The sequence below is a fragment of the Odocoileus virginianus genome, chromosome 5, assembly GCF_023699985.2.
Source record: "Odocoileus virginianus isolate 20LAN1187 ecotype Illinois chromosome 5, Ovbor_1.2, whole genome shotgun sequence".
NCBI lineage: Eukaryota > Metazoa > Chordata > Mammalia > Artiodactyla > Cervidae > Odocoileus > Odocoileus virginianus.
Window position 1 is genome coordinate 14,121,180 of NC_069678.1, and position 72,089 is coordinate 14,193,268.

The 72,089-nt window shown below is 42.1% G+C and overlaps 2 protein-coding genes across 7 annotated transcripts in view; both read left to right on the top strand.

Annotated features, from left to right (window-relative positions):
- The first annotated feature begins 11,997 nt into the window (after nt 1-11,997).
- LOC110145393 (uncharacterized) lies at nt 11,998-42,984 on the top strand. The gene is made up of 9 exons (XM_070467128.1): nt 11,998-12,115; nt 13,151-13,343; nt 26,123-26,179; nt 27,374-27,447; nt 31,408-31,788; nt 35,433-35,723; nt 37,528-37,662; nt 37,866-37,957; nt 38,223-42,984. Exons 1-9 carry the CDS (start codon nt 11,998-12,000, stop codon nt 38,241-38,243), a joined length of 1,362 nt encoding a protein of 453 aa, XP_070323229.1. The 3' UTR covers nt 38,244-42,984.
- Nucleotides 42,985-69,022: 26,038 nt separating this feature from the next.
- The window catches only part of LOC110145394 (SLAM family member 9-like), a 17,497-nt gene continuing 14,430 nt past the window's right edge, over nt 69,023-72,089 (top strand). The window contains exons 1-3 of one of the 6 annotated variants that reach the window (XM_020905656.2): nt 69,023-69,323; nt 71,032-71,145; nt 71,615-71,729. In XM_020905656.2, the coding sequence (XP_020761315.2) occupies nt 69,303-69,323; nt 71,032-71,145; nt 71,615-71,729 (250 nt within the window). In that variant the 5' untranslated portion in view covers nt 69,023-69,302. The other 5 variants (XM_020905655.2, XM_020905650.2, XM_020905651.2 and 2 more) reach the window with 5 other exon arrangements.

Sequence of the window (72,089 nt, forward strand, 5' to 3'; positions counted from 1 at the left end):
AGGAAAGTTAAAATGTTTAGAAAAATAGTTGGGTACTAAGGGGGTATGAGGGACCCTTGAGAATTCTGTGCCTCACATCCGAGCTCTTGATCCAGATGAGACTTGTGAGGTGAATCAGTCTCAGAGAGGAGGTGGAGGCTCTGACCCACCCCTTGAGACAGACTCTGAGAAGTGAAGGCAGGTTGCCTGAGGCAGGGCAGATGAGGGCCAGGGGTCTTCCTGAGGCTGCGGTTCATTCAGGGGGAAATACCCAGCTCTGGAAAGACTATTTTGATCCTTGGAAGTGGATCTGTTTTGAAGAATTGAGCAAAGACCCCAAGTCAACAGTGACAACAACTGGCTTTCCCAATTACATTTCTTCATCACTGTCATCCTCACTTTATTACCACTAGGAGCAGTTTTTGCTTTGCTTTATTTGTTTCTTTTTTTTTTTTTTTCCTGTAGAATGTGGGTCATCTCATTCCTGCCTCTCAGGTCAGTTTGGAGACAGCCTGAGATGAAGGATGCACAGCACTTTGGGACTTGTAGGGCACCTCCTAACTTGTTCTTTCCTCCACACTCACAGCTGGGCTCCTGCCTTCCCTGCTGTGTGGCCCTGAACCTCTGATCTCTCATGAGTCCAAGCAGGATATTAACAGGACAGAGCTCGTCAAGCTACAGAAGTGATCAAATAAAGTAATGCATTGCTCAGTGCCTAACATAAATATTCATCAAACAGTACCTATTTGAAAATAATCTAACATTTATTGGTTTAATTTTCAATAAAACAGTGACACAAAGAGAACAATTTGTGTTATATTCTCTGTGGAAGACAGTCCTGAAGACAAAGCTCATATAATATATCTATGTTGTTAAAAATCCAAACAAATGTTTAAAGAGAAAGTCAATACCCTTTCCACCTTTGTTTCCCACTGCCACTCTCTTCAAGGGTAACCTCTCTTGTTTTCTTACAATTAATAGTAATAGTAGCTACTGTATGTTATTAAATCTACATCTGTTGGATGTTTAAAAACATGAATATTTTTATACTAGTAAGTATAAAATTGATTCAAAGATGTATCCCAATTTCAGAAATGTTAAATGTGAAAACTGTACGTAGGGAATTCTTGACACATAAGACACCATCACTCCTCTCCCCTGAACTCCGCACAGCAGCAGACTTGACCTCCTTCCCAGTCTTCTCTCTGGGTCTTACTTCAAGCTCTTTCATCTCCCTGGAGTGGTCTTTCCCCACTCCTAAGTCAGCCTATTGAAATACTGGCCCTGGCTTGAGTTCTAACTCAAGGCCTCACTTGTCTCTGAGGTTTTCAAGACTGTTCCTTTGACCACTCTGTGCTCCCATGGTTAATGATGTTGACTCCCCTCAAGAGTACCTTGTCCCCCACAGATATAAAGAACAGACTTTTGGACTCTGGCAGAAGATGAGGGTGGGATGATTGGAGAGAATAGCGTTGAAACATGTATATTACCATACGTGAAATAGATCACTAGTCCAAGTTTGATTCATGAAACAGGGCACTCAAAGATGGTGCGCTGGGACAACCCAGAGGGGTGGGATGGGGAAGGAGGTGAGGGGGGCTTGGGGATGGGGGACACACATATACCCATGACTGATTCATGTCAATGTATGGAAAAAACCACCACGATATTGTAAAGTAAATAGCCTCCAATTAAAATAAATAAAATTTTTAAAAGAAAAAAGGTAATTCATTGATAATCTTGCTGTGTCAATTACATGTTAAAATACTATTTTATATATACGTGATTATATAAAATATAATATTAAAATAAAAAAAATAAAAAGAATGCCTTGTCCCAATATTCCTTCTGCTGGAAGATTACAGCCTGAGGGCAGTACTTGTATTTCCATCGCCTGCTACCCCCATGAGGGCTTAGTCCAAGTCCAGTAAGTAGTTTTTTTTTTCCCCCCATTTTAATGCCACCATATTTATTTACATGTTGAAAGGAAATGCAACTGAGGAAGGGATATCTGAGAGTTAGGAATGCAGACAAGGATATGGTCTAACAAACTGATGGGCTCACATTATTCCCAACAATTTCACAGGTTGAGTCTTGGATGATGCAGTTACACATTGTTTTAATTTAATGAAATTATTTTAAAAGGAAAGGAGAAAAGATTTGATAGACTTATCATTGTCCGTAATTTGATGGAGTAATCATTGAACACAACTAATAGGATATAAGCGGAACATTTGGTTCACATTTAATTAAGGGTGTAAGGGTGTGTGTGTGTGTCTGTGTGTCTGTGTGTGTGTGTGCATGCACACATGCATAAAAGCAAGTACTTAAATAATTTAAGTGCATTTTACATAGTTTGTTATCCATGAGCCTCCTGCACCCTACAACTGAAAGAGGGCATTGAAGAAACCTGGGAAGAGTTATGTCTTAGGACTCACAATTAACATATTAGGATTTAGAACATTAACTGGGTTGGAAAGCCTTTCTCAAAGTTTTGGCATAAATATTCTCCCTTATTCTTTGGACACTGAGGACATATCATGCAGTTAACAGTTTATTTGTACATTAAGTTACAATTACTCTTAAACTTTAATTTTGAACTCTTAAATGCATCAACTGGTCTATGCAAAAATCACTTTTTAGTGATTTGCCTTTCATCATTTGAGTTGCATAATACATCTAAATGAAGACCTCTCTCCTATGTCTCACAACCCCTTCCTGCATAATTATTTTTGGCAACACTGAACACATCCACCACAGAAAGAACAGCACACTGCAGCCAGCATCTGCCCCTGGGTAAGTCAAAATTCTGACTGCTGATGACCACGTTCAAACTCATCAGGTACAAAGGCAGGAAATGAATGCACGTAAGTTGCAAACTACTGTACCTTGTTTGCACAGCTCCTTTGTTCTGGAGAAACCTCAATTATTTGTCTCAGATTTTAAGAAAAGGTTGCTTAATGCTACAAGAGAGGAGAAAGGAGCACAGAGTTAAGGGTAAACTTTTCTTTTATCTTTATTGAAGTGTAATTGAATTATAATATTAGTTTTGGATGTACAACACAGTGAGTTGATATATTTATAGATTATACTCCAATGCTATTATAAATACTGACCATATTTACTGTGATATGCATCCTATTCTTGCAAATTATTAAATAATATGCCTAATAGTTTGTGCCTTTAATCTCCTTCCCCACCGTGTCCTTCCCCTTCCCCTGTTCTCTCTCATAACCACTAGTCTGTTCTCTACATCTGTGAGTCTGCTTCTGTTTTGTTAAATTTGTTCATTTGTCTTTTTAAAGGGTGAATAGATGATCTTTCAGATAGTTACACTCTTCCAGATGCTTCAATTTCCTTAACAATACAATCCTTGTATGTTCATAGGCTCTGCTGGCAGGAAGACTGAGTGAAATGGCCAAAACCCTAGAGTTAATATTCTTTTGGCCAGAATAATTGAATTATTATTTTCCTAGCTATCAATTGAAGCAAACAGAGCTGTCTGTCAGGTAAAGCAAATGCATACACCTAAATGACAGAAAGTACAGTTGCCCTGATAGAATTTGAATTTGAATTATGCTACTAACTAGTATTAGTATAACTAGCTGTAAAATGTGACTTGAACTTGTATAAAATGGAGGTTTTGGAGTCATTTCTTAATTAGCATTTATTGTCTAAACTAATTACTCATATTTCTTCTTTACTAGCTATTAAACTTTGTATTACTAGGATATTCTTCACAAACCGGATGAATGTTGGTGTTGCAGAACAGCAAACAATGATGTTTCCCGCTCGATACAGTATTACAGAGTGACACGTCTGTTTCAGAATTGAATATTCTTAACATTTGGTCCCAAACAGATTAAGACAAAGATTAAACTCTATTAAAGGCTATTAGAATATGAAATGTGTATTTCATATGGACAGAGGTTTTAAACATAGTACAGGAGGCAGTGACCAAAACCATTCCAAAGAAAAAGAAATACAAGAAGGCAAAGTAGTCATCTGAGGAGGCTTTCCAAATAGCTGAGGGAAGAAGAGACGTGAAAGACAAGGGAATAAAGGAAAGTATATCCGACTTAATGCAGAGATCCAGAGAATAGCAAGGAGCGATAAGAAGGCCTTTTTTTTTTTTTTTCCATTTACTTTTATTAGTTGGCGGCTAATTACTTTACAATATTGTAGTGGTTTTTGCCATACATTGACATGAATCAGCCATGGATTTACATGTATTCCCACCTCCCTCTCCACCCGATCCCTCTGGGTCCTCCCAGTGCACCAGCCCCGAGCACTTTTTAAATGCACAGTGCAAGGAAAGAGAGGAAAACAATGGAGTGGGAAAGACTAGTGATATCTTCAAGAAAATAGGGATTTATCAAGGGAGCATTGCTTGCAAGGATGGGCATGATTAAGGACTGAAATCCTGCTTGGAGAATCCATGCAGGAATACTGGAGTGGGTTTCTATGCTCTCCTCCAGGGGCTTTTTCTGACTCAGGGATCGAATCTGCTTCTCCTGTGGCTCCTGCATTACAGGCAGATTCTTTACCGCTGAGCCACCAATGAAGCCCTATATGCAGAGTGCATCATGCAAAATGTTTGGCTGAATGAATCACAAGCTGGAATCAAAATTGCCAAAAGAAATGTCAATAGAGTATCTAACAGAAGCAGAAGATATTAAGAAGAGGTGGCAAGAGTACACAGAAGAACTGTACAAAAATTGTCTCAATGACTTAAGTGGGCCTTAGGAAGAATTGCTATGAACAAAATTAGTAAGTATGATGGAATTTCAGCTGAGCTATTTAAAATCCTAAAAGATGATACTGTTAAATTACTGCATTCAATATGTCAGCAAATTTAGAAAACTCAGCAGTCCCCACAGGACTGTAAAAGTTGTTTTTGTTTCAATCCCAAAGAAAGACAATACCAAAAATTGTTCAAACTACTGTACTATTGCTCTCATTTTGAAAGTCAATTCCTAGGCAGGTTGATAAGAAGTCTAGGGGTCCCCATGGAGAGAGGGGTTTGGAATTCTCAAGGAGGAAGAAAGGACAAACTTTTTTTCCCCTCTACATTCCTTAGGATTATATAACAATAATGTATCTTGCTTGAAGACAGTCTCTGGAAAAACCTTCTGGCTTATTCTGTTATCTCAAAATGTAAATCATGGGAGTAGGTCTGGTGAGGTCTTTACAACCCCTAGACATTCTTTTGATTCACTGAAATAACTAATTTGAGAGTATATAATTCCAGTGCTAAGGCTAGCAAGGGGGTACTCTTTCTACCCCCTTCTGATGTCTATGTCAGAAGCTTTCTCTATCTCCTTTATACTTTAATAAAACTTTATTACACAAAAGCCCTGAGCGATCAAGCCTCGTCTCTGGCCCCAGATTGAATTCTCCTCCGGAGGCCAAGAACCCCGGCGTCTTTGCATGATTCAGCAACAACCTTTCAATTTCACATGCTAGCAAAGGTATGCTCAAAATCCTTCAAGCTAGCCTTCAGCAGTACATGCACTGAAAACTTCCAGATAGACAAGCTGGGTTTTGAAGAGGCAGAGGAAATAGAGATCAAATTGCCAACCTCCGTTGGATCACAGAGAAAACAAGGGAATCCCAGAAAAACAACTATTTCTGCTTCATTCACAACACTAAATCCTATGACTGTGTGGATCTCAACAAACTCTTAAAGAGATGGAAATATCAGACTACCTTGCCAGTTTCCTGAGAAACCTATATGCAGGTCAAGAAGCAACAGTTAGAATTGCAGATGGAGCAACTGACTGATTCAAAATTGGGAAAGGAGTGCAAGGCTGTACATTGTCACTTGACATATTTAACTTATCTGTAGAGTGCATACATGCTGTCACTTCAGTCATGTTTGACTCTTTTCAACCCTATGGTCTGTAGCCCACGAGGCTCCTCTGTCCATGGGATTCTCCAGGCAGGAGAATCCACTGGGGTGGGTTTCCATGCCCTTCTCCAGGGGATCTTCCTAACCCAGGGATAGAAGCTGCATTTCCTGTGGCTCCTGCACTACAGGCAGATTCTTTACTGCTGAGTCACCAACGAAGCCCTCTATGCAGAGTACATCATGCAAAATATTTGGCCGAATGAATCACAAGCTGGCATCAAAGTTTCCATAAAATATCAACAACCTCAGATATACAGACGATTCCACTCCAATGACAGAAGTGAAGAGAAACTAAAGAGCCTCTTAATGAAGATGAAAGAGGAGAGTGAAAAAGCTGGCTTGTAACTCAACATTCAAAAAACAAAGATCATGCAACCCAGTCCCATCATTTCCTGGCAAATACAAGGGGGAAAACTGAAATCAGTGGCAGATTTTATTTTCATGGGCTCCAAAATCACTGAGGATAGTGACTGTAGCCATGAAATTAAATGACTATTGCTCCTTGGAAGGAAGGCTGTGACAAAGCTAGATAGCATATTAAAAAACAAATACCCACGTGTTGGTATGAATGCAAACTAGTACAGCCACTATGGAGAAGAGTGTGGAGATTCCTTAAAAAACTGGAAATAGAACTGCCATATGACCCAGCAATCCCACTGCTGGGCAACACACCAAGGAAAACAATGTTCATTGCAGCAGCCTAGGTGTCCATCAGCAGACAAATGGATAAGAAAGTTGTGGTACATATACGGAATGGAATATTACTCAGCTATTTAAAAGAACACATTTGAGTCAATTCTAATGAGGTGGATGAAACTGGAGCCTATTATACAGAGTGAAGTAAGTCAGAAAGAAAAACACGAATACAGTATATTAACACATATATATGGAATTTACAAAGCTGGTAATGACAACCCTACATATGAGGCAGTAAAAGAGACACAGATATAAAGAATAGACTTTTGGACTCTGTGGGAGGAGGTGAGGGTGTGATGATTTGAGAGAATAGCATTGAAACATGTATATTACCATGTGTGAAATAGATCACCAGTCCAAGTTTGATGCAGGAAACAGGGCATTCAAAGCCAGTGCACTGGAACACCTCAGAGGAATGGGATGGGGAAGGGGGTGGGAGGGGGTATTGGGACCATGGGACACAAATACACCCATGGCTGGCTGATTCATGTCAATGTATGGGAAAAACCACCTCAGAATTGTAAATAATTAGCCTCCAATTAAAATAAATTAACTAATTAAACAAATAAACAAAGCAGAGATATCACTTTGTTGAGAAAGGTCCATATAGTTAAAGCTGTGGTTTTTCAAGTAGTTATGTATGGATGTGAGAGTTGGATCATAGAGAAGGTTGAGTGCTGAAGAACTGATGCTTTCAAATTGTGGAGCTGGGGAAGACTCTTGAGAGTGCCTTGAAATGCGAGGAGATCAAACCAGTCAATCCTAAAGGAAATCAGCCCTGACTATTCATTTGAAGGACTGATGCTGAAACTGAAGTGCTAACACTTTGGCTATCTGATGCAAAGAGCTGACTCATTGGAAAAGACCTTGATGCTGGGAAAGATTAAAGGCAAAATGAAAAGGTGGTGGTAGAGGATGATAGTTTGATAGCATTACCGACTCAATTCAGTTCAGTTTAGTCGCTCAGTCAGGCCTGACTCTTTGCGACCCCATGAACCGAAGCAAGCCAGGCCTCCCTGTCCATCACCAATTCCCAGAGTCCACCCAAATCCATGTCCATTGAGTCGGTGATGCCATCCAGCCATCTCATCTTCTGTCGTCTCCTTGTCCTCCTGCCCTCAGTCTTTCCCAGCATCAGGGTCTTTTCCAATGAGTCAGCTCTTAGCATCAGGTGGCCAAAGTATTGGAGTTACAGCTTCAACATCAGTCCTTCCAATGAACACCCAGGACTGATCTCCTTTAGGATGGACTGGTTGGATCTCCTTGCAGTCCAAGGGACTCTCAAGAGTCTTCCTCAACCAGAGTTCAAAAGCATCAATTCTTGGGCACTCAGTTTTCTTTATAGTCCAACTCTGACATCCGTGCATGACGACTGGAAAAATCATAGACTTGACTAGACGGACCTTTGTTGGCAAAGTAATGTCTCTGCTTTTCAATATGCTGTTTAGGTTGGTCATAACTTTCCTTCCAAGGAGTAAGCGTCTTTTAATTTCATGGCTGCAATAGTTATGCCTGATGTCCGAATCCCCAAGCGGGAAGAGAGAAGGCCTCCAAGACAATGCAACTCGCAAAAAGGGAAGTTTATTGCTGACTTCAGTCAGGGCTCCCACTGCATCCAACGCAGTGGTGCGGGGTCAGAGAGCCCCGCGCCCAAGCTGTTACACAAATTTATAGGGTGAGCACACGCCGTTGGTAGTTGGTTTAAGTGGATTGGTTACAAGTTTGCAAAGCAATTTCATTGGTCAAACACACTCAAAACTTTCACGCGCGTGGGACTTTCCCAGGGGTTTCCGCCCCGTTCCTAATTGGCAAACAGTGGTCAGTGTTAAGCTGATTGGTTGTACCTAGATGGCCTGATAATCTTACCACCCAGAAGTAGGAAGGCCTACTCCTAATCTAAGCTGCCTGCCATGGCGTTAATTCTACTCTCTTCACATTCCCCCCTGTCTGTTTTTCAAGTAGAGGAATCTTCCTCTTTTCCATCTTGGGCCACTGGCTGATATTGTCGTCTCAACACCATAATGTGAATAGTGTTGAGGCATTTTTTAATAAATGATATCAATTATAGCACTATAAGTGGACCCAGGAGGGTGGAAATTAAGGCAGTCAGCCAGGGGGAGCGTTGAAACCAAGACTCAAACCATCTCTGCTGGGAGGACTCGCCTTCCATTCTGCTCGTGCTTTTTCTTGTTCTTCTGGTGTGGCTTGCCGCACGTGATTGCAGTGAACCCAGGGTCCAATCCCGTTGACCTTGACAGCGGTAGGAGTGGTAAGGAGAACAACATAAGGGCCTTTCCATCTCGGTTCTAATACTTCAGATTGGTGCCGTTTTACCCAAACCCAATCACCTGGGCCAATATTATCTGAGGGGATGGCCCCCTTATTTTGACCCTCATGTATCTCTCGAATCAATTTCCAAACATGGTTATGCACCTTACTTAATGCCATCAGAGTTTGCTGAAATTGTCCCAAAATCCTGCTCCTGCCAGCCCAAGACTGAACAAGGTTGCTATGGTGATCGCACTGATTGGCTCTCTCTTTTGTCTTAGCATTTCTCAGTCCCAACCTCTTCAGGGTGGTATAAGATTTTTGGCATTACAGCAACCAAGACACAGAGGGGGTGGCAGGCATTTTCCTTTGAAAATAGGACACACAGGAGGGGGTCTTCCATACAGAATCTCAAAAGGGGTAAGATTCAGCTTATAAGGGGTGTTGCGTGCCCGAAAGAGTACGAAGGGAAGGAGGGTCACCCAGTCCCCACCAGTCTCTATTGCCAACTTTGTCAAAGTTTCTTTTAGGGTCCAATTCATTCTCTCAACCTGTCCTGAACTCTGGGGATTATATTCACAATGTAACTTCCATTTTTGTCCCCAAAACTTGGGCCAGCCCTTGTACAATCTGGCTCACAAAGGCAGGTCTATTATCAGAGCCCATAGTCACTGGCAGCCCATACCTAGGCACTATCTCCTGTAAGATCTTTTTAGCAACCGCTATTGCTGTCTCTCCCTTAGTGGGGAAGGCCTCCACCCACCCCGAGAAGGTATCTACCAGAACCAACAGATAGTGATACCCGTACTTACCTGGCCTTACCTCAGTGAAATCTATCTCCCAGTGTTGCCCTGGCTTTTCCCCTTGGTACCTCATTCCCGTGTGCTGCTTCTTCTCTGCCTTCATTAGCTGGCATGCTTTGCAAGCCTGAATTATCTCTCGTACAGTTGCATTTTGTCGAGGGAACCTCAGGCAGGCCATCTGGAGAAGTGTTAGGGTCTTTCTTTCTTCCAAGTGTGTAGTTGTGTGCAGGTGTTTACACAGGTGATGATCCAGGGTGGCAGGCAATATCAGGTTGTTGTTTTGATCTCAGTACCATCCATCTTTGTCATCCTTCTGGAGGGTGGTATCCTCGTTGATAATGTGGGGAGTGATCCCCTGCTGAGCTTCCTGGCTCATGGGGTACGGTCTCACCTTCACAGGAGTTGCCCCAGCCTTTAGCTCAATGACGACTGGATGTCTGTTTGGCCAGTCCCACCCCTGCCGTTTCAGCACAGGCCAATGGGTATTTATGGACCCACGGTTGTACATCTGGTGCTATGGTCTCTGAGGGCTTAGGCGCAAAAAGTCTGTATTCATCTCTTCGGCTGTCCAAGTCCATCTGTGACTGTCATTCTCCCAGGGTCAAAATGAATCTGAGCATTAACTTTAGTCAACAAGTCTTCCAAGTAGAGGGGTTTGGCATTCTGGTATCATCAAAAACGAATGGGACACCTGGTGGGTCCTCAGATCTACTTTTTGTTCTGTGGTCCAACAATATGTTTTTGTCCCCATGGCTCCTTGCACCAAGCTGGTTTTCTTAGACATTGGTCCCAGTTTTTGATTTAAAACAGAGCATTGGGCACCAGTATCTACCATGAAGCCAACGGGTTTCCCCTCCACATGTATGGTTACCCAGGATTCGGGGATGGGTGCTGAGTCTTGACTCCCCTAGTCACTGTCTTCCCATGCATATAGAACTCGAGTTCCAGGGCAGATTCTCTCTCTCTGGGTCGTACCTCTCCTCAGGTCCCTCTTAGGGCACTCGTTTTTCCAGTGCCCCTGTTCTCTGCAGTAGGCGCACTGATCTTTCTTTAGGGCCTGCCTCTTTGGTTTCTCTTTTTCTCTCGTCCAGGGGTCTCGAGGTTCCCTCAATTCTGTTCCGGCTTTTATCCCCGCAAAAAGAATCTGGGCTAGCTCCCTCTGGTTCTTCCGGTTTTCCCTCACTCTATGTTCTCTATCTTCCTTCCTGATCCTCTTAGCTAATTCCCTTTCCTCCCATCGAATTCGTTCTTCCCTTTCTTCTGGGTTTCCCTATTATTAAATACCTTTTCAGCTGCTTTCAGTAAATCCTGTATCATCTGTTCTCCCAATCCCTCTATATTTTGTAATTTCCTCCTAATATCTGGGGCTGCCTGATTTACAAACACTAACAGAACTGAAGCACGTGACTCCTCAGCTTGGGGGCCCATAGGTGTATATTGCCTGAAAGCTTCCATCAGCATCTCTAGGAAAGCTGCTGGGCTCTCAGTGGGCTCTTGCCTTGCTAAATTTACCTTTGCCAAATTTGTCGGCTTTCTTGCTGCGGCCCGCAGGCCTGCCATCAGAGTCTGGCGGTACACTCAAAGACGCTCCCTACCTTTTGCTCGCTCAAAATCCCAGTTAGGCCGCAACAGAGGAAACCCCTCGTCCACGAGATGAGGCTGGGCGATTGACCTCCCATCGGCCCCCGGGACCCGTTTCCGCGCCTCTGCCAGAATTCGCTCCCGTTCTTCTGTGGTGAAGAGCACCTGCAACAGCTGCTGACAATTGTCCCAGGTGGGGTTGTGAGTGAACAAAATGGAATCTAAGAGGTCAATGAGGCCTTGGGGTTTCTCTGAGAAAGGAGGGTTCTGGGTTTTATAATTGTACAGGTCACTCGTGGAAAAGGGCCAGGACTGATAGGTTCGCTCCCCGTCCCACTCGGACGGGGAGCGCCTGAACAGTGGATGAAGGTAACTCTGGGTCCCCAGGGTCTTGCCCACCCCTATCTCCCCTAGTTCTCCCCTGGGTCCCCAATGCCGGTCCCCCCTCATGGTCAGTTCCCGTTGGCCCTCTTAATCCTCTCAGTTCACCCATGGGAGCTTCTCTCCTTGGAGAGAATTGCAAGGAGGGCACATATGGTGGAGGCCTCATCTCCATTTCTAGGTCTATCAGGTTTGGATAAGATGACTCCTGAAAGACTAGTTTTGGGTCCTCTTTATTTTTGGTTTCCTCTGAGGGGTCTCCATCTCTAGGACCTGTGAATTAGAAGAACTAGGAGGTTTGTGAACGAAAGGCTTTAACCACTTAGGCGGATCTTCCACTAGATCCTGCCAAACCATGACATAGGGGACCTGAACCGGATGGCCCCAGGGATCCGGAGCCATAATCTTCTCCTTCACAGCCTGTATGATAGACAGTTGAAAGGTGCCTTCCAGAGGCCATCCAACCTGGAAGGCGGGCCAGTCTGCAGAGCAAAAGGTTATTAATTTACTTCTTTTGACTAGCAAAGACAAGTTATGGGCCCTGGCCCTGACATCCAAAAAATGGTCAGTTATGAGGGAAAGTGGGGTAGATTCCCCCTGACCCATGGTCAAAGAATAAATGGTAAGAAGAGGGAGAAAGGAAATCACTGAGAACAACCACCAAAAATCCTACCGGGAGTGGTGGCGGCCAAGAGGTTGGGCTTATGGTATGCTTTTGGAACTGTTTATATGCCTGCGTTGTTGCACGGAAGTTTTCTTGCTGAGGGTGGGCACCCTAGGGGTTTCTAGCCCGTTCCGTGACCCCCTTATCCTCTCACAGGAGTCTTCAAGTGGCAGGCGCCCTAATGGCCTTTAAGTGCCTGACCCATGCCCACACAAAGAATTTTAGGCCACGTCCTCAGTTAAGGATGTTAAAGAAGAGTTTCACCCGGTTGGGCTCTAGTTACTGAGGCTCACTTATTGTAAGGCCTTCAGAGTCCGCCAGAGTGTAGCCCTGGCCGGGACTCATCAATTGCCCCCACAACCGTTCGTCTGTTCACTGAAACTCCTGAAAAGAGCAGGAGTTGAGGGCAGATCACAGAAGAAGGGGAGAAGGAGAATAAGTCAGAAAGGAGAGAAGAGAACAATGCACCAGAAGAGAACGAGACCAGAGACAATGCAGCACACACAAACACGGAGAGCCGAAGACAAACACATGGACAGACAAACGTTGGCCAACACAGCAGTGGGTTTTCTTGCCTCCTGGTACTAGGTTCACCTTACCGAATGGCGTCCACTGCTCACCAGACTCAGGATCAGGAGAGAAACTCTCCTTCCCACAGAGCTGGCTGCCTTCCAGCACGCTCACTGGCCTCAGTCTTGCACCAGCTGGAACCCCCACCCGTTCCCAACCCTCTATAGAAAGCTTTCTCCTGTGACAGATACCTTCTGGGCCTCGGATTTACACTGGACTTTCCTGTCCTGCCTGAGCACTGGTGCTATTATCTATCCTTCCCCTCTGTCCTGGAAGTGTTCTCTTTCCCCGGTCAAGGGATCCTGGATGAGCCCCCAAATGTTATGCGCGATGTCCGAATCCCCGAGCGGGAAGAGAGAAGGCCTCCAAGACAATGCAACTCGCAAAAAGGGAAGTTTATTGCTGACTTCAGTCAGGGCTCCTGCCGCATCCAACGCAGTGGTGCGAGGTCAGAGAGCCACGAGCCCAAGCTGTTACACAAATTTATAAGGTGAGCACACGCCGTTGGTAGTTGGTTTAAGTGGATTGGTTACAAGTTTGCAAAGCAATTTCATTGGTCAAACACACTCAAAACTTTCACGCGCGCGGGACTTTCCCAGGGGTTTCCGCCCCATTCCTAATTGGCAAACAGTGGTCAGTGTTAAGCTGATTGGTTGTATCCAGGTGGCCTGATAATCTTACCACCCAGAAGTAGGAAGGCCTACTCCTAATCTAAGCTGCCTGCCATGGCGTTACTTCTACTCGCCTCACAGCAATCACCATCTGCAGTGATTTTGGAGACCAGAAAAATAAAGTCAGCCACTGTTTCCACTGTTTCCCCATCTATTTGTCATGAAGTGATGGGACCAGATGCCATGATCTTACTTCTCTGAATATTGAGTTCTAAGCCAAATTTTTCACTCTCCTCTTTCACTTTCTTTCTTTTTTTTTTTTTTTTGACTGGATATGATTTATTTTTTTTTCATTTATTTTTATTAATTGAAGGCTAATTACTTTACATCATTGCAGTGGTTTTTGTCATACATTGAAATGAATTAGCCATGGATTTACATATATTCCCCATCCCAGTCCCCCCCTCCCACCTCCCTCTCCACCTGATCCCTCTGGCTCTTCCCAGTGCACCAGGCCCGAGCACTTGTCTCATGCACCCAACCTGGGCTGGTGATCTGTTTCACCCTAGATAATATACATGTTTCGATGCTGTTCTCTTGAAACATCCCACCCTCGCCTTCTCCCAGAGTCCACAAGTCTGTTCTATACATCTGAGTCTCTTTTTCTGTTTTGCATATAGGGTTATCGTTACCATCTTTCTAACTTCCATATATATGTGTTAGTATACTGTAATGGTCTTTATCTTTCTGGCTTACTTCGCTCTGTATAATGGGCTCCAGTTTCATCCATCTCATTAGAACTGATTCAAATGAATTCTTTTTAATGGCTGAGTAATATTCCATGGTGTATAGGTACCACAGCTTCCTCATCCATTCGTCTGCTGATGGGCATCAAGGTTGCTTCCATGTCCTGGCTATTATAAACAGTGTTGCGATGAACATTGGGGTGTACATGTCTCTTTCAGATCTGGTTTCCTCAATGTGTATGCCCAGAAGTGGGATTGCTGGGTCATATGGCAGTTCTATTTCGAGGTTTTTAAGAAATCTCCACACTGTTTTCCATAGTGGCTGTACTAATTTGCCTTCCCACCAACAATGTAAGAAGGTTCCCTTTTCTCCACACCCTCTCCAGCATTTATTGCTTGTAGACTTTTGGATAGCAGCCATCCTGACTGGCGTGTAATGGTACCTCATTGTGGTTTTGATTTGCATTTCTCTGATAATGAGTGATGTTTAGCATCTTTTCATGTGTTTGTTAGCCATCTGTATGTCTTCTTTGGAGAAATGTCTGTTTAGTTCTTTGGCCCATTTTTTGATTGGGTCATTTATTTTTCTGGAGTTGAGCTGGAGGAGTTGCTTGTATATTTTTGAGATTAATCCTTTGTTGCTTCGTTTGCTATTATTTTCTCCCAATCTGAGGGCTGTCTTTTCACCTTGCTTATAGTTTCCTTTGTTGTGCAAAAGCTTTTAAGTTTCATTAGGTCCCATTTGTTTATTTTTGCTTGTATTTCTAAAATTCTGGGATGTGGGTCATAGAGGATCCTGCTGTGATTTATGTCAGAGAGTGTTTTGCCTATGTTCTCCTCTAGGAGTTTTATAGTTTCTGGTCTTACATTTAGATCTTTAATCCATTTTGAGTTTATTTTTGTGTATGGTATTAGAAAGTGTTCTAATTTCATGCTTTTACAAGTGGTTGACCAGTTTTCCCAGCACCATTTGTTAAAGAGGTTGTCTTTTTTCCACTGTATATCCTTGCCTCCTTTGTCGAAGATAAGGTGACCATAGGTTCGTGGATTTATCTCTGGGCTTTCTATTCTGTTCCATTGATCTATATTTCTGTCTTTGTGCCAATACCATACTGTCTTGATGACTGTGGCTTTGTAGTAGAGCCTGAAGTCAGCCAGATTGATTCCTCCAGTTCCATTCTTCTTTCTCAGGACTACTTTGGCTATTCGAGGTTTTTTGTATTTCCATACAAATTGTGAAATTATTTGTTGTAGTTCTGTGAAAAATACCGTTGGTAGTTTGATAGGGATTGCATTGAATCTATAGATTGCTTTGGGCAGTATAGCCATTTTGACAATATTGATTCTTCCAATCCATGAACACGGTATATTTCTCCATCTGTTTGTGTCCTCTTTGATTTCTTTCATCAGTGTTTTATAGTTTTCTATGTATAGGTCTTTTGTTTCTTTAGGTAGATATACTCCTAAGTATTTTATTCTTTTTGTTGCAATGGTGAATGGTATTGTTTCCTTAATTTCTCTGTTTTCTCATTGTTAGTGTATAGGAATGCAAGAGATTTCTGTGTGTTAATTTTATATCCTGCAACTTTACTGTATTCATTGATTAGCTCTAGTAATTTTCCAGTAGAGTCTTTAGGGTTTTCTATGTAGAGGATCATGTCATCTGCAAACAGCGAGACTTTCACTTCTTCTTTTCCTATGTGGATTCCTTTTACTTCTTTTTCTGCCCTGATTGCTGTGGCCAAAACTTCCAAAACTATGTTGAATAGTAGTGGTGAGAGTGGGCAGCCTTGTCTTGTTCCTGATTTCAGGGGAAATGCTTTCAATTTTTCACCATTGAGGGTGATGCTTGCTGTGGGTTTGTCATATATAGCTTTTATTATGTTGAGGTATGTTCCTTCTAGTCCTGCTTTCTTGAGAGTTTTAGTCATAAATGGATGTTGAATTTTGTCAAAGGCTTTTTCTGCATCTATTGAGATAATCATATGGTTTTTATCTTTCAATTTGTTAATGTGGTGTATTACATTGATTGATTTGCAGATATTAAAGAATCCTTGCATTCCTGGGATAAAGCCCACTTGGTCATGGTGTATGATTTTTTTAATACGTTGTTGGATTCTGTTTGCTATAATTTTGTTAAGGATTTTTGCATCTGTGTTCATCAGTGATATTGGCCTGTAGTTTTCTTTTTTTGTGGCATCTTTGTCTGGTTTTGGAATTAGGGTGATGGTGGCCTCATAGAATGAGTTTGGAAGTTTACCTTCTTCTGCAATTTTCTGGAAGAGTTTGAGTAAGATAGGTGTTAGCTCTTCCCTAAATTTTTTGTAGAATTCAGCTGTGAAGCCATCTGGCCCTGGGCTTTTGTTTGCTGGAAGATTTCTGATTATCCTCTTTCACTTTCATCAAGAGGCTCTTTAGTTCTTCTTCACTTTCTGCCGCAAGGGTGGTGTCATCTGCATATCTGAGGTTATTGATATTCCTCTCAGCAATCTTGATTCCAGCTTGTGTTTCCTCCAGCCCAGCATTTCTCATGATGTACTCTGCATACAAGTTAAATAATCAGGGTGACAGTATACAGCCTTGACGTATTCCTTTTCCTATTTGGAACCAGACTGTTGTTCCCTGTCCAGTTCTAACTGTTGCTTCCTTACCTGCATACATTTTTCTCAAGGGGCAGGTCAGGTGGTCTGGTATTCCCATCTCCTTCAGAAGTTTCCAGTTTATTGTGATTCGCGTAGTCAAAGGCTTTGGCATAGTCAATAAAGCAGAAATAAATGTTTTTCTGTAACTCTCTTGCTTTTTCAATGATCCAGCGAGATGTTGGCAATTTGATCTCTGGTTTCTATGCCTTTTCTAAAGCCAGCTTGAACATCTGGAAGTTCCTGATTCACATATTGCTGAAGCCTGGCTTGGAGAATTTTAAGCATAACTTTACTAGCATGTGAGATGAGTGCCATTGTGTGGTAGTTTGATCATTCTTTGGCATTGCCTTTCTTTGGGACTGGAATGAAAACTGACCTTTTCCAGTCCTGTGGCCACTGCTGAGTTTTCCAAATTTGCTGGCATATTGAGAGCAGCACTTTCAAAGCATCATCTTTCAGGATTTGAAATAGCTTAACTGGAATTCCATCACCTCCACTAGCTTTGTTCGTAGTGATGTTTCCAGGATGCACTTCAAGTTCCAGGATGTCTGGCTGTAGGTGAGTGATTACCGACTCAACAGACATGATTTTGAGCAAAATCTGGAAGATAGTAGAGGATAGGGAAGCCTGGTGTGCTGCAGTCCATGGGATCACATACAGTGAAATACAACTTAGTGGCTGAACAACAACAACACATCATTGCATATTGCCTATAACAGATAACTAAACTAATGTAAGATGTTAATGATAAGGGAAATGATGTGTATGGGATATGAGGATTCTATTATCTTCATAACTTTTCTGCTATATAAATGTAAAATACTTCTAGAAAATAAGTCTATTAGCAGCTGGATGGGAGGGGAGTTTGAGGGAGAATGGTTACAGATATAAGTATGACTGAGTACCCTTTCTGTTCACCGATAACTATTACAACACTGTTACCTGGCTATACTTCAATATAAAATAAAATGTTTAAAGATAAAAATTTTTAAAAAAGCTAAAGCCGTATCTTTAGAAAACAATAATCTGCTTTAGAGAGAGACCATTTCTCATTCAAAACTGTAACTCTCAAACATCCAGTACATGTCCAATAGATGTAGACTAAATTGAAAAAATTTTAATAGAAGTTTTAATTTTTAGTTTTTAAAAATCTTTATTTTGTCTTGGAGTATAGACAATTAACAATGTTTTGATAATTTCAGGTGCACAGCAAAAGGAGTCTGCCATACATCCATGTAACCATTCTCCCCAAAACTCTCGTCCCATCCCATCTGCCATGTAACTTTGAGCAGAGTTCCCTGTGCTACAACAGGTCCTTATTGGTTATCCCTTTTTAATATAGCAGTGTTTACAGGTTAGTCCCAAACTCTTTAATTATCCCTTCTTCCCTTCACCCCTGGTAACCATAAGTTCATTCTCTAAGTCTATGAATCTGTTTCTATTTTGTAAATAAATCCATTTGCATCATTTTTTAGATTCCACGTATAAGCAATATCATATATTTGTCCTTCTCTGTCTGACTTACTTCACTTAGTATGATGATAGGTCCCTCCATGTCACTGCAAATGCCATTATTTCATCCTTTATAATGACTGAGTGATACCCCAATGTTCATTGCAGCACTGTTCACAATAGCCAGGACATGGAAGCTACCTAAATGTTTATCAACAGATAAATCGATAAAAAGGATGTGGTTCATACAATGAAATATTACTCAGGCAATTTCATTACTTTGCATGTGTCTATCCAGTTTTCCCAACATCATTTATTGAAGAGACTGTTCTTTCCCCATTGACCCCTTTGTCATAAAATAGTTGACCATTTATGTGTTGGTTTATTTCTGTGCTCTTTGTTTTGTTCCATTGGTTTATGTATTTGTTTCTACTATGATAGCATACTGTTTTGACCACTATAGCTTTGCAATATTATTTGAAATCAGGGGGCATGATGGTCCCAGCTTTTTTCTTCTTTCTCAAAGTTGCTTTAGTTATTTGAGGTCTTTTGTGATTCCATACAAATTTGAGGATTGTTTATCCTGTTTCTGAAAAAAGCTATTGGAAGGTTGGTAAAGATTACATTGACTCTGTAGGTTGCTTTAAATAGTATGAATATTGTAGCAATATTAATTCTTCCAATTGATAAAAGTGGAATACTTTTAAATGTATTTGTGTCTTCAGTTTATTTCATCAATATCTTACAGCTTTCAGTGTACAGGTGCTCCCATTCCTTAGTGAAACTTATTCATAGGTATTTTATTCTTTTGATGCAATAGTAAATGGGATTTCTTTCTTAATTTCTATTTCTGATATATACAGAAACACAACAGATTTTTGTATATCAATTTACTATCTGATAACTTTAATAAATTTATTAGTCCTAACTATTTTTTTTTAGTGGAATCTTTAGGGTTTTCTATATATAACATCATGTCATCTTCAAATAATGACTGTTTTATTTCTTATTTTCTGATCTGGTTGCCTTTCTTTCTGTTCATTGCCTAATTGCAAGCCTTTGGCTTTTCATTATTGAGTGTGATGTTAGCTGTGGGCTTGCTATCCATGGCTTTTATTATTAATACCTTGAGGTACTTTTCCTCTATACCCATTCTGTTGAGATATTTTCATAAAGAAATGTTAAATTTTGCCACTTTTCTTGTATCTATTGAAATGATCATACAATTTTTATCCTGCATTTTATTCATGTGCTATATCACACTGATTGATTTGTGGATACTGAAACATTTTTCCATTCCTGGGATAAATGCCACCTGATTATGATATGTGATCTTTTGGTTGTATTGCTGAGTATAGCATGGTAGTATTTATTCTGTTGAGGAGTTTCACACCTATGTTTAACAGGGATATTGGTCTGTAATTTTTTCTTGTGTTCATAACTAGTTTTTGTATCATGGTAATGTTGGCCTCATAAAATGAGTTTTAGAAGTGTTCCCTTCTCTTTTATTTTTTGGTAATGTAAGCAAATGACGGTGTTAGTTCTTTAAATATTTGGTAGAATTTACCAGTGAAACCATCTGGTCTTGGACTTTTGTTTTTGGAAGTAGTTTGGATACTGACCCAATTTCATAACTCATTATTAGTCTATTCAGAATTTTTATTTCTTCATGATTCAATCTTGGTAGGGTATATATTTCATGGGTTAGGAGGGAAGGAGGAAGGTTTTCCAATAAAGGGAGTGTAGTGGAGCCAAGATGCAGAAGTTAGTGTGGGCATTGTGTACTTGGACGTACAACAGCCATTTGCCAGAGCCTGGAACTGGACTGGGGACTTTGTTGCTGCTGGGGATTGAGTCAGGAAGGATGATGATGGAAGCAGTTTGGACCTCAATAAAGAACTAGAGGATCTGTTCCTCTGAAAATTGATAAGAACTGAAAATAACAAGAGACTGATGGAGAAGGTGCCTGAAGCTCAGCAATGACTCCAAACAACCAACAAATGCTCTTCTGACAAGTGAAACATTTTAACTGAAGCCATGATTGTGATGTAACGCCTCACACTACATGGAAAAAGGCAGTGAGTGGTGGTGGTAGGGATCTAGGAAAGTGAGGCATGAGCCTGTTGGACTAGCTGTGTGAGGGTAGTGGTAGTGAAGTCTATCGGTAGGTTCTGAGTGACCACCAAGCTAGTGGAAATGACCCTCAATGTTAGTAGCGAGATACTAAGAGCACTGTGCTGACATTTCTCTAAAATGTGGTCAAGGCTGTGGTCAGAGACAGGTGTTGGGTAAATAAAACTATTTACAAACTCATCTCTGTAAATAAAGAGGCATCGTTAAGGGCTAAGAAGGGTCAGTAATAGAAGATTTTATAAATGTACATATAGGCTGGCAGTCTGATTTTTTTCATGAACCGTTTTTCTAGAAATCTTTTCAACTAGTATCTATTGTGCTTCCTGATATTTATACAGAAGAACAGTGTCCCACCATAGGAACATTCCATGGAACAATTAAGCTGCCCCTACTCAGAAAATGTGGAGAAGGCAGTGGCATCCCACTCCAGTACTCTTGCCTGGGAAATCCCATGGACAGAGGAGCCTGGTGGGCTGCAGTCATGGGGTCGCTAAGAGTGGGACATGACTGAGTGACTTCACTTTCATGCTTTGAAGAAGGAAATGGCAACCCACTCCAGTGTTCTTGCCTGGAGAATCCCAGGGAAGGGGGAGCCTGGTGGGCTGCCGTCTATGGGGTTGCACAGAGTCAGACATGACTGAAATGACTTAGCATCAGCAGCAGCACTGGGAAAACTTTGGACTTCCCTGGTGAAGCAGCAGTAAAGAATCCACTTACAATGCAGGAGACACGGGTTCAATCTCTGGATCAGGAAGATCACCTGCAGAATGAAATGGCAACCCACTTCAGTACTATTCTTGTCTGGGAAATCCCAGGGACAGAAGGGCCTGGAAAGCTATAGTCAGTGGGGTCTCAAAAGAGTCAGACATCACTTAGCAACTAAACAATAACAATAACAACTTAAAATCTTTAGATCAGTTTCTATCATTTGTTCTCAGAAACAATTCAGCAATCAATAATCCTGTATGATTGCCAACCATGGGACAAAGTTTTATAGATAGGAAATGCAAAGCAGAGGAAGTAGGATTTTGACTCTGTTGTTGTTTTTGCTCAGTCACTAAGTCATGTCTGACTCTATGCAACCCCGTGGACTGTAGCAGGCCAGGCTTCCCTGACCTTCATTATCTCCTGGAGTTTACTCAAATTCATGTCCATTAGTTTGGTGATGCCATCCAACTGTCTTATTCTCTGCCACCCCACTCTATTCTTGCCCTCAATCTTCCCCAGCATCAAAGTCTTTTCCAATGAGTCGATGTTTGCATCAGGTGGCCAAAGAATTGGAGTTCCAGCTTCAGCATCAGTCCTTCCAATGAATATTCAGAGTCGATTTCCTTTAATTGACTGGTTTGATCTCTTTGCTGTCCAACAGACTCTCAAGTCTTCCCTAGCACCACACTTTGAAAGCATCATTTCTTCAGAACACAACCTTTTAATGGTCCAGCACTCACATCCATACACGACTACTGGAAAAGCCATAGCTTTGACTATAAGGATGTTTGTCAGCAAAGTGATGTCTCTGCTTTTTAATACACTGCCTAGGTTTGTCGTAGCTTTTCTTCAAGGAACAAGCATCTTTTAATTACATGGCTGCAGTCACAGACTGCACTGATTTTGGAGCCCAAGGAAATAAAACTTGCCAGTTTCCATTTTTTCCCCCATCTGTATGCCATGAAGTGATGGGACTGTATGCCATGATCCTAGTTTTTTGAGTGCTGAATTTCAAGCCAGCTTCTTCACTTTCCTCCTCCACCTTCATCAAGAGGCTCTTTAGTTCCTCTTAAATTTCTGCCATTAGAGTGGTCTCATCTGCATATCTGAGTTTGTTGATATTTTTTATGGCAGTCTTGATTCCAGCTTGTGATTTATCCAGCTCAGCATTTTGCATGATGTATCCTGAAAATATGTTAAATAAGGAGGGTGATAAAATACTGCCTTAATGTACTCTTGTCCCAGTTTTGAACCAGTCAGTTGTTCCATGTCTGGTTCTAACTCTTTTTCTTAAAATGCATACAGGTTTCTCAGAAGGCAGGTAAGGTGGTCTGGTATTCCTATCTCTTTAACAATTTTCTACAGTTTGTGGTGATCCACAGAAGCAAAGGTTTTGGCATGGTCAATGAAGCAGAAGTAGATATTTTCTGGAATTCCCCTGTTTTCTCTATGATCCAATGGATGTTGAAAATTTGATCTTTTGTTCCTCTGCCTTTTCTAAATGCAACTTGTACATCTGAAAGTTCTCAGTTCATGTATTGTTGAAGTCTAGCTTGAAGGATTTTTGAACAGAACCTTGCTAGCATGTGAAATGAGAACTGTATGGTAGTTTGTCCATTCTTTGGCATTGCCCTTGTTTGGGGTTGGAAAGAAATCTGATCTTTTCTAGTCCTGTGGCCACTGCTGAGTTTTCTTTCCCTCAGTCTTCCCCAGCATCAAGGTCTTTTCCAATGAGTGGGTGTTTGCATCAGGTGGCCAAAGAATTGGAGTTTCAGCTTCAGCATCAACCCTTGCAATGAATATTCAGGGAATATTCAATACCAGATTTGCTGGTATTGAGTACAGGACTTTGACTCTTTGGGTGTTGCCAAATTTTGTCCCCATGGATTCTACCACTTTGTGTCACTCCCAGCAGAGCTCCAGAGTGACTATTTTTCTACACATTTTTTAAACTTTTGTGATTTTGAGCCAAACGGTCTGGCTCCAGAGTCCACACTTTTAATCATTAGGCTATCACAACTCCAAAGAATAATGACAAGATGCTTACTATTTTTCTCAGTGCTAGGGATATAGAAGAGAATAAGATGAATAAATTCCCAGCTCTCAAGAACTCACATCATAAGGGAATTTCCAATAATGGAAATCAACAAATGATGAAATAGATATGCAAGGTCAGGTAGTGACAAGTGTGTGAAGACAGAACAAGTAGAACTCTGTAAGGAAGACCTCTTTGGGGAAGTGGTATTTTGACAGACCTGAGTGACTGTGAGTGAGAGCCATTTTAGTAGGTGGAAGGACATTCTGGGACAAGAATGTGCATGTGCCAGTGCCTTGAGCTGGGAGCCTGTGTGAAGCACTGGAGGTACAGACATATGGCGTGTGATGCTGGAGGGAAGTGATGGCTGGAACCTGGAGAGATGAGGTGGTAAAAGTGGCCAGGGAGAAAAATGGCATTGGCCTGGAATGATAAGATCAGGGCTTGAATTTCTTTCTAAGTGAGAGGGCTAATAGCAGAGTGTTTTGAGAGGAACAAGACATGACAATAGTTTAAAGGTCCACTCTGGTTGTATGTGCAGTGCAGCAAGTGTGGGGTCTGGGCATGTGCTGCAAGGCCCCAGCAATTCTAGATAAAAGTGAAAATGGTGGATGTGGTGAGAAGGGGGTGGATCCATGAAATATTATGGAGAGGTAGCAGGATTTACTGATGGGTCAGATATGAATCTGAGCAAAAGATGAATAAGGATTTTGGCCTGAGCACCATGGAAAATGAGGCACCATGTCCTGAGACAGGGACCACCAGGGAAGAAGCAGGCTTGAGGGTCAGGCATGAAATTTGAGTTTGAGATGCAGTGGGAACTTCATGTGGGACTCTCAAGTAGACAATTTTACACGAGTCTGGAATTCAGAAAAGGGTTTGTGTAAACAAGCAAGTGGCCCAGGCAGCTAGGTCTGGGCTTCAGAAGGTCATAGTCAGGAAGAGGAGTCTGAGAAGGAGTGGCCAGTGATGCAGGGTGAAAGTCAGGAGACTCTGATGTCCAGCAATCCAGGTAAAGAAGGTTTTTTAAAAAAAGAAACTGCCAAAAGTCAGTAAAGTGAAGACAGGCATCAGCCCACTGGGATTGTCACATGGAGCTCATGGCCACCAGAATCTACAGGCCTCAGCTTAGTCATCCTTCCTCAGAGGGGCCTCGCTGCCCCTTCAGTGCCTTCCTCCCCTCCCAGCATGCTGTACTGTTTTGGGTGGAGGAACACTGAAGAAAGTGCTGTTTTCACTGTATCACATCAAGGGTACATGTTACCAACATAACGTACCGTGGAGGATGCTGATCTTCATCACCTGGCTGAAGGGAGTCTTCCCCAGGCTCATCCAATGTGAAGTTACTTCTTCCCTTTCTCCATACTTTTCATGAAAAGGTTTGGGGTCACAGAAATCTTCCCACAAAAAAGTGTTTTAATTGGGTAGGAAGTTTCAAAATGAGGGAGAAAAAGCCCCCTACCATGACCATTGTGAGGTCTGTGCCCAGCCAGACACCTTATTGTTGGAAAGAGACCCTGGTCAAAGGAAGAGGCTGTCTTGGGCCCCTTTTTTGGCATATGCCATCAGACTTATTTTAGATGAATAACTTGGCATTCCCCTTTATACCAGGAGTTAGATAGATGGGGCTGCTCTTGCAGGGTGTGGACTCTGACAGTTCTCTGGTGTGGGGTATTTAGTCTCAAGAGAAGAGACCAGAGCCTGATCCTCAGTAGGTAGCAGTGAGTCTGAAGCAGCCAAGTCTGTGCCTAGGAGGGGACTGTAGACATCTCTCCCTGCCCCTCTGTGATAGCAGGTACAGGGCTGGCAGAGTCTTAAGGGAAGTGGTGGGTAGGATGCAGACAAGAGCCCATCAGATCCTGTGGGGTCTGGCTTTGCCCTGTGTGTAGGAAGCATGCCTAACACTAGTGAAAGCCATAAGGCAGGGAAAACCATAAAGTTGCAAGCAATAGATAAATGCTGACAGTTACATTGGTGGTATGGGAAATGAACTTTGTTCTTTTGCTTATAATTTCTTACTTAGGCAAGTGACAGTTGAAGCTTATGGAAAATCAAACTCACCAAATAGTGTGAAGACATAAGAGACAATACCAAAAGCCACAGACTTGTGACCTACCCTGGCTGAAATAGCATGAGTTCTGTTCCTTGACCATAGGCTGCTTTGGATGAGCATGGCTATCTGGACTGAGCTGTTCCCACGGGTAACAGGTAAGGGGAGTCTAAGGATTGCTAGTATGGGGAGTGTGAGATTAACAGTCTGGTATGACTACAGGATGGGCATCTCCAACATAGTGAAGCAGTGCAGTATTTTACTCTGCAATTGTTTATTGACATCCTACTGTAGATGCTGGCAATAGTAATAGGATGTATAGAACAGACTTGTGGATTCTGTGGGAGAAGGCGAGGGTGGGATGTTTCAGAGAACAGCATCGAAACATGTATATATAGGGTGAAACAGATCACCAGCCCAGGTTGGATGCATGAGACAAGTGCTCAGGCCTGGTGCACTGGGAAGACCCAGAGGGATGGGGTGGAGAGGGAGGTGGGAGGGGGGACCAGGATGGGGAATACATGTAAATCCATGGCTAATTCATTTCAATGTATGACAAAAACCACTGCAATGCTGTAAAGTAATTAGCCTCCAACTAATAAAAATAAATGGAAAAGAAAAAAAAATAAATAAAAAAAATAAAAAAAATAAAAATTCATGAGCATTTTAGGATGTGAGAAAGAAAAAAAAAAAAAAGTAATAGGAAACCTCTGAGTGGCTTAGTACAGGCTGGTGGACTGCAAACCAGAACTAACATGCTAGCCCCGCCCTGGGGTGGAGGATAGCATAAATGCCCTTTGAGTGACACTCCCTCCTCTCTTTCTGCTCCTTCTAGATGCTTCCACTGCAACTGCACAGGGTGTCAGGCAGACTGAGATGGGGCCCTGCTCAGAAGACCCCCACCTCTGCTGGGCCTCCAGGTTCCTGGGATTCGTCAGCCTTCTCCTCAGTGAGTGGTCCAGGCTCCTGGGAGGGAAGGCCTTTGGGTGGAACAGGGAGGCAGGGTGCCTTTTCTGTGCCTAATGTCCTTGGTGAACAAAAAGAAATAACAGCTTTGTAATTATTTAGCAAATGCAGTGCATTTGGTTTAGAGTTCTGGGGTGACCAGGAGAGCAAAGTGACCTCCTGGTTGTGGCAAGTTTAGGACACCTGAGCTCAGGCAGCTTTCACTATTTAAGGGAAACATTTGAGGGAGGTAAGGCTGTCTCTGCGGTAGTAATGGGAAGTCTGGAGAACTCAGAGCTGCCTGCAGAGAGGGAGAGAGACTAAGAACCTGGCTCCTTGACTTGGACAGGCTGGGGAACAACCCAGAGGGAATCTGACAGTCTGTGCTGCTGTCCTGTGGAGGAGGTGGTTGACTAGAACTGTCTGAGATGGAGAAAGCAACTGTAGTCTTGATTTCTTGGGGAAGATGCAGGATGTTAAATACAATGAAATGAAATTCTGCTTTTGTAAAAGGAACAGCAGCTTCTTAAGTTTAAGGGTTTCTGTATATCCACCTGTTGTAAGAATATGGCGAAACTATGGAAGGAACAATAGACTGGTAATATGGGCTCTTGAGGTGGGTGAACTCGGGGAAAAGAGAAGAGAAAGGGATGTAGAAACTACAGGTAATTAAGTGAACAGTGAACTCAAGACTGGACAAAACCCTAATCACATACATGACTTCCTAGAAGATTATATGATTATGTATATGGAAATTAAATATAAACTAATGAGGAAATGCCCACTAAATTATGAAATCTGGAGAAAGTTGGAAAGCTTTTTTTTGTTTTAGTATCCCAGTGACTAAATGAACTTGTAGGAGTTATATGAAAATTAATGAATTAGAGACTGTTTATAAAGAAATGTCTTGAATTAAGAATGAGCTTTGCAAAACATTACCTCCTTTTTAACATGAAAACTCTATGTCAACAGTAAAATATAGACCTTCTCTACTCTTCAGTTTTTTAAAGTGGAAAACTTTTTCTGTTATTTAGGGTTTTGTCCATAGTCTTTCGGGTTGGTAGATTACATAAGAGAGAGGGAGAAATGGACACAGTTTTAAGTTGATTTGCTAATGTTAAATTTTACATTATTTAAGTAAACTTTTGCACTATCTTGTTTTTAACTACACTCTCCCTGACTTTCTTTTCTCCTTCAGGATTAGACCTTTGGTAGATCACAGCTCTTGCCCTCTTCCTTCTCTTTCAAAGTCTTGTTCCATCGTCCTCACAGGTGGGCTCACTATTCCCTTCTGAGTGGATCCTCTCTGTAGCCTGAGGGCTGAGCTTCCTCTCTCCCTGGTTCCTGTTTTTTTTTTTTTTTTCTTCCCCCAGCAAGTTGGGAGTCTGGCTGGGTGGTGGTTTAACCCTCAGCTGGCAAGAAGTTCCTGCCCTGCTAAGACCTTCAAAGTTCTTGCTTCCTTGTTTCAAGAGAGGAAACCTGGAGGATGAGCCTCCAGGAGCTGCTCAGATCCTGGTGATGAGACAGCAGTGCTGGGATGGGGGCCCCCAGGGAGGACAGGGAGAGGGCGAGGGAGCGGATGGGAGCTCCTGCAGGGGAGAAGCGCTGGGCTGGGAGCGGGGAGCCCTGGTGCCAGGAGTGGCTCTGCCCAGCACAAGTTCACCTCCTGAGAAGCTTCCTCTTCTGTGACAAGGGGAGTCTGGACAGATGTCTCCTGAAGCCTGACCTGGAGGAGATGCTTGATTAAATGAGTTAGTGATTAAATGAATACAAAGAAATATCTGAAACCCTTGGGCATGTGCACAGTAGCACGTGCTATTCTCTGCTTCCAGTGAGAGCCGGGAAGGAGAATAAGTACAGTAGGAGGGAGACAGAGGAGAAGGCAATGGCACCCCACTCCAGTGCTCTTGCCTGGAAAATCCCATGGATGGAGGAGCCTGGTAGGCTGCAGTCCATGGGGTCACTAAGAGTCGGACACAACTGAGTGACTTCAGTTTCACTTTTCACTTTCATGCATTGGAGAAGGAAATGGCAATCCACTCCAGTGTTCTTGCCTGGAGAATCCCAGGGATGGGGGAGCCTGGTGGGCTGCCATCTATGGGGTCGCACAGAGTCGGACATGACTGAAGTGACTTAGCAGCGGCAGCAGGAGGAAGACAGGTCTGAAATGATGAGATTTTATTGAATTGGAAAGAAAACTGGGACTGTGAAAGGCTGAGACCAATCACAGCAGATGAATCCTGACCTGCTGGAAGAAGCAGATTGATCATCTTTTTAGGATAGGGCACTTTCCCTCATTCTGTTCTGTCCTACCTGGTCCCCAGAAAGGACAGAGGGTATCAGATCCCTTGGGCCTATGTCTGAAGAGGGAGGGTGGGCTCAGGAGGTGGTGGCCCTGCAGCAAATGTGCCCACTGGTTGCAACTCAGGGTCACAAGGACAGTTCAGTTCAGTTCAGTCACTCAGTCGTGTCTGACTCTTTGCAACCCCATGAACCTCAACACACCAGGCCTCCCTGTCCATCACCAACTCCTGGAGTCCAACCAAACCCATGTCCATTGAGTCAGTGATGCCATCCAACCATCTCATCCTCTGTCGTTCCTTTCTCCTCCTGCCCTCAATCTTTCCCAGCATCAGGGTCTTTTCAAATAAGTCAGCTTTTAGCAGCAGGTAGCCAAAGTATTGGAGTTTCAGCTTCAACACCAATCTTTCCAATGAACACCCAGGACTGATCTCTTTTAGGACGGACTGGTTGGATCTCCTTGCAGTCCAAGGGACTCTCAGGAATCTTCTCCAACACCACAGTTCAAAAGCATCAATTCTTTGGCACTCAGCTTACTTTATAGTCCAACTCTCACATCCATACATGACCACTGGAAAAACCATAGCCTTAACTAGACGAACCTTTGTTGACAAAGTAATGCCTCTGCTTTTTAATATGCTACCTAGGTTGGTCATAACTTTCCTTCCAAGGAGTAAGCATCTTTTAATTTCTTTTTTTTTCATTTATTTTTATTAGTTGGAGGCTAATTACTTTAAAATATTGTAGTGGGTTTTGTCATACATTGACATGAAAATCAGCCATGGATTTACATGTATTCCCCATCCCGATCCCCCCTCCCACCTCCCTCTCTACCCAATCCCTCTGGGTCTTCCCAGTGCACCAGGCCTGAGCACTTGTCTCATGCATCCAACCTGGGCTGGTGATCTGTTTCACCTTTGATAATATACGTGTTTCAATGCTGTTCTCTCATAACATCCCACCCTCACCTTCTCCCACAGGGTGCAAAAGTCTGTTCTGTACATCTGTGTCTCTTTTTCTGTTTTGCATATAGGGTTATCATTACCATCTTTCTAAGTTCCATATATATGTGTTAGTATGCTATATGACCCAGCAATACCACTTCTGGGCATACACACCGAGGAAACCAGATCTGAAAGAGACACGTGTACCCCAATGTTCATCGCAGCACTGTTTATAATAGCCAGGACATGGAAGCAACCTAGATGCCCATCAGCAGATGAATGGATAAGGAAGTTGTGGTACATATACACCAAGGAATATTACTCAGCCATTAAAAAGAATCCATCTGAATCAGTTCTAATGAGATGGATGAAATTGGAGCCCATTATACAGAGTGAAGTAAGCCAGAAAGCATCTTTTAATTTCATGACTGCTATCACCATCTGCAGTGATTTTGGAGACCAGAAAAATAAAGTCAGCCACTTTTTCCACTGTTTCCCCATCTATTTGCCATGAAGTGATGGGACCAGATGCCATGATCTTAGTTTTCTGAATGTTGAGCTTTAAGTCAACTTTTCACTCTCCTCTTTCACTTTCATGAAGAGGCTCTTTAGTTCTTCTTCGCTTTCTACCATAAGGGTGGTGTCATCTGCATATCTGAGGTTATTGATATTTCTCCTGGAAATCTTAATTCCAGCTTGTGCTTCCTCCAGCCCAGCATTTCTCATGATGTACTCTGCATATAAGTTAAATAAGCAAGGACAGCAGAGCTCATTAAATGATCACTAGCTCTCTCCCTCATATTCTAGTCCTTGGCAGTTAGCCTTGTGATGAGTGCTGGCCAAAAAACATGAGCAGAGAGCACACTACTTCTGGACAGATGCAGTGAAACTCCTGTGTGATTCTCCTGTCTCCCATCTCTGCGGTGGGGCTGGGAGCCTGTGTGGATGCTGTGAGCTTCATGGGTGTGGCTACAAGGTAGTAAATCCTCCAACATGTGAGTTAGGATTCTTCCCTCATTCTCTGAGGGGGCCTCTAGTAGGAGATAAAAACTCTGCTTGTTCTGAGATACTGAGGTACTGTAACTGTTCATTACCTAGCACAGCCTAGCCTGTCCTGGCTACTACATTGCCCTGAAGATCTCGGGAAGGAAAGCAGTCTTCATGTTTGTATTAGGTATCTATTGCTGTGTAACGTGTTATCCCAAAACTTACTGCCTTAAACACAATCAGATATCATCTCACAGTTTCTGTAGTTCAGGGCTTAGAGTTGGATCAGCTGAGTCCTCTGGCTCAGGGTCTTCAAGACTGAAATCAGAGCCTTGGCTGTATCAGTATCTTGATTCCAAGAGCTCTCATGGATTGCTAATGGGAGGCAGTTCCTTGGCTATTGGACTGAGGGTGCCATTTCCTCTCTGGATGTTGGCCAGAGGCACCCTCAATTTCTTGTCATGTGGGCTCCTTCTTAGGGCAGCTGACAACATGGCAGCTCAGTTCCTCAGAGCAAACAAGAGTGAAAGTGAAAGAGATAGAGTGTGAGCAAGAGGGAAGTCACAGTCTTGTATAACCTAGGATCACTCAAGTGACATCCATCATGTCTGATCTAGTCTAGCCCTAAGCCACTCTCTAGATGCAGCCCCATTCCAGGGGAGGGCACTACATAAGGATGTGAACGTAAGGGGACAGTTAGGAAGCTCCTCCTACAGTTATGCATTTGGTATTGATAGAAAGTATGCTAGGTACTTTTGATCCATGATCTCATTCAATTTATAATGTAGGTGAGGAAACTACAGATTAGTTAAAGTTACCTACTCAAGGTAGCAGTTCACTAGAACTAAGATTTAATAGTAGAATTGCTTTAAAATCATGTTACTAGTTTGCCTCCTAAGAATCAAGGGAGTATATTGGATGAATTTTGTTTAAAATATAGGCTATATAGTTTTCTCCTTTATTGTTACTGAAAATATGTTTCCTGTGTCCCATGCCCTAGGCATCTGCAGCACTGGAGTCAAGAGTTCTGGAGCACATGGTTCTGGAGTTCAGGATTTTGGAGCCCATGTTCCCCTGCAGCGGATCCGAGGAGGTTCTGTGTTGTTTCTTCTGACCAAGTATCAAGAAGCTGTCCCAGAGGAAGTCTCATGGGGCTTTGGCCCTGAGTCAAACTACAGAGTCCTGCTGCGAGTCCGCCGTGGGGCAGACCCCCCAACCTGGGTCAGCCTCCAGGACAAGTACCAGCACAGGGTCCATGTGCCCAATGTGACATCCCTGAGGATTGAGAACCTGACCCCAGAGGACAGTGGGGAGTACCGGTCTCGAGCCGACTTCCCTGGAGGAATGGAACTTACCCAGGTTTTCCTCCTCACTGTCTATGGTGAGTGACTCCTCCTCACCCCACCCTATGGCTTCCCTCCTGCCTTTGTGCTAGGAGTTTCACACAAGCCCCATTTTTCAGGATCCCTTCCAGACACCAGACTTCAGACTGCTTTTCTCCTTTGAATTAGGAAGTTAGTGGTTTACTGCAAATGATGAGAGGACTTGATATTTACACCAGGGATAAAACCGCTTTAGTATTTTGGGAGAGGAGAATGGAAATTTGGGGAAATGATATTGCCATAACAATTATTGTTCTTTTTAGGTCCAGGTTTACTTTATGTCTGTATTAGTTGTCTGTTGCTGCTTTAATTTGGAGACTTAACACAAAGCAAATTTATTAACTTTCTGAGCTACAGGTCAGAAGTCACACATGGGTCTCACCAGGCCAAAGTCAAGGTATTGCCAGGGCTCTGTTGTTTTCTAGAGGTTACAGAAGGCGATTCATTTATTTGTATTTTCCACCTTCTAGTGGTTGTTTATATTATTTGGCTCATGATCACCTTCCTCCATCTTAAAAGCCTGCAATATTGGGACCAATTCTTCTCAAATCTTATCCCTTTGACCTCATCCTCTTCTTCCTTCCATGTTTAAGGACCCTTGTGATTACATTGGTCCCATCCAAGTAATCAGAATAATCTTATTTTAAAGCAAGCTGATTAGCAGCCTTAATTCCATTTGTTACCTTAATTTCAGCTTGCCACGTAACCTAACAGAGTTACAGGTTCTGAGGATTGGTTGGACTTATTTGGGGTCCAGTATTCAGCCATCACAATTCAGAAATCCATGGGTAGTCTGTACCTCCTTCTCCTTTTACTCAGTGCCAGCCCAAGACCAGCCTCACTGACAAAGATTCCACCAATCCAGCTCTAGAAGCCTTCAGTAGATGTAGGAGAAAAGTTACTCTGTAACATTTCCAGAGGCCCTCACTTAGTCAATACTTTTTTCCCTAAAGCCTGCCTGCCTAGGAAAACATCTGCTGTGAGAGCTTGATTGTTGCTTCTTTAGGTTCCCATGTGATTTCTACAACCAACTGATTGGTATATCATGTCTCAAATTCAGTGGCATGTTCTAACCAGACTCAGACTCATCACAGTAGTTGCTACCTCTGCATCTCCCACAAATTTGTCCATCCCTGTGAGCACAAAACATTTCTCTGGGGTCCCAGTGTTGACCCGGTGTCTCTCTTCTCTAGAGGCTATAAAATTTCAAGCATTATCTGTGCAAGAGAGAAGGGCAAGATGCTGATCTAGGACTAGGCCTTCTTCCCCAGACTTCTACTGCTTCTAGGAGAAACCCAATTTTCTTAGACATAATGGGTATTGGGAAAGTGGGATCAGGGTTTATTTTCTGGTTGGAGATCTTTCAGGCTTTCTAAACACACACACAATTTAGTAAAATCACATACAACTTACCTCAGTGGCTCCCCTCTTTATTGTCACTTTCTGTGTGTTAAGTATTTGGCAACTTGTGGGTTTTAAAAAAAATAATTTATTTATTTTAATTGGAGGCTAATTACTTTACAATATTGTAGTGGTTTTTGCCATACATTGACATGAATCAGCCATGGGTGTACATGCGTTCCCCATCCTGAACCGCGCTCCCACCTCCCTCCCCATCCCATCACTCAGGGTCATCCCAGTGCACCAGCCCTGAGCACCCTGTCTCATGCATCAAACCTGGACTGGCGATCTGTTTCACATATGATAATATATAGGTTTTAATGCTATTCTCTCAAATCATCTCACCCTCGTCTTCTCCAACAGAGTCCAAAAGACTGTCCTTTACATTGTGTCTCTTTTGCTGTCTTGCATATAGGGTCATTATTGCTGCTGCTGCTGCTGTTGCTAAGTTGCTTCAGTCGTGTCTGACTCTGTGCAACCCCATAGACGGCAGCCCACCAGGCTTCCCCATCCCTGGGATTCTCCAGGCAAGAACACTGGAGTGGGTTGCCATTTCCTTCTGCAATGCATGAAAGTGAAGTCGTTCAGTCATTCAGTCATTCAGTTGTGTCCAACTCTTAGTGACCCCATGGACTGAGGCCTACCAGGCTCCTCCATCCATGGGATTTTCCAGCAAAAGAGTACTGGAGTGGGGTGCCATTGCCTTCTCCAGGTCATCGTTACCATCTTTCTAAATTCCATATATATACATTAGTATACTGTATTGGTGTTTTCCTTTCTGACTTACTTCACTCTGTATAGTAGGCTACAGTTTCATCCACCTCATTAGAACTGATCCAAATGCATTCTTTTTAATGGCTGAGTAATATTCCATTGTGTATATGTACCACCGCTTTCTTATCCATTCGTCTGCTGATGGACATCTAGGTTGCTTCCATGTCCTGGCTATTGTCAACAGTGCTGCGATGAACATTGGGGTACACGTGTCTCTTTCAATTCTGTTTTCCTCAGTGTGTATGCCTAGCAGTGGGATTGCTATGTGGTATGGCAGTTCCATTTCCAGTTTTTTAAGGAATCTCCACACTGCTCTTCATAGTGGCTGTACTAGTTTGCATTCCCACCAACAGTGTAAGAAGGTTTTCACACTGTAAGAAAAGTTTTGCACTTTTCTACGCACCCTCTCCAGCATTTATTGTTTGTAGACTTTTTGATAGCAGCCATTCTGACTAGCATGAGATGGTACCCCATTATGATTTTGGTTTGCATTTCTCTGATAATGAGTGATGTTGAGCATCTTTTCATGTGTTTCTTAGCCATCTGTATGTATTCTCTGGAGAAAAAAGTTTAGTTCTTTAGTGAATGCTTTTGCTGTTGCAGCTCACTGTTTAGTTCTTTGGCCCATTTTTTTTTATTGGGTCATTTATTTTTCTGGCATAGAGATGCAGGGGCTGCTTGTATATTTTTGAGATTAATTGTCAGTTTGCTTTGTTTGCTATTATTTTCTCCCATTCTGAGGGTTGTCTTTTCACCTTGCTTATAGTTTCCTTCATTATGCGAAAGCTTTTAAACTTAATTAGGTCCCATTTGTTGATTTTTGCTTTTATTTCCACAACTCTGGAAGGTGGGTCATAGAGGATCCTGCTGTGATTTATGTCGAAGAGTGTTTTGCCTATGTTTTCATCTAGGAGTTTTATAGTTTCTGGTCTTATGTTTAGATCTTTAATCCATTTTGAGTTTGTTTTTGTGTATGGTGTTAGAAAGAGTTCTAGTTTCATTATTTTATAAGTGGCTGACCAGTTTTCCCATCACCATTTACTGAAGAGGCTGTCTTTGCCCCATTGTATATTCTTGCCTCCTTTGTTAAAAAAATAAGGTACCCATAGGTGCATGGGTTTATTTCTGGGCATTCTATCTTGTTCCATTGATCTATATTTCTGTTTTTGTGCCAATACCATACTGTCTTGAACTGTGGCTTTGTAGTATAATCTGAAGTCAGGAAGGTTGATTCCTCCAGTTCATTCTTCTTTCTCAAGATTGCATTGGCTATTCGAAGTTTTTTGTATTTCCATACAAATTGTGAAATTATTTGTTCTAGTTCTGCAAATTGTGTTTTGTCTGTAAAATGTGTTCACTATCATTAAGGGGAGAATGCCAGGGTTTCAGTGAGATGATGGATGAGAATGTACAGACTGAAATGTTCTCCAATCATGTGAGCCCCATTCTTTTGTCTCTTTTCTCCCAGATCCTGCACCCCTTCCCCAGATCCTGGTCAAATCCACATCCATCACACCAGGCTGGTGCAATGCCACCCTGGAGTGCACAGCCTCACGGGACACAGAGGACCTGAAGGTGACCTGGGGGAGCATGGGCCTTCCCAGGGAGCAGAGAATAATGCTGGATCCACCCTCAGACTCCTGGACCCTGACTCTGAGCCTGCCCCTGAGCCGACCCAGTGCCAGCTTGACCTGTGTAGTCAGCAACCAGGTGGACCAGAAAGCTGCCACCTTAGACCTTGGAGAAGTCTGTGTCTCTGGTGAGTGCACCCACCAGAGGGGACGGGCACTGTCAGAGCTCAGGGGTTAGGCTCATGGGCTTTTCTCCCCACCATGTTATTAGCCCCACCTTTTAATGGGTCACCCCATAAAGCAGTCTGATGGGTACAGCCACAGCATGTCTGCTTTCAACTGTCCCTCAAGACCTTGCCTGCCAGTACAACTCTATCCCCACATTTCCCTCAAGAAACAGGGATTTGTTTTTTGAAAATCTTGTCCACCGAGCTCAAGATGATCTATTCACTGTCCTAGCTGGCCCTGGAGGCAGAGCAGGGGTGTTGTTGGGGAGGTGAAGAGAACTAGAGCTGCAACAGCAAAAGCATTCACTAGAGATTTATTTCTCTGAGGGCTCACCCCTCCCCTGACCCATGCTCCCTGCTGCCTGCACCTGCCTACCTGTTGCCCTCTGGGGAGCTCCTTCCCTCCCAGGTGCTGCAGGGCAGTGTCAGATCTGGTCCAGGGCAATAGTTTTCCAGCACTCCTCCTACCTCATTCATTTTCTATAGTGCGTAGTCTTTTAAAAAGCAATTGGACTTTGTGATTGGTCTGTATCATCTGTAGGCGTCTGACCCAGGGACTCCCTTCAGGATTCAGGGCTCTGAAGCTCCCCTGCCCATGTTCCTTACCTCACGCACTTCACACTGAATTGTTTGCTTGGCTTCCCTGAACGTGTTCTGAAGTTGCAAGCTTCTGAGCCTCTGGAAATGCTATTTCCTCTACCATCAAACCTCCCAAGTCAAGAGTTTTTCACTTCCTTACTTATTCCTATTGAAGGATTTTCCTCAGGTCATGGGCATGTAACCCATGTCCTGACTTGGTTATAGTTCTGTTATGAATCAAGTTGAACAAAGGGTGGCTCAATCTCATGTTGCACAGGCACTGTAGCTGCTGTAACTGCCCTGCCTCAGGCATCATCCCCTCTAAGGAGCAGTCCATGGCCACCCCACACTGAGTAGCAGTGCAATTGATGGGTTTGTCTTCTCCATAGTTTGGAACACCTTGTGGGCAGAGGACTAGTCCTGTTCTCCTTTTAATTCTTGTACCAAACAAAGCTTCTAGCACTGCTCAGTTAATATTTCACTGAATGAATGACCTGGTATCTTGTGTGCAGTCCAGCACCTCTAACCATCTCCCATGAGCTGCTGGTGGGAGCTGATATGTCAGCATCACTTAAAATCTCATGATACCTTTCCCTTGGTCCCATTCTGGAGTCTCAGAGAAAGTTCAACACTCAGCATGACCCATAAGGTCCTCTGGAAAGAGCCTCTTCCTCCCTCTGATCCTCCTTGTCCAGTTCGCCCTTGCCCTACCCTCTCCTGCCTGCTGGTCTAGGGTGATTGCAACCCCTAGGGCTGGAGATTTGTCATGGAACAAACAAATGGAAGTGGAAACAGCCATTTCCACTCCTTCTTGGAAAGCTGTGCCCAGTCTGAATGTCTGGTAAACTCCTATTCCTCCCTCAAGGCTCAGGTTTTGCATCACCTCCTCTGGGAGGCCCTCCTTGAAGACCAGTGTACAAGGTACAAACTTCGATGGCACTGCCATCTCTCTGGCTGGAAGACTTTGGTATTTTCAGTCTTCCCCCTCTGTGACCCCGGCTTGCTCCTCTCAGCATCCCTGGCATCAAGCAAGAGCTCGGGACCTGGGTGAATGAATGATACTGCCTCACTCCTTTCTCTTTAGCTGACTTCACCATCTCCTCTCTATATATCTCCCCTCAGCAATGGGTATTACAAGTTCTGTCTTTCCTTAACTTTCTTCATTCTCTCTGTGTGAGGAAAACAGATTCACATGGACAGGTCAGTGCTGACCCCCTGTCATGCATCATAAAGGCTGTTGTGGTTATGCTGTTGATCCTTGGAGTTGGACTGTTCTTTTGGAAGACATGTGGGAAGAAGAGGAAGATGAAGACTGGAAGAGGCAGGTTTCACTTCTCTTTCCTGCCCCACTTCCCACCCCTCCCCCACTGAACCTTTGGCTGCCTTCCTCCTTTATTTTGCTGCTCAAGGATTATCTCTGGGGAAGGGGAAGGTGGGTATAGGCTTGACCTTGGGTTCATTGACATGGGGGAAGGCATATGTTTTCAAGGCCAAGGTTCAAGCTTCACTCTGTGTATGACTCAGGTATAGAATTTCAGGAGGATCACAGGGACAATGATGGTGGAGACCAGTATGCAGAGCTGAGCCAGCAGGCACCTGGAGAGGCCACATACAAGGTGAGAACTGGGAGCTGTGCCCAGCCTGGGCTCTCGTGGGTCTTCCTCCTGGGTCTGTCAACCCAGTCATCTGCTGTTCCTGGCCCTGCTGTCTCTCACCATGTGGTCAGTGGTATTTTCGCAGAACATTTCAAACTTGGGGCCAATGTAGAGCTGGTCACTTTGGGGGAATTCACATGCAGTTCATATCAGCAGCATTGGTTCCATGTGGATCACTCTGGGGCCTCTCTCAGCTCTTTATAAACCCTCTGTCTTCCATTCATAGGTAATTGGTGAACATACTTAGAAGAAGAGGAGCCTTTTAGAGTCTGCAGTGAGGTCCACAAGCCAGAAAGTGGGCCCATGAAGATAATTTAATTGGAGGAAGCAGGAGACTCGGCACTCCTAGGACACCTCCACTCATAGCCTGATTCCTGCAGACACCTGCCTCTCCCAGCTCTGGTTCAGCTCCAGCTGCCCCTGGTCTGTGTTACTCTGACTTTCCTGCTGCCAGCTCTCTGGGTACATATGTCCTTCTGACATCCTCTGACACCTCCCCAAGTGCCCTCCCACTCAGGATCCTCACCCTACCGGATGAATCCTCTTCTTCCATCATTGACTCATGCCTAGCCCCTCTTCTCCTGAAGCTTTCCAAAGAGGACCTTCCTACACATAATAATCCTCACAGCCTCTCCTGTGTGGTGGTGTATATCTTCCTGAGGACATAAGCCCAGGCATGGGGACTGTGTGGAAGATATTTGCCAGACCACGGAGGAAGAGTTTAGGACCTTGGTGCTGGGTGATGATTTGGGAATCTATGGAAGCCACATGGGTAGGTGTGAGTCCATAAAGGACTGTCCTGAGTTTGCTTTGCACCCTGTGTAGGGCAAAAGTTGCATGTTGGACATTGTGTGTATGTGTCTGTATGTACATTGGGGGAATATCCAGTGTACATTATACCCTATGCCACATCCCTTGTTCCTGATCACTAGTACTAACCTCAGCTTCAGTTCATGGACCTCAAATATACCTCCTGTGAAGTGGGAAGAGGAATTTATACTGTTTCTAGCCCTTCCACACCTCTTCTGTCTCAGAGAAGGACCCAGGCTGGATTTATAGTCTTAGGAAATCATCCTCAGGCCTTTCCTGTCTGGGGTGGGGGTCATTAGAATGGAAGTGCAGCACACAGACTCTGATGAAGCTGCTGTAAGGAGTGAATTTTAAGGAAAATCTGAACCAGCCCTCTCCTGCTTCTTCTGACCCTCAGTCCCCACAACCTGCTGGCCTCAGATCCTAGTCAGCCTCCTCTTTGCTCACTCACATCCTTCTGCCTGAAATGGTGATGCCTGCCCTGTCCCTTCCTCTCATCCCTGTTCTTTGAATTCTATGACCCAATACAAAGCCCCCTTCCAGGTCACATGTTCTATATGTTCCTTAAAATTTGGAAATGGTCTCTTCCACATCTGACCTTTTCAGACACATTGAACAAAACCCAGTCCCCTACCACAATTTGCCTTGGGTTGGTCATCACTCTTCTCTGCTAACCTCAGCTGTATCTCCCTCAGAAGGGTGCTGTGTCTTTAGGAGGCCAGTGCCAAGAGGTAAGCACCTCTGTCTGTGAAGGGTGTAAGCCAGCCTCCACCTAGCTCCCACTCAGCAGACTGAGACCCAGAACTCAGTCTACAGAAGTCTTTTTGATAATAAGTCCACAAGGAAGCAAGATTAACTTGATGACCTTCAACCACTCTACCTGGCTTCCCTACCCACCTCCAGCCTCCTGATGACCTGAGGCAGTCTGCACTGAACTGTGTGGGAGCTTATCCACCTCCTGAGGGTCCTCACCTCATCAAAGCCTTTGCTTCCTGCCTTGAGTTCCAGCTCTTGACTCAGAGATAGACTCACTATATTTCTATGATTTGTGATCCCTTGTCTGCTGATCTAGATGTCTGGGTCTCCTGATTCCACTTTCACCTCAGCAAGCTTAGCTGCTTCAGTTCTGGCCTCAGAAAGCAAGATTCTGACTTAAAGGCTTGAGCATTATGAAGCAATGCTAGTATCCTGCTGGATGGTACATGGATAATGAAGAAATAGAGTTTCCATAGTAAGGCTGTTTTTAGCCTGTTTAGCTCAGGCTGAACAGAAGGCTAAGAGAGAAGATGACCACTATCACTGGCATTCCAGGTGATCGGTCATGGCTTGTGTCAGTGCCATCAATCCAAAAACAGTGTAAGATGTGACAACCCATTGACCCCCTCCCACCTACCTCGCTTCTCAAAGCATAAGACAAAAAAGAAAAAGAAAAGGAACTCAACATTCCAAGCCTGTGTTGAACCAGGCTTTGTCATGTGAATTTTATAAATGTTATTTCTTCTTATAAGAAGTCTTTAGAGTAGATATTACTGTTTCTATTTTGCAGGACAATAAATAGTTGGTATCAGAGCAAATTCTTAAATCTAATGTTAGATAATTCCAGCATTCATATCCTATCCTTTGCCACATGGTCACTGAAGACCTTAGAATCTTGGAGTATTCAGAGATTATCTTCCATTTGCTCCTTTTCCAAGGATCCTGGTTCTGACTCAAGTGCCTCAATGTGGAATGAGTTCATTCTGATGATGGATGAAGCAGTTGGTGGCTGAAAGTGGAATTGCTCCTTAGGAGGACAATAAGATGGTAGGTGCAGGTGGGAGACATGCAATGAGCAGTCCTGCCCTTTGGTTCAGAGGAGACACCTGAAGCAGAGACACTTCTTCTTCTTGGGTCTTGTGGGAATTCCTTCCTCTCATACAATGTGTGTTGTGGATTTCAGCATCCCTATTCTCAAGTCAGCTTCCCTTTCCATTATTATTCATGAATATTCAAGAATTATGTGATAATGAAACCCCCAATATACAAATGGAAAATTAAAGTCTATTGATGTTAAGTACTCTCCCTAGTTGTAAGTGATGTAGGCATAATCGCAGGGAGGGTATAATAATCTCACTCATTTCAATTCTTTCTCTCTGTCATTCCAGACACCCAAACAGTTACTATCATCTGTTGTGTTATCCTTCCTAAATCTTCCTCTACTTGCTCTTCTTCTCTCATTCCCATCTTCTACCTGCAGCTGCAACTCTTTTACATTTCCACCAGCAATATATGAGAATTTCTCCACAGCATCTCAAACTTTTGCTATTTATTTTTTATTTTTTTAATTTTAACCATCATAGTGCTGATGAAGTGGAAACTGCTTGTGGTCCTGAATTGCTTTTCTCAAATTGTTCATGTTGAACTGACAATCTGTATGCCTTATTTGAGGAAATTTCTTTCTCTCAATTTCTTTCTCCCTTTTTCTATGCATTGCCCCTACCTCTCCATTGAGTCTGCTTTGTCTGGTCACTATGCTGACTTTATGTTGTTAAATCCAGTGGTCAATTTTCAGTCCTTATTTCCTATAAGTTCTCAGCCACAGTGGACCTATGCTTCCTGGAATCACTATTTTCACTTTGCAGTCACCATTATTTTCTGCCTACTGGATGGTTGCTCCAAAGTTTCCTTTATCAGTATCATTCCAACCTCTAAATTTTTGAATAGCCGGCGTTCATACCCAGATGACCTTGCTTCACTGTCTACACTCATTTCTTTTTGGTGCTCTGGCTGTGCAGTAATCCTGTGACCTTCTGTGGCAAAAAGGACTTAAAGATACAATCTGTCCCTGGCCTCCATAGTGTGAATATCCAACTGTTTACTTGATATCTCCATGTTCATGTATAATAGGTATCTCTATCTTGACATGTTTAAACTCAAACTTCCAAAACATTCTTCCTATAGAGTTTCTCATCCTTCCAAAGGTCAACTCAATCCTTCCATTTTTTTTTTCTAGCCATAAAACCTTGCTTTATTCTTGACTTCATTCTTTTCTTTTTTCATTTTCATTTCTTTTTCACTATTAGACAATATATCTCAACATTCTATATATATTTGAATACTTATTTTTGTACATCTATATGGAAAAAAATGTTTAAAACAAAATGCCTCTCCTCTCATCACCTCCTTGGTTCAATTGGGTCATTGTTTCTCACCTGGATTATCACAGTTGCCTCAGAGTCTCTCATTTTTGCCCCTAATCCTTTAATATCTATTTTCAAAATATCACCCAGATGAATCTTTTCAAAACCTAAGTTGCATCACATTACTCGTGAGCTCAGAACCACCCCATTAGGTCCCTTTGTCTGGAAGGTCCTATATCATTTGACCTCATCTTCCTAACTCCCCTCCTTCCTTAATGCACTCTAGGATATTGGGCTTCCTGCTATTCCTTCACTACTCTGTGCATGCTCCTTCCTCTCTAGAATTCTCTCCTTCCAGGTATCCACATGTCTCACTTCCTGACCTACTTCAGGTCTTTGTTCAGATGTTAACTTCTCAGTAAGACCCCTCAACTCCCTATATAAAACTGCAAACTCTTTCTGGTGGCCTCCTTCCTCCTTAATGCTTTATTTTTCTCCACAGTACTTTCACAAGACTGTGGGACAGGGTACAATTATTCTGGGCTGTTGTTTAAAGACAGTTGGTATTGAGGCCTCCAAGAACAAACTGCAATCCTATCATGCAAATACCATTATTATTCCCAGAAAATGGCACATAACTAATAGGTGGCAGAGCTGGAGTTGAAATCTAAGTGTTGAATACTAAAGCTCTTGAACTCTATATAGTCAACAATCCTTGCCTCCCTAGCACAAATCTCTCTTGATTGTATTGTATGATTTTTTTCAGTGCGTTGTCAGATTCAGTTTGCTAATATTTGGTTGAGGATTTCTGTGACTGTGTCTCTAACATTGACTTGTAATTTTTGTGTGTGTGATATCTTTGTCTGACCTTGGTATTAGTGTGATGGTGGCCTTCTATAATGAGTTTGGTAGTGTTCTTCTCTCTACAAGTTTTGAGAGGAGTTTGAGAAGGATATGTATTAGTTCTTCTCTAAATGTTTGGGAGAATTCACCTGTGAAACCATCTGATTCAGAACTTTTATTTATTTAAAGATATTTAATTAAAATTTAATTTCATTACTTGTGATTGGTCTATTTATATTATTAATTCTTCCTGATTCTGTCTTTGAAAACTGTACCTTTCCAAGAATTACCTGTTTCTTCCCAATTGTCCATTTTGTAGGTCCTTACTGGGTCAGACCCAACTCCTCCAGGGCAGCCTGAAGAGAAAAACTCCTTTGGACAATCCAAATGCAGAGGTGGAGTTAAAACCACAGTTGAAATCCAGGGGCAGTGTGGATAAGGAAGAGGACTAAAAAGCTTCTCACCAGCTGTACAAGTTACAGACTAAATCCACATGACTAACTAGGTAGACTTTGTGTCTGTGGAATATATAAAAGGACAATGCGAGGCCCCACAGAATAAAAAGCAGTAGCTCTGGCACATATGCACTTTAGAGGCAAGAATACAAAGCAGTACGACCACATCAGAGTCTGAGCTGTCCCCATAGCAGGTCCAGAGAGCAGCCCAGTGTTGGAGGGCATCCTAGGGAGACAGAGGTGGACTGTGACTCACAGCAAGCGAAAGAACACTGGCAGATGATATCTGAAAAAAACATTTATTATTATTATTCTATTTTGATTTGTTCTGCAGTTAGTTCTGGATTTTTCTTCTTTTCTTCCTCTGTTGCTGTGGTTGTTGATTTGATTGTTACTATTAGCATATTTAAGCTTTTGAGAACTGTTTTTAAATAATACCTTTTATTTCCTTTATATACTTTTACATCTATGTTGGCCTTTTTAAGTTCACTGGAGTTTTTCTAATATATAATTTTATTTTAAAAATCTTTTTTCTGATTAAAATTTTTCCTTGGCTTTGTTTTTCTTATTGTTCTTTTCCTGTTATAATTATTCATATATATATATATATCTATATTTAATATACTTCTATTTAACTTTGCTTTTCTATTTTCCTTCCTTTCTTCTTTTTCTTTCTTTTTTTCAACATGTTTGTTAGTTTATTTAGTTTTCTTTGCTTTATTCCTCACTTGACACTTTGCTTTGGTTTTGCTTTCTAGTTTATGTTTTAGTCAGTTTTGTTTTTAATTGGTTTATATCATTTTTGGTTTCCTTTGTTTTCCAGGTCACTCTCTTGTACTTTCTTTTCTTTGGATTATTTTGGTATTCTTTGGGTGTGCGTGTGTGTATTTTCCACTGTTTTTGTTTCTAATGTCTGACTTGGTATGTGCCATTTATCTGGGGTTCGTCTTTTGCTTCTCATTTTGTGTTTGTGTGTTTGTTTTAACCCCCTTTAATGCCATAATAAGTTACATGTGGAATCTCAGTTTCCCGGCCAGATATCAGGCCTGAGTCTTTGGAGCAGAAGCGCTGAGTCCAGGACCCTTGACTGCCAGAGAACTCCAAAACCCAGGGAGTGTCAAATAGTAAGAATTCCCATGAAGGATTCCACCTGTATACAGGACCTAACATTGCCCAATTTCCAGCAGCAGCCAGTACAGGAAGCCTCACCCAAACAACAAGTGAGACAGAAAAGTAAGTCCAGTCATCAACAGACAAAATTTCACTGGGCAGCCCGCCCCCCCCCAAAAAAAAAACACACAAAAAAGAGTATGACAAGGCTGTATATTGTCACCCTGTTTATTTAATTCATATGCAGAGTACATAATGAGAAATGCCAGGCTAGAAGAAGCACAAGCTGGAATCAAGACTGCCAGAAGAAATATCAATAACCTCAAACATGAAGATAACACCACCCTTACAGCAGAAAGTGAAGAACTAAAGAGCTTCTTGATGAAAGTAAAAGAGGAGAGTGAAAAAGCTGGCTTAAAACTCAACATTCAAAAAACGAAGACCATGGCATCTGATTCCATTACTTCATGGCAAATAGTTGGGAAAACAATGCCAGACTTTATTTTCTTGGGCTCCAAAAATCACTGCAGATAGTGACTGCAGCCATGGAATTAAAAGATGCTTGCTCCTTGGAAGAAACTCTTTGACCAAGTTAGACAACAATATTAAAAAGCAGAGACATTACTTTTCTGACAAAGGTTCGTCTAGTCAAAGCTCTGGTTTTTCCAGCAGTTATGCATGGATGTGAGACTTGGACCATAAATAAAACTGAGCACTGAAGAATTGATGCTTTTGAACCTTGGTGTTGTAGAAGACTCTTGAGAATTTCTTGGACTACAAGAAGACCCAACCAGTCAATCTTAAAGGAAATCAGTCCTGGATATTCATTGGAAGGACTGATGCTGAAGCTAAAGCTCCAGTACTTTGACCACCTGATAAAAAGAACTGATTCATTGGAAAAGACCCCTATGCCGGGAAAGATTGAAGGAAGGAGGAGAATGGGGAGATAGAGGATAAGATGGTTGGATGGCATCACTGACCTGATAGACATGAGTTTGAGCAAGCTCCAGGAGTTCATGATGGACAGGGAAGCCTGGTGTGCTGCCATCCATGGGGTCACAAAGAGTCAGACACAAGACTGAGGGACTGAATTAAATTGATAGAGCTATAATCAATGAATACAGTAATGTTGCAGGATAGAAAATTAACAAACAGAAATCCCTTGCATTCCTATATGCTAACAATGAGAAAACAGAAAGAGAAATTAAGGAAACAATACCATTCACCATTGCAACAAAAAGAATAAAATACTTAGGAGTATATCTACCTAAAGAAATGAAAGACTTATATATAGAAGACTATAAAACACTGATGAAAGAAATCAAAGAGGGCACAAATAGATGGAGAAATATATCGTGTTCATGGATTGGAAGACTCAATATTGTGAAAATGGCTATATTACCCAAAGCAATCTATAGATTCAATGCAATCCCTATCAAGCTACCAATGGTATTTTTCACAGAACTAGAACAAATAATTTCACAATTTGTATGGAAATACAAAAAACCTCGAATAGCCAAAGCAATCTTGAAAAAGAAGAAAGGAACTGGAGGAATCAACCTTCTTGACTTCAGACTATACTACAAAGCCACAGTCATCAAGACAGTATGGTACTGGCACAAAGACAGAAATATAGATCAATGGAACAGAATTGAAAGCCCAGAGATAAATCCACGCCCCTATGGACACCTTATCTTAGACAAAGGAGGCAAGGATATACAGTGGAAAAAAGACAACCTCTTCAACAAGTGGTGCTGGGTAAACTGGTCAACCACTTGTAAAAGAATGAAACTAGAACACTTTCTAACACCATACACAAAAATAAACTCAAAATGGATTAAAGATCTAAATGTAAGACCAGAAACTATAAAACTCCTAGAGGAGAACATAGGCAAAACACTCTCCGACATAAATCACAGCAGGATCCTCTATGACCCACCTCCCAGAATATTGGAAATAAAAGTAAAAATAAGCAAATGGGGCCTAATTAAACTTAAAAGCTTTTGCAGAACAAAGGAAATGATAAGCAAAGTGAAAAGACAGCCTTCAGAATGGGAGAAAATAATTGCAAACGAAGCAACAGACAAAGGATTAATCTCAAAAATATACAAGCAGCTCCTTGCAGCTCAATTCCAGAAAAATAAATGACCCAACCAAAAAATGGGCCAAAGAACTAAACAGACATTGCTCCAAAGAAGACATACAGATGGCTAACAAACACATGAAAAGATGCTCAACATCACTCATTATTAGAGAAATGCAAATCAAAACCACAATGAGGTACCATTACACGCAAGTTGGAATGGCTGCTATCCAAAAGTCTACTAGCAATAAATGCTGGAGAGGATGTGGAGAAAAGGGAACCCTCTTATACTGTTGGTGGGAATGCAAACTAGTACAGCCACTATGGAGAACAGTGTGGAGATTCCTTAAAAATCTGGAAATAGAACTGCCATATGACCCAGCAATCCCAGTCCTGGGCATACACACCAAGGAAACTAAATCTGAAAGAGACACATGCACCGCAATGTTCCTGGCAGCACTGTTTAAAATTGCCAGGACATGGAAGCAACCTACATGCCCATCAGCAGATGACTGGATAGGGAAGCTATGGTACATATACACAATGGAATATTACTCAGCCATTAAAAAGAATTCAACTGAATCAGTTCTAATGAGATGGATGAAACTGTAGCCTATTAAACAGAGTGAAGTAAGCCAGAAAGATAAAGACCAATACAGTATACTAATGCATATATATGAAAAAAAAAAGATGGTAATGATAACCCAATATACAAAACAGAAAAAGAGACACAGATGTACAGAACAGACTTTGGGACTCTGTGGGAGAAGGCGAGGGTGGGATGTTCTGAGAGAATAGCATTGAAACAAGTATACTATTAAGGGTGAAACAGACCACCAGCCCAGGTTGGATGCATGAGACAAGTGCTCAGGGCTGGTGCACTGGGAAAACCCAGAGAGATGGGATGGGGAGGGAGGCAGGAGGGGGGATAGGGGTGGGGGAACACATGTAAATCCATGGCTGATTCATGTCAGTGTATGGCAAAAGCCACTACAATATTGTAATGTAACTAGCCTCCAACTAATAAAAATAAATGAAAAAAAAAAAAAAAAACTAAATTGATAGAGCTATAGACTCAAGGGTTGGGTTTCCTCAGGGCAGGAGTGCAACCCCACCCATCAGCAGATAATTGAATTAAAGTTTTACTCAGCAAGGTGCTACCCACCAGACCAGTCCCTCACATCAGGAACCTTACACAGGCCTCTTAACCTCATCCATCAGAGGGCAGACAGAAAAAGCAAGAAGAACCACAATCCCACAGTGACTAAAACAAAACCACATTACAGAAAGTTAATCAGTATGAAAAAGCAGAAAGTTATGTCCCAAATGAAGGGACAAGGTAAATCCCCAGAAAAACAACTAAATGAAGCAGAGATAAGCAGCTTCCCAGAAAAAGAATTCCGGATAATGATAGTGAATATAATTCAGGATCTCAGAAAAAGAATGGAGGCAAAGATCAAGAAGATACAAGAAATGTTTATGAAATACCCAGAAGAACTAAAGAATAAGTAAACAGAGATGCCAGAAGGAATCCATAGCAGAATAATGAGGCAGAAGTACAAATAAATGACCTGGACAAATTGGTGGAGATCACTGCCATGGAACAGAATACAGAAAAAAAGAAATGAAGAGAATCTAAGAGGCCTAAGGGACAACATTAAATGCATGAAAATTTGCATTATAGGGGTGCCAGAAGAAGAGCAAGAGAAAGGATCTAAGAAAAGGATCTTTGGATCAAAGGATCTTTGAAGAGATAATAGCTGAAAACTTCCCTAACATGGAAAAGGAAATAGTCAACCAAGTCCAGGAAGCATAGAGAGTCCCAAGCAGGGTAAAACCAAGGAGGAACACACTGAGACACATAGTAATCAAAATGACAAAAAGTAAAGACAGAGATAAAATATTAAGAGCAACATGGGAAAAACAGCAAATAACATACAAAGGAACTGCCATCAGGCTATCAGCTAATGTCTCAACAGAAACTGTAGAAGCCAAAAGGGAATGGCATGACACATTTAAGGATGAAATGAAAGAATGTTACAATCATGAATACTCTGCTCAGTATGAATCTTCTTCATATTTGTTGGTGAAATCCAAAGCTTTCCAGAGAATCAATAGCTAAGAGGATTTAGTACCACCAAACAAGCTTTAAAACAAATGCTAAAGGAATTTCTCTAGGCAAGAAGAAAGAGAAGGAAAAGACATACCTACAGAAAATAAACCCGAAACAATCAAGAAAATGGTGATAGCATCATACATCTCAATTATTACCTTAAATGTAAATTGATTAAATGCACCAACCAAAAGACATAGACTGGCAGAGCAGATGAAAACCTGTACATGTATACACTTAACACATCACTCTGTTTGATCCCCCAAATTGTATGTAACTATTTTATATTGTTAGGTTAATTATGTTTCCATTATAGCTTGCAACTGTAATTGTCTGTTATTTTTTGTCTGGCTATCGATTGTGAAAACTGATAAACATCTTTTACTATTATGATGATGTAACTATTACTTAATACCATTGCATCATGATTCATAAACAGAAAAATGATAGAATTCTATATCATCAAAGGGCTTCCCTGGTAGCTCAGCTGGTAAAGAATCCGCTTGCAATGCAGGAGACCTGAATTTGATTCCTGGAGCTGGAAGTTCCCCTGGAGAAGGGATAGTCTACCCGCTCCAGTATTTTGGGGCTTCCCTGGTGGCTCAGACAAGAAAGAATCCACCTGCAGTGTGGGAGACATGGGTGCGATCCCTGGGTTGAGAAGACACCTCGGAGGGGGGCAAAGCAAACCACTTTAGTATTCTTGCCTGAAGAATTCCCATGGACAGTAGAACCTGGTGGGTTACACTCCATGGGCTCACAGAGTCAGGTGCAACTGAGTGACTAAATACAGCACAGCACATATCATCAAAACTACCAATTAATAGAAAAACCTGTTATCACTTTTTAAAATGCAGATGCATATCAGATTATCTTGGAATTTTTTTGAAAAATACAAATGCCTGGTATTACTCTTTTTTTTTTTTTTTTTTTTGCCAAAGCTTCAGATATGTTTCAAATGAACAGGGATGTTTAAAAAAAAAACTGGACTATATGAGAATCTTTTACTTTTATCTCGTATGTTTCATTTTTTCTAGTCCATATTCAGTGCTCCCATTTCATTTGGTTTATGTTTTCCAGTTTTTCCATCTTTTTTTTTTTTAGAAAAGGTTCTTTCTCAAGACTTTACCAAGCATAGTAGAAAGGCTTTTGCATGCATATATACATAAATAATATGTATTATATATATTTAGAAAATGTGAAATTTTGCATAACTAAAAATTTATGACATTTTGATTTCATGTTTGATTCAGTATGAGTAGAACACTAGATTTCTAAATTAAAAATAATATATGAAAAAAGCAACAAAGGTGTATGGTATAGCACAGAGAATTATAGTCAATATCTTATAATAACCTATAATGGAAAATAATTTCCAAAATAATATATGCATATATGTATAACTGAATCACACACACACAAAAAGAATTTTACTTTTTGAAATTTAGTAATGTTTATCTTGCTGCCAGCTTTTCTAAATGCCCTATGGACATTTAATAGCAATGTATGAAATACAAAATTTTAAATATATTTGTACAGGGTATAAGATTAATATAAATTAATTAAATGTAAACCTATTATATTAAAGAAAACCACTTGTGTGGTGTTAACTAAACTTATTGTTGTAATCATTTCACTATATATATATATATGTATCAAATCACACTAAATACCTTAAACTTTCAATATGTTTCATGTCAACTGTATCTCAATAAAACTGAAATTTTAATATAAAAAAAGCAGCAAGTTATATACAAGGGAAACCCCATACAATTAATAGCTGATCTTTCACCAGAAACTCTGCAGACCAGTAGGGAATGGTAGAATATATTTAAAATACTGAAAAGGAAAAATCTACAACCAAGATTACTCTACCTGGCAAGAATCTCATTCAAAATTAATGGAGAAATCAAAACTTTACAGATAAGGAAAAGTTAAGAGTATTTAGCACCACCAAACTAGCTTTATCAGAGCTTCCCTGATAGCTCAGTTGGTAAAAGAAAATCCGCCTGCAATCCAGGAGACCTTGGTTTGATTCCCACGTTGGGAAGATTGTCTGGGGAAGGGAACGGCTACCCACTCCAGTATTCTGGCCTGGAGAATTCCGTGGGCTGAGAGAAGTCCATGGGGTGGCAAAGGATCAGACACAACTGAGCGACTTTCACTTTAAACTAGTTTTACAACAAATCTTAAAGGGCATTCTATAGACAGGAAGCACAAGAGAAGCAAAAGACCTATCAAAACAAACAAGAGAATTCCAGTAGGAAAATGTATATCAATAATTACTTTAAATGTAAATGGACTTAACACTCCAACCAAAAGACAGAGAGTGGCTGAATGGTTATGAACACAAGACCCATGCATATGCAGTCTACAAGAGACCCTCTTCAGACTGAGAGACACATACAGGCTGAAAGTGAGGGGATGGAAAAAGATGTTCCGTTCAAATGGAAATCAAAACAAAGCCAGAGTAGCAGTTCTCATATCAGACAAAATATACCTTAAAATAATGAACATTAGAAGAGATAAGGAAGGACATTACATAATGATCAAAGGATCAATCCAAGAAGAAGCCATAACAATTGTAAATATTTATGCACCCAGCATAGGAGTCTCTCAGTACACATGCAAACACTAACAGACTTGAAAGGAGAACTGACAGTAACACAATATTAGTAAAGAACTTTCACTCCCCACTTACACCAATGGACAGATAATCAAAACAGAAAATTAATAAGGAAACACAAGCCTTAAGTGACACATTAGACCAGAAGACCTGCCTCTTGAGAAACCTGTATGCAGGTCAGGAAGCAACAGTTAGAACCGGACATGGAACAACAGACTGGTTCCAAATAGGAAAAGGAGTACGTCAAGGCTGTATATTGTCACCCTGCTTATTTAACTTATATGCAGAGTACATCATGAGAAACGCTGGGCTGGAGGAAGCACAAGCTGGAATCAAGATAGCAGGGAGAAATATCAATAACCTCAGATATGCAGATGACACCACCCTTATGGCAGAAAGTGAAGAAGAACTAAAGAGCCTCTTCATGAATGTGAAAGAGTAGAGTGAAAAAGTTGACTTAAAGTTCAACATTCAGAAAACTAAGAACATGGCATCCAGTCCTGTCACTTCATGGCAAATAGATGGAGAAATAGTGGAAACAGTGGCTGACTTTATTTTGGGGGACTCCAAAATCACTGCAGATGGTGATTGCAGCCATGAAATTAAAAGACGCTTACTCCTTGGAAGGAAAGCTATGACCAAACTAGATAGCATATTAAAAAGCAGAGACATTACTTTGTCAACAAAGGTTCGTCTAGTCAAGGCTATGGTTTTTTCAGTGGTCACGTATGGATGTGAGAGTTGGACAATAAAGAAAGCTGAGCTCCGAAGGATTGATGCTTTTGAACTGTGGTGTTGGAAAAGACTCTTGAGAGCCCCTTGGACAGCAAGGAGATCCAACCAGGTGCATCCTAAAGGAGCTCAATCCTGGGTGTTCAGTGGAAGGACTGATGTTGAAGCTGAAACTCCAATACTTTGGCCCCCTGATGTGAAGAGCTGACTCATTGGAAAAGACCCTGATGCTGGGAAAGATTGAGGGCAGGAAGAGAAGGGGATGACAGAGGATGAGATGGTTGGATGGCATCACTGACTCAGTGGACATGAGTTTGGGTAAACTCAGGGAGTTGGTGATGGACAGGGAGGCCTGGCGTGCTGTGGTTCATGGGATTGCAAAGAGTCAGACACGACTGAGTGATTGAACTGACTGACTGACTGACTGACATAATTGTTATCTTCAGGACATTCCATCCAAATGCAGAAGAATACACTTTCTTTTCATGTGCACATGGAACATTCTCCACGATAGACCACACTTGGACAACAAATCAAGCCTCAGTAAATTTAAGAAAACTGAAATCATATCAAGCATCTTTTCTGACCACAATGCCATGAGACTAGATATCAATTACAGGAAAAAAAAAATGTAAAAAGCACAAGCACATGGAAATTAAATCATTTGTTTCTAAATAATGGACAGGTTACTGAAAAAATAAAAGGGAAATAAAAAAATTTCTAGAAACAAATGTCAATGAAAACACAATGTCCCAAAATCTATGGGATGCAGCAAAAGCAGTTTTAAGAGGGATGTTTATAACAATAAAATCCTACCTCAAGAAACAAGAGAAAAGTAGAAAAGACAACTTAACTTTACATATAAAACAACTGGAAGAAGAACAACCCCGCCAAATTAGTAGAAGAAAAGAAATCACAAGGATCAGAACAGATATAAATGAAAAAGAAATGAAGGAAATGATAGTAAAGATTAATGAAACTAAAAGCTAGTTCTTTGAGAAGATAAGCAAAATTGACAAATCACTAGCCAGACTCACCAAGAAAAAAAGAGAGAAAAATCAAATAAAAAAAACTAGGAATGGAAAAGGAGAGATTATAAAAGACAATGCATAAATACAAAGAGACTATTATGAGCAAATATATGGCAATAAAATGGACAACCTGGAAGAAATGGACAGGTTCTTAGAAAAGTTCAACCTCCCAAGATTGAAACAGGAAGAAATAGAAATTATGAACAAGTTAATTACAAGCACTGGAATAGAAACAGTGATCAAAAATCTCCCCAAAAACAAAAGCCCAGGGCCAGATGGCTTCACAGATGAATTTTGCCAGATATTTAGACAAGGCATAATGCCTGTCCTTCTGAAACTCTCAAAAAATTGCAGAGAAAGGAAGAATTCCAAACTCATTTTATGAGGCAACAATCATCCTGATACCAAAACCACACAAAGACATCAGAAAAAATAAAATTATAGGCCAATATCACCAATGAACATAGTTGCAAAATCCTCAATGAAATTCTAGCAAACAGAATTCAACAGCATATTAAAAATATCATACACCATGATCAAGTTGGGTTCATCCCAGGGATGCAAGGAGTCTTCAGTATATGCAAATCAATCAGTGTGATACACCATATTAACAAATTGAAAGATAAAAGCTATATGTAATCACAATAGAGGCAGAAACAACTTTTGATAAAAGTCAGCTCCCATTTATGATAATGCATCTTCAAGAAATGGTCATGGAAGGAACCTACCTTAACATAATAAAGGCCATATATGATAAACCCACAACAAACAATAGTCTCAATGGTGAAAAACTGAAAGCATCCCCTCTAAGATTAAGAACAAGGATGCCCACTCTTGCCACTGTTATTCAGCATAGTTTTGGAAGTCCTAGCTATGCCAATCAGAAAAGAAAAACAAATAAAAGGAATCCAGATTGGAAAAGAAGTAGAACTCTCACTGTCTGCAAATGACATGATACTATACATAGAAAACCCTAAAGATACTATCAGAAAATTACTAAAGCTAATTAGTGAATTTAGTAAAGTCACAGGATACAAAATTAATGCACAGAAATCACTTGCATCCCTGAACACTAACAATGAAAAAGAAATTAAGGAATCAACCCCATTTACCACTGTAACAAAAAGAATAAAATATCTAGGAATAAACCTACCTAAGCAGACAAAAGAGCTGTATACAGAAAACTGTAAGACACTGATGAAAGAAATCAAAGATGACATAAACAGATGAAGACATGTTCCATGCTCCTGGATTGCAAGAGTCAATATTGTGAAAATGACTATACTACCAAATGCAATCTACAGATTCAATGCAATCCCTATCAAATTACCAATGACATTTTCCACAGAACTAGAATAAAAAATCCACAATTTGTATGGAAAAACAAAAGAGTTTGACTAGCAAAAGCAATCTTGGGATATAAGATTGGAGCTGGAGGAATCAACCTTCTTGACTTCAGATTATACTACAAAGCTCTAATCATCAAGACAGTATGGTACTGGCACAAAAGCAGAGATAAAGACCAATGGAACAAGATAGAAAGATCAGAGATAGACCCATGCACCTATGGGGACCTTGTCTTTGAAAAGGGAGGCAAGGATATACAATGTGGAAAAGACACTCTCTTCAACAAGTGGTACTGGGAAAACTGGACATCTATGTGTAAAGAGTAAAATTAGAACACTTCCTAACACCACACACAAAGGTAAACTCAAAATTGACTAAAGATCTAAATGTAAGATCAGAAACTATAAACTCTTAAGGGAAAACATAGGCAGAACACTCTATGACATAAATCACAGCAAGATCCTCTACGACCCATCTCCTAGAGTAATGGAAATAAAAACAAAAATAAACAAGTAGATTATGATGAAACAAAAGTTTTTGCACAGCAAAGGAAACTATAACAAGGTGAAAAGAAAACCCTTAGAATGGGAGAATATAATAGCAAATGAAACAAGAGGCAAAGGATTAATTTCCAAAATATGCAAGCATCTCATGCAATTCAATACCAGAAAAAAGAAAAATCCAGACAAAAAGTGGGCAAAAGACCTAAACAGACATATCTCCAAAGAAGACGTATAGATGGCTAATAAACACATGAAAAGATGCTCAACATTGCTCTTCAATCAGTTCAGTCGCTCAGTTGTGTCTGACTCTGTGAATTTTCACTTATTATTAGAGAAATACAAATCAAAACTACAATAAAACACCACTTCACACCAGTGAGAATGGTTATCATCAAAAAACCTACAATGAAAGCTGTAGAGGATGCAAAGAAAAGGAAACCCTCTTGCACTGTTGGTGGGAATGTAAATTGATACAGCCACTATGGAAGACAGTATGGAGATTCCTTTAAAAACTGGAATAAAACTACCATATCACCCAACAATCCCACTACTGGTTATATGCCCTGAGAAAACCATAATCAAGAAAGACACATGTACCCCAGTATTCATTGCAGCACTATTTATAATAGCTAGGCCATGGAAGCAACCTGTCCATTGACAGATGAATGGATAAAGAAGCAGTAGTATATATACACAATGGAATGTTACTCAACCATATAAATAAATACATTTGAGTCAGTGCCAATGAGGTGGATGAATCTAGAGCCTACTATATAGAGTGAAGTAAGTCAGAAAGAGAAAAACAAATATCATATATTAACACATATGTATGGAATCTAGAAAGATGGTACTGATGAACCTATTTGGAGGGCAGCAATCGAGACACAGACATAGAGAACAGACTTATGAACCCGGGGGTGGGGTGGGGAGAAGAAGAGGGTGGGACAAATGGAGAGAGGAGCATGGAAACATATACACTACCATATGTAAAACATGTTACCAGTGGGAATTTTCTGTATGACTCAGGGAACTCACCCTGGGGTTCTGTGAACCTAGAGGGATGGGATGGGGTGAGAGGTAGGAAGGAGGTTCAAGGAGGAGACATATATATACCAATGACTGATTCATGTTGATGTATGGCAGAAATCAACACAATATTATAAAGCAGTTATCCTTTATTGAAAAATAAATGCATTTAAAAAATGAGAACAGTCTGTAAGTGCTAAACTAACAAAAGAGCTTTCGAGGTGGCGCTAGTGGTAAAGAACCCACTTGCCAATGCAAGTAGACATAGAGATGCGGGATGGATCCCTGGGCTGGAAAGCTCCCCTGGGAGAAGGGCACGGCAACTCACTCCAGTGTTCTTGTCCAGAGAATCCCCTTGACAGAGAAGCCTGGCAGGCTGCAGTCTACAGGACTGCACAGGGCTGGACATACCTGAAGCAGCTTAGCATGCATGCAAACTAACAGAACAAAACAAAACAAAAAAAGGAAAATAAAAAGATAAGGGAAAAAAGGGAAGAAAACAAGCTCACAAAAACAATCAAAAAAGCAACAATAAAGTTAAAAGCAAACAAAAAAACAAATAAAAATATAAGGTAAAAATAAAACATTTTGAAATACATATATTAAAATTATATGTATATATAACAAAAATAAGAAAATAGAAACAACACCAGCAAATGAACAAAACAAAATAAAGAAAAGAATAATACTAATAAGAATATTTTCCTGGGGTTTCCTCAGTCAGTTCCTCAGTGACACAGAGCCAATTCTTGCTTCCCTAGAAGGCCCTCCAGTATCTCTAGGTAAATCTATGGACCTGCTGTGGGCACTGTGGGACCAGCTTATACTCTGATCTGGCCCAACTCCCACATGTACTTGCCCTCAAAGTTCCCTGCTCTTTTAAGTATAAGGTCTGAAATGTGGGAACACTCATTGTCTGTTCAGGTATTCCACATATGCAAGATTTGCCAAGCAGACCTGTGGGATTTACTCCATGACTTGTGAAGCTGCATGGAAAGATTTCTTCTTTCTTGGTTGCACCTCCCCCAAGGCTCAGCTTTGGTTTTGACCAAACCTTTTAATGTATGCACCCTCAGGTATCTTTTTCCTGCTCTGGTGGGAGGGAGTCAAAGCCGTGACTGAATGAGGCTCACTTACGGGCAGGCAGTTGGGTAGCATACGGTGGCCATGACTGGGGTGCAGTGTAGGTGAGTTGTGGCGGGGACTGGTAGAAAGTTGAAACAGACTGCAGTTGCTCACTTTGGGTGGAGTCTCTCCCAGTGCCTTGGAGGCTGGGGCTGGAGAGTGGGGAGCAGTGTTGCCCCCTCCATTCACCATTCAACAATGGTGCCTCATTTCCTAAGCAGACCAGGATTCCTCCAGGACCATTCCCAACCATGGAGCCCCTCACTCCCATCCCCTCTGTTGTGTCTATGCAGCAAACAGCAGTCCTCTCCCAGGATTCTCTCTTAACCCAACACTTTAGTGCTCAGTCCCTGCATGCATTGATAGATTTCCATCTCAGGCAGAGGCACTCAGGGCAGATTCACAAGGAGGCTTTTGGATGGATGGTGCTCAGGACACCAGAGCCTACACTGTTGGAGTAGGCCTTGGCTTGAGGAGCAGGCCAGCATTCTCAGTTGGATGCCCTCTAGGTGCCTGGGAGGCCAGAGAATCTGGCAGGTGGAGAAATGGGTTGTAATGGTGGACCTGCCCCAACAATGTTGCCTAACTTCTATGGGCAAAACACAGTTTTTTCTGGTTGTGGAGTTGCTTACTCCTATCCTTTCAGGCTATCTTTCCATAGCCAGCAGCTGTCCCCTCCCTGCATCCACACTCCAAATTCTACTTTTCAGCACCTAGACCACCTCTACAGCAGGCAATTCACAACTCAGACTGGGATGCACAGAGCTGTGGTTATAGACCCTGCGTGTAGTTCTTACTTGTCTTGCCTCCTATTCTGCCATCTTGACTCCTCCCCCTGTTTTTAAATTAAATCCTCTCCTTTGGCTTTTTCTCACATCCCTAGAGTACTCACTCACATGCAGACCCAGGAACCTGATTTCCACATGTTGGACCAGTCTCCTCCAGTTTGTACCTGCATGTCCTCATCTAAAACAGATATCCTGGCCATAGGCCTCCCAAGCTGTATCACTTGTGATTTCTGTAACTCCTTCCCCTCTTCGTGGCTGTGTGTGTTTCCACTTGCCTTCTGAAGGTCATCCTGCATGCTTTCTCCAAGAAGGCTTCTTGCTTTTTTTTTTTTTTTTCAGTTTTCATATGTTCTATTTTGTTATCTCTGATGAAAGAAAATATTTCTTAAGAGCCTCTGTACTGTAGCACATACAATTAGCAATGAAGTGATTTCTGCTTCCGTCCCCCCCCACTGGAGTTTGGACTCCTCTAGTACAATGACTTTTCCTCCAGTTTCTGTATCCCAAAGACAAACAGTTGCACACAGTTGACACACATTATACATCTGTTGAATGCTGACCTAATATTGAAAGACACACTCAGGAAATCTCTAGGACAGTTTGATCTTCAGCTGCCAGGTGGCACCAATGCTCAGGTGCTGTGGGAGAGCTGGGGAAAGTGAAAGCAAAAGTGTTAGTCGCTCAGTGGTGTCAGACTTTTTGTGACCCTGTGGACTATAGCCTGCCAGGCTCCTCTGTCCATGGACTTCTCTAGGCAAGAATACTGGAGTGGGTAGCCATTCAATTCTTTGGGGTATTTTCCTGACCCAGGGATAGAAACTGGGGCTCCTTCATGGCAGGCAGATTCTTTACCCTCTGAGCCACCAGGGAAGCCAGATGATTGGGAAGGAAGATGCTTTGAGGAATGTTTGAATGTTGGTTGCAACTGGTTCTGGTGGGTCGTGAACTCATTCCCTTTTCTCTTTAAGACTTACTGCTTGGTCTTCTGAGAGGACTATTTCAAAATCCCATAGACTGAATGGCGTAAACTACAGACATTACTTTTCTTATAGACCTGGAGGCTGTGAAGTCCAAAATCAAGCTGCTGGTTGATGTCCTTTTTGGCGAGGACCCTCTTCCAGGATTGCTGTTTTCTTGCTGTATCCTTACATGAGGGACAGGGAAAACTCTGCTCTCTCCTGCTCTTCTAATGAGGGAGCTAATCTCATCCTGGGGGTTGTACCCTCATGACTTGATCATAAAGTAACCACCTTCCAAAGGACCACTCCTTAAAACCACCTCATTGTGGGTTATGGCTTCAACATATGAATTGTGTGGGGATACAAATATTCAGCCTTTAACACTGCCTTCAGGGGCTTATAGGTGTGGTTAGAACTAGATGTGCAGAGAGGGTGGTGGATTGAAGGTGAAGCCTTAATTCAGATGTAAAGACACAGCCTGGATTCAGGCATTAGGGGTCAGGTCCCCGGGCAATATGAGCCCAGGTCAGAAGTCATAGCGGGATACCTATGTGGAGGGTTCATGTTCATAATTACAGTGGTGGGATTTGTTAATCCTTTGGGGTGGGTTTTAGATTCATGTGGGAGATAGTGCAGGCTTGGGAGTATAGTGGTTACCACTGGGTATGGGGGACCCTTGAGAATCCTTTGTTTCAGATCTGAGCTCTTGATCCAGATAAGAGACCTCTAAGGTGGAGCTGCCACAGAGAGGAGGGTGGGGAGTCTGGCTTTCCCATTTATATCTCTGTCTCCCTGTCAATCCTCACTTCATTTCTTCTGTGAGAAGTTTTTGTTTTATTTGCCCTGTTTTTCTATAGAATGTGGATAGGCTCATTCACGCCTCTCAGGTCAGTTTGGAGACAGCCTGGACTGATGGGTGCACAGCACCCTGGAACTTGTAGGGCGCTTCCTGCCTTGTTCTCATCCTGAGTGCTCACAGCTGGGCTCCTGCCTTTCCTGTTGTGTGACCCTGAACCTCTGACTTCTCATGAGCCTCATGAGGATCTTAACAGGACAGGGGTCATTAATTATTGTAAGGATTAAATAAAATAAGATATCACTCAGTGGCAAAATAAATATTCATCAAACAGTGCCTATTTGAAAGCAATCCAACATTTATTGGTTTACTTTTCAAGACAACAGGGACACAAAGAGAACAATTTATTATGTTCTCTGTGGAAGAGACCCTTGATGGCAAAGATCTCATACATATTTAAAAATTCAAGTAAATATTTAAAGAAAAAGACGATATCCTTTACCAACTTTGTTTCCCATGGCCACTTTCTTTAAGGGTAACCTCTCTTGTTTTCTTATGATTAATAGTAATAGTTTCAAATCTAAATTTGTTGGATGTTTAGAAACATCAATATTTTTTGAGCCACTAAGTAATATTGATTCAAAAGATGTGTGCCAGTTTCAGCAGTGTTACATGTGAAAAACACGGGTGCAGGGATCTGACACACGGGATACCATCACTCCTCTCCCCTGAACCCCACACAGCAGCAGATTTGACTGCAGCCTCCTTCACAGTCTTCTCTGCGTTTTAGTTCAAGCTGCTTCCTCCTCCTGGAGTGTCCTTTCCTCCCACTCCTAAATCAGCTGAGTGAAATCCTGGCCCTGGGTTGAGGTGTAGCTCAAGGCATCACTTATCCCTGAGGTTTTCCAGACTATTCCCTTGACCACTCAGTGCTTTTGTGTTTAATCGTGTTGGCCCCCCACTGAAGTGTGCTCTGTGTCCATATTCTCCCTGCTGGAAGATAACATTCCTTTGGGCGGGCTTGTATGTCCCTCACCTGTTACCACCATGAGGCCTTAGTCCGTGTTCAGTAAATTTTTTTTTCCATTTTAATGCCACCATATTTAATTACATATTTTGAAATGAAATAAAACTGAGGAAGGGATATCTTGAGAGTTAAGAATGCAGACATTGCTACACTCTAATAATCCGATAGACTCACAATATTCCCAAAAATTTCACAAGATGTTTCTTTGATGATACAGTTTCACATTGTCCTAATTTGATGGAATTATCTAAAAAGGAAAGGAGAATCATTTTTTATAGACTTATCACAGATTTGATAGAATTACCATTGAGTCAAAGTTGTAGGACACAAGCAGAGGATTTGGTTTACATTTAATTAAGTGTGTGTGTGTGTGTGCATAAAACAAATACTTAACTTCAAGTACATTTTATATCATATGTCACCCATGAGCATCCTGCACCCTACGACTGAAAGAAGGCCTTGATGAAACCTTGGAAGAGTTATGTCTCAGGACTCACAATTAACCTATTAGGACTTAGAACCTTAATTGGGTTGGAAAGCATTTCCCAAAGTTTTGCCATAGATTTTCTCCCTTGTTATTTAGGCATGTAAAAACATATCATGCAGTTAAGAGATTATTGTTATGTTAAGACACACCTATTTTAAAACTTTAATTTTGAACTCTAAATACATAAATTGACCTATGCAAAATTATTTTCTAGTGGTTTAACTTTCATCATTTTGGATGCATAAGATCTTCAAAGGGAGACCTCAGTCATGTATCTCAAAGCTCTTACCTGCATATTTGACTATTTCTGACAACACTGAAGACTTCTGTCAGAGACAGAACAGCACACTGCAGCAAGCCCCTGGGTAAGTTGAAATTCTGACTGTCAATGAGCATATTCAAGCTCATCATGTACAAAAGCAGGGAATGACTGTACAGAAGTAGCAAGCTGCTATGCATTCTGTGCACAACCCCTTTGTTCTGGAGAAACCTAAATTATTTGCCTGAGATTTTAAGGAAAAAAACGACACAATGCTACAGGAGAGAAACTAAGACATAAAATGAAGGAGAAACCAGAATAGAGTTAAAAAAAATTTTCCTCTTCATTGAAGTTTTGTTGAATTACAATATTATGTGAGTTTCAAAAGTACAGCATGATGATTTGATGTTTTTATAGATTACACTCCAAGGTTATTATAAATACTGACCATATTTGCTGTGCTGTACATCTCATCCTTGTAGCTTATAAAATAACACGCCTAGTAGTTTGTGCCTTTAATCCTCTTCCCCATTTTGTTCTTACCTTATCCTGTTCTCTCTCATAATCACTAGTCTGTTCTCTATATCTGTGAGTCAGCTTCCGTTTTGTCATATTTGATTTAAGACTGAGCAGATGGCATTGCAGATAGCCACTCTGTCCAGAGGTATCAATTTCCTTGAAAATCTAATCAGTATATGTTCAGATGCTGTGCTGGTAAGAAGACACTGAAATGGCCGAGACCCAAAGGCTAATATTGGCCAGAATAATGGAACTATTATTGTCCCAGCTATAAACGAAGCAAACAGAGCCATCTGTCAGGCAAAGCAAACACACCCCTAAATTACAGAAAGTGCAGTTGCCATGACACGATTTAGATTGAACTACTAACTGTGACTGTGAAATATGGTTTGATCTTGTATATAATGGGTGCTTCCGAGGCATCCCCTAATTAGCATTAATATTCTAAAGCTATATACTCACATTTCTTCTTCAGTAGCTCATTAAGCTACATTCTGCACAAACCAAATGAATGTGGGCACAGAGGAAGAACAAACAGTATTTTTTTCCAGTTTGATATAGTATTGACATGGTGACACGTCAGTTTCAAAAATGGATATTCCTGATACTAGGTCCCAAACATCTCAAAACTAAGCATAAACTCTACTAAGGGCTATTATAAAATCATAAATTTCAACAAGATACAAGAATACTAATATTGAGCTGACAATAGCCCAGTTGATTTACTAAAGTCCACATGAAATAGAATTACTGTATATACTACAGATAAAAGCTTCCATGTTCTTCTAAGAGGAGTTAGTGGATGCTTATTCGGATTCTCTAGAGTAAATAGCCGTATTGGTCAAAGTTTCTTCTCCTCCCGCAACCTTCCCAAATGCAAAATATTTATTATTTACCAACTCATTTCTTCATTTAACAGCAAATTCGCTAACAGCCAAAAGATTCAAACTGCTCTGGATAAACCTTTCAGCTCAGTCCAGTTGCTCAGTTGTGTCTGACTCTTTGTGACCTAATGGACTACAGCATGCCAGGCTTCCCTGTCCATCTCCAACTCCCTGGAGCTTGCTTAAACTCATGTCCATTGAGTTGGTGATGCCTTTCAACTATCTCATCCTTTGTCATCCTCTTTGCCTCCTGCTTTCAATCTTTCCCAGCATCTGGGTCTTTTCCAATGAGTCAGGTTTTGCATCAGGTGGCCAAAGTGTTGGAGTTTCAGCTTCGGCATCAGTCCTTCCAATGAACACCCAGGACTGATCTCCTTTAGGGTGGATTGGTTGGATTTCCTTGTGGTCCAAGGGACTCCCAAGAGTTTTCTCCAACACCACAGTTCAAAAGCATCAATTCTTCAGCTTTTGAAGACATCAGCTTTCTGAAGTCTTTCTGAAGTCAAAACTCAGCTTTCTTTATAGTCCAACTATCACATCCTTTCATGACTACTGATAAAAACAGCATTGACTAGACAGTCCTTTGTTGCCAAAGTAATGTCTCTGCTTTTAGTATGCTGTCTAAATTGGGCATAGCTTTTCTGCCAAGGAGCAAGCATCTTTTAATTTCATGGTTGCAGTCACCATCTGCAGTGATTTTGGAGCCCCCCCAAATAAACTCTCTCATTGTTTCCATTGTTTCCCCATCTATTTGCCATGAAGTGTTGGGATTGTATGCCGTGATCTTCAATTTTTGAATGCTGAGTTTTAAGCCAGCTGTTTCACTCTCCTCTTTCACTCTCCTCTTTAGTTCTTCTTCAGTTTCTGCCACTGAGGGTGGTGTCATCTGCATATCTGAGGTTCTTGATATTTCTCCCAGCAACCTTGATTCCAGTTTGTGGTTCCAGCCCAGCATTTAACATGATGTAGTCTGCATATAAGTTAAATAAGCAGGGTGACAATATAGTTTTGATGTACTCCTTTCTCAATTTGGAACCAGTCTGTTGTTCCATATCCAGTTCTAACTGCTACTTCTTGACCTGCACACAGATTTTTCAGGAGGCAGGTCAGGTGGTCTGGTATTTCAATCTCTTTAAGAATTTTCCACTGTTTGTTGTGACCCACACAGTCAAAAGCTTTGGCGTAGTCAATATAGCAGAATTAGTTGTTTTTCTGGAACTCTCTTGCCTTTTGGATGATCCAACAGATATTGGCATTTTGGTCCCTGATTCTTCTGCCTTCTCTAAGTCCAGCTTGAACATCTGGAAGTTCACAGTTCACGTGCTGTTGAAGCCTGGCTTGGAGAATTTTGAGCATTACTTTACTAGCATGTGAGATGAGTGCAATTTCGTGGTAATTTGAACATTCTTTGGCATTGCCTTTCTTTGGGATTGGAATAAAAGCTGACCTTTTCCAGCCCTGTGGCCACTGCTGAGTTTTTCAAATTTGCTGGCATATTGAGTGCAGCACTTTCACAGCATCATCTTTCAGGATTTGAAAGAGCTCAACTGGAATTCCAACACCCCCACTAGCTTTGTTTTGTTTGTAGTGATGCTTCCTAAAGCCCACTGACTTCATATTCCAGGATGTCTGGCTCTAGGTGGGTGATCACACTATCGTAGTTATCTGGGTTATGAATATCTTTTTTGTATAGATCTTCTGTGTATTCTTGCCACCTCTTCTTAATATCTTCTGCTTCTGTTAGGTACATATCATTTCTGTCCTTTATTGTGCCCATCTTTGCATAAAATGTACCCTTGGTATGTCTAATTTTCTTGAAGAGATCTCTCTTCTTTCCCATTCTATTGCTTTCCTCTATTTCTTTGCATTGATCGCTGAGGAGGTCTTTCTTTTCTCTCCTAGCTATTCTTTAGAACTCTGCATTCAAAAGGGTATATCTTTCCTTTTCTCCTTTACCTTTCATTTCTTTTATTTTCTCAGCTATTTGTAAGGCCTCCTCAGACAACCATTTTGCCTTTTTGCATTTCTTTTTTGTGGGAATTGTCTTGATCACTGCCTCCTGTACAATGTTACCAACCTCCGTCCATAGTTCTTCAGGCACTCTGTCTATCAGATCTAATGAGCCTGTTGAGCTAACTGTGTGAGAGTGTTGGTAGAGAAGCCTACTGGTAGGTTCTGTGTGATCATCAGTCTAGTGGCAGTGACCCTCAATAGCAGTGGAGAGGCACAGAAGGTACCTTGCTGATGTTTCTCTGAACTGATGATGTTACTTCAAGGCTGAGGTCAGAGACAGATGCTGGGTAAGTCACAGGTTAACCATACCTTTATAAATAGGGTGGCATAGTCAGGGATTAAGAAGAGTTGGTGGTAGAATATATTATATATGTATATGTTTTATATTTATACATACATTTTATACATTCTATATGTATACTTATATATTTTATATGTATATATAAAACATATATATGTATAAAATGTATATTTTTACAGATATATATATAGAGAGAGATTTCAACACTTTTCTGTTTTAACTTAATGTTATATTCTACAAATCTTTTCAATCAGTGTCTATAGTACTTCCTGATATCTTCCTGCTATTCTTACAGAAGTGCAGTATCCAACCATGGGAACATTCCATAGTACAATTAAGGTGTCCCTACTGACAAATATTTAGAACATGTTCTATCATTTGATCTCAGAAACAATTCAGCAAAATAATCTTGCTGAATACCCATCATGGAAAACCATTTTAGAGATAGGATTGCTGAGCAGGTGCAGCCAGAGTTTTGACTCTTTGGTTGTTGCCAAATTGTTTCCCATATGGGTTCTACCATTTTGCATCTCTACCAGCAATGTACAAGTGCCTGTCTTTCTACACCTTTTTTTTTTAAACTGTTGGAAATTTGAACTTTTGGAATTTCAAGTCAAATGGTCTGAGTCTAGAAGCCACACTTCTAACCATTATGCTATTCCACCTCTGAAGAATATTTACGAGATGTCTACTATTTTTCTCAGTGCTAGGGATACAGAAGAGAGTAAGATGAATACATTCCTGGCACTCAAGAATTCACGTCCTAAGGGGGATAGTGGTAATCAACAAATGACAAAATAGATATGCAGGGTCAGGTGATGGCAAGTGTGTGAGGACAGAACAAGCAGAGGAAGGCAGGAGCGCTTCTATTTTAGAAGGACTCCAAGGGAAGACCTCTTTGGGGAAGTGGCATTTTGACAGAGCGCTGAGTGAGTGTGAATGAGAGCCATTTAAGTAGGTGGAAGGGCATTCTGGGCAGAAAATATGAATGTGCCAATGCCCTGAGCTGGGAGCCTACCCAAAGCACTGGAGGAAAGTTCACAAAGCTTGTGATGCTGGAGAGGAATGATTGACAGACTCTGAAGAACTGAGGTGGGAAAGGCGGCCTGGGGAACAATGGCATGGAGCATGGAAGGACAAGATCAGGGCTTGAATTTCTTTCTAAGTGGAATGAGTAACAGCAGAGTGTTTGGAGCAGCAGCAAGACAGGCTGTGACAATGGTTTAAAGGTCCACTTTGGCTGTGTATGTGGTGCAGCAAGGGTAGGGTCTGGGCATGAGTTGGGAGGCACCAGCAAGAGTCCAGCTTACAGTGGAAGTGGAGCAAGTGGTGAGAAGGGGGTGGATTCATGAAATATTATGGAGAGGTAGCAGGATTTGCTGATGGGTCAGACGTGGAGTCTGAGTGATAACCAGGAATTTGGCACGAGCTCTATGGTGATTGACAGTGCCATTTCCTGAGATAAGGACCACCAGGGAAGGAGCAGTTTGGGGGCTCAGGTATGCAATTGGAGTTTGTGATGTACAGGGCCTTCACGTTGGGTTTTCAAGTTGGCAATTGTACACATGGGTCTGGAGTTCAAGTGAAAGATTTGTGTAGACAGGGAAGTGGTCCAGGGAACAAGTTTTGGACCTCAGAAGGTCATAGTTGGAGAGGGGAGGCTGAGAAGGAGTGGCCAGTGAGGCAGGGTGAAAATCAGGAGACTCTGGTGTCCAGGAAGCCAAGTAAAGAAGGTTTCTCGAAAAAAGGAGTGACGAACTGTGCCAAAAGTAAAGTGAAGACAAGGATTGGCCCAATGGGATTGCCCACATGGAGCTCATGGCCACCTATAGGCCTCAGCTTAGCCATCCTTCCTCAGAGCGGCCTCCCTGTCCCTTCAGTGCCCTCCTTCCCTCCCACCACCCTGTACTTTCCCTTCCCTGTAACTGGCATGATAGCTGCATAAGGCATTTCCTTGTTTATCATCTGTTCCCCACTGTGGTGTGGCCTCTGTCCAGGCAAGGAATGGGGAAGCTGTGTTTACTGTACATTATGAGCATCTAACACATGACAGGTATCTAGGAGGGGCTGAGGAAACATATACTGAATAAATGTTGTGTAAGCATCTGTGAGCCAGGTCTGGGGACAGAAACCAAATAGTTTTCAATTCTGCTTTCATGGAGTCAGCAGTGGGAACAGGGTTTATTTGAAAACAAGTATTCCTGTATATATAGAGGAAGAGAGTCACGCATAGATCTTGCTGGCCTTTGTGGAAATGGTGAGGAACATGCCTTTCTTGAGCAGTTGTAACCAGAAGGGATATGAGCTCAGGAAGGTAGCAGTTTTCATTTCAGTAAAGTTTATTTTTTAGAAATTTGTTAGATTAACAGAAAAGTTCAGGAAACTGTACTGAGAGTTCCCATATATCCTATATACAGTTTCCCCTATTATTGTTAGATGAAACTCTGCCAGCCCTGACCATGCACCACAGTAACCATTTGCATGAGTTACTTAATGACAGGAGATAAGGAACACGGAACTAACAAGCCACCACCAACTAGAAAAATTTGGGAAAGGTCAATAGAAGACAGGATACATTAGTTCCTTTGTCCTACCAACCTCCCAGAGTCCTCCTCATTGGAATCCATCTTGACTGAGTGATGTAGGTGCCCCCACGATGGATCCAGAATCAATGATTAGCCAGAAACAACCTAGACAGTAATCTCGTCACCATAAAACTGCAAGCAACGTGGCAGAGAAGTTCTCTGGGTTCCCTTACCCTGCTGCTCTCCACTCAGGTGCCCCTTCCCAAATAAAGTCTCTTGCTTTGTCGGCGTATGTGTCTCCTTGAACAATTCTTTTCCGAGTGTTAGACGAGAGTCACCCTCAGACTCTGGGATCCCCCTTCCTGCAACATTATCAGTACCTTATACTCATAACATTTGTTTCTATTAATAAACTAATATTGATATCTTTTAAAGAAAAGTTCATACTTTACTCAGATGTTTTTCATTTTTATCCAATGTCCTCTTTTGTTTCAGGATCTCATTCAGGACACCATGTCTCCTTGGGCTCCTCTGTGCTGTGACTGTTTCTCAGCTGTTCTTTTTTCTCATGACAGTTTTGAGAAGCCCTGATTGGGTGTTTGGTGGAGTATCCCTCAATTAGGAAGTTTCCAGTGTTTCCCTCATAATTAAACTAGGGGGTTTGGGATTTGGGGAGGAGGACCACAGAAGAAAGTGCTATTTTCATTGCATCATATCAAGGGTACATACTATCACCGTGATATACCACAGCATATACTGACCTTCATCACCTGGCTGAATTCAGGGAGTGTTTCTCAGGCTTATCCACTGTGAAATTACTTTTTCCCTTTTTCCATACTGTTCTCATTAAAAGAATTGGGGTCACAGCAATCTGCCCACAGAAAAGTGTTTTTAGGTGGATCAGGAAGCTTCAAAATGAGGGAGAAAGAACCCCCTACTGTTAACATTGTGTGGTCTGTGCCCAGCAAACCTCCTTATAGCTACGGAGAGAGCCTGTTCATGGGAAGGGAACTTGGCCCCAGATTTTTATTACAATAACTTGGCATTCCACTTAATAGGTCACCACTGTCTTGATTTTGTCAACATGAGTGTGTCTCCAAGAGTCTGGTGGTTCTTGAATAGAGTAAGAATTTAGTTTTCAGACTTGAATTCTGAGGATAGCACTGTGGAATTACAGATTATCCTCATGAGGGGTGGATGTTCTTCGGATGAATTTTCAGCACCACTAGAACAGGTCTGTGAAAATATGGCCGTGGAGGAGCACGCCTTCATTTTTCTCACAGAACACAGCACCCAGAGTCCTCGGGGGCCATGTGTCTGTCAGAAGGAAGGTTCTGGGTGAGGTCACACTGCCTGTAAAGCTATCTTAGGGCCCACGGACCACAGCAGATGGTGACCTGGACCGAAAAATACTGTGGCCGAGACACAGGTGTGCTTAGCTTAGTAAATATTTGCTTACTGAAAACATGTCACAGGTGCCATGGGCGGCTTAGTTGAAAGCTGCCTGTCTTGTTCAAGAGCACATGTCACCCCCAGGCTCCTCACAAGAGGGCTGGGATCAGGGTGAGTCAATAGGGCACTCACTCTCAGGTGCTGATTCATCATTGACACCAGGCTGAGAGTGGGACCACCTTGCCGCCTTTGTTCACAGGAACTGCATTCTGTATCACAAGGTGGGAGGTGGGGCAAGAGCAAGTGTTGTCTGGTTATATCACAAGTACCAGTGTCCTGCTGAACTGCTGTGGGAGCCCAGCGGCAAGAGGACCTAAGTTCATCTGGGGCAGGATGCGGAGACTCCCAGGACACCATCCAAGCTGCATCTGGAATGATCAGGAGACATTTGATAGTAAGTGGGAGGGAAGGATCTTACTCCATGGAGTGGGAGCAGGTATGCAGGCTGGAGGCTGATGGAGTTCTTACTTAGACCCATAAAGGATGAGGTTTGACCCCTAAAATGGGGAGGTTTTCCCAGTTATCTGCACCTGCTGGGACTCTCCCTCCCTCTGTGGGTTTCAAAATCCCATGTGGGCATGATCTCAGGGGCTCTGAGTAGGGATCTGAGGAGCCCACCCCTTCCCTGTGAGGTAGATTAACGTGGTCCAAATGCCTGTTGTGGGAAGACGGTTGTGCTGGGTACTGTGGTCTGTCCTCTCCTAGTGGACAGAAGAGAGATGCTGGCAACCAGTCCAGCCAAGAATCGCTAGGGAATCTTAGAGGTAAAGGAAGCCCATCAGAAAGAAGCTGAATGTTGTGGCTGGGATGAGAGTCATGGACAGACAATTTGGGTGGCAGCCCTCCCAGGAGCTGGGCACAAGCGCAGGGTGGGAGCAACCTCTCCACTGGGTGGGTGGGTGGGGCTTCTTCAGGTTTAAAAAATCATGTACTTGGTGTGACTGATAGAAAGGATGTTGAGACTGTCTCTCTGTATCTCACTGCTTGCTGAACCCAGGGTATGCAAGGCACGAGTAGGGAAGCTGCAAGAAAACTCAAAGAGTCATAGGAACTGTAGACTCATTTATTCTCTCCTGACTGGCATAGCAGCCATAGCAGCAGACACAATATAGTCTTTCCCCTCGTGGTTGACCCAGTGGACATAGAACAAAAGTGGCCTGCGGCCAAGCGGGTACATCACGATGTGCATGCACAGTGCTATAAGTGATCTCAACTGTTACATAACCATGTATTTACAAAATGTGGGGCAAGAGGCTGTGTGGCAAGAGAGCCTGACCACTGCCATCTTGGCTAGTTTGCTCTTTCCCTACAAAGATGAAAAGACCTTGTGAAATCTGGACCATGAGGCACCCTAGGAGGACAGGGTTCACTGCCCAGGGAAGTAGGGCAGGATCCACTACCCTGCAGGTCACAGACAAAGAGGGTCAGGCCTGGGAGACTGACCAACTGTGGTTTCTCAGACCACCAGCCTTTGCAAGTCTGGGCTGGGCTGTTCATGACACACAGAGCATGAGCAGAGGTAACAGGGATTGGTCACGGGCTGCCTTGATCTCAGAGGCTGCTGAGATGCAGCTGTATGTCTTAGTTTTCCTGCCTGGAATGATGCAAGGAAGGTGAAGGTCTGCCCTGGGCCAGGCTAGGTCTCCCTCCCCATCATGTGACTTCTCAAGGGCTGAAACCATCTTGTGGATGAGATACATTGCCCTGAGAGGGACTTGGGTCTCTGAAGGCGAGTGCAAAGAAAGTACAGGGACCTGGTCCCAGGCCACGCTGTCCTACGTGTTGACTTTCCAACCTTGGGTTTGTTCACTAGATTCGCTGGATCCTGTTTCCACGTGTGTCAAAAAGGAGGATAATTGTGATATTTGCCTTTCATAAATCTATAAATTTGAAATTTGTAAGAAGACCTAGACAAGTTGGGGGTGTTGACAAAGATTTAGCTTCCCAGCTGCACAGCATATCTGGCTGACATGTTGAATTGACCTTAGATATCTGGATTTCCAAAAAGTCCCTGGTGTTCTGCCAGCACGGAATGTTGGAATGTTTGTTGTCTGGCTCTCTCCCAGTAACCCTGGCCTGTAGCTGCATTGCTGTTCCTCTAGGCTCCTCCTCCCTCCCCAACTCTGGAGCAGACTGACATAGTCCTCACAGTACTTTCAAGAGTAGAGGAAAAATATGAGACTTGCTCTCCTCATCACCCCGAAAGTAACCAGAGGGTGAGTTGCCTGGATTTTGACTCCTTACAGAAGTTTCTGACCAAAGGATTCATCCGCCACTAACTACATGGGGTTGGAGGGAATAAAGCAGTACTGGATATTCTCTTGTCTGAGATGCAGCAGAGCAGTTTCTGGAAGCACAGAGTGAACTCAGGTGACTTGCTTGAGGCCGCACGGTGGAATGGGACAGTGGCTGTTATGTTGGGAAATTGTTTTCCAGAGTTTATCCAGGCTGATATGACAACAGGGTTGGAGTATCTGCAATACAGTGGAGTTGTTTATACATTTACTCTGAAATTGTTTGGTGAGGTCTTAATGTAGGTGCTGGTGAAATTAATAGGAAATCTCCGAGTGGTTTAGTATAGGCTGGTGGGCCATCATCTAGAACACATTAGCCCCGCCTTAAGGGTGGAGAATAGCATAATTGTCCTTTGAGTGACACTCCTTCCTCTCTTTCTGCTCCTCCTAGATGCTTCTTCTCTGGCCTCACAGGCTGAGCAGGCAGCCTGTGATGGGGCCCTGCTCAGAAGACCCCCACCTCTGCAGGCCCTCCAGGCTCCTGGGATTCACCAGCTTCCTCCTCAGTGAGTGATCTGGGCTCCTGGGAGGGAGGGCCTCTGGGTGGAGCAGGGAGGCAGGGTGCCCTTTCCATGTCTTATGTCCTTGGTGAACAAAAAGACAAAACAGCTCTGCAATTATTTAGCAAATGCAGAGCCTTTGGTTTAGACACCTGGGGTGAAAAGAAGAACAAAATCATCTTCTTGTTGTGGTGAGTCTGTGACACCTGAGCTCAGGCAGCCTTCACTACATTAAGGAAAACATTTCTAGGAAGATAAGTCTGTCTCTGCAGCAGAAATGTGAAGCTGGGTGAGCCGGGAGCTGCCTGCAGAGAGGGGGAGAGACTAAGAAGCTGGCTCCTTGACTTGGATGGGCTGGGGAAACAA

Excerpts from the sequence above, each read along its gene's own strand:
- LOC110145393 (XM_070467128.1), top strand. The coding sequence starts at position 11,998 with ATGGCCCCAGGGATCCGGAGCCATAATCTTCTCCTTCACAGCCTGTAT. Across the intron at positions 27,448-31,407 it reads TTGTTCCATCGTCCTCACAG|GCATCTGCAGCACTGGAGTC; the intron begins GTGGGCTCACTA and ends CCCATGCCCTAG. Across the intron at positions 35,724-37,527 it reads TGGAGAAGTCTGTGTCTCTG|ATTCACATGGACAGGTCAGT; the intron begins GTGAGTGCACCC and ends TGAGGAAAACAG.